Source organism: Natrix helvetica (assembly GCF_964273705.1).
Source record: "Natrix helvetica genome assembly, chromosome: 1".
In the NCBI taxonomy this organism is placed as follows: domain Eukaryota; kingdom Metazoa; phylum Chordata; class Lepidosauria; order Squamata; family Natricidae; genus Natrix; species Natrix helvetica.
Genome location: NC_138548.1, coordinates 371,861,210 through 371,932,855, shown reverse-complemented (window position 1 = coordinate 371,932,855; position 71,646 = coordinate 371,861,210). Strand labels below are relative to the sequence as shown.

General features: G+C 44.9%; 2 protein-coding genes across 3 annotated transcripts; one reads left to right on the top strand and one right to left on the bottom strand.

The window, feature by feature from the left end:
• Nucleotides 1-30,921: 30,921 nt before the first annotated feature.
• Nucleotides 30,922-46,141, bottom strand: LOC309391926 (zinc finger protein 18-like). The gene is made up of 7 exons (XM_081952781.1): nt 46,056-46,141; nt 45,666-45,923; nt 42,739-43,344; nt 39,162-39,282; nt 38,991-39,049; nt 36,387-36,516; nt 30,922-33,973 (listed from the first exon to the last, which is right to left on the bottom strand). The coding sequence occupies exons 3-7, from the start codon at nt 43,144-43,146 to the stop codon at nt 32,754-32,756; spliced, it is 1,938 nt and encodes a 645-aa protein (XP_081808907.1). The 5' UTR covers nt 43,147-43,344; nt 45,666-45,923; nt 46,056-46,141; the 3' UTR covers nt 30,922-32,753.
• Nucleotides 46,142-48,290: 2,149 nt separating this feature from the next.
• LOC309391751 (uncharacterized protein) lies at nt 48,291-59,395 on the top strand. Of its 2 annotated transcripts, none has more exons than XM_081952449.1 (5): nt 48,291-48,497; nt 50,048-50,197; nt 50,792-50,865; nt 52,055-52,181; nt 55,635-59,395. In XM_081952449.1, the coding sequence occupies exons 2-5, from the start codon at nt 50,098-50,100 to the stop codon at nt 57,956-57,958; spliced, it is 2,625 nt and encodes an 874-aa protein (XP_081808575.1). In that variant the 5' UTR covers nt 48,291-48,497; nt 50,048-50,097; the 3' UTR covers nt 57,959-59,395. The 2 variants fall into 2 exon arrangements, with proteins under 2 accessions (XP_081808575.1, XP_081808574.1); XM_081952448.1 differs by having other exon boundaries at nt 55,632-59,395.
• Nucleotides 59,396-71,646: the final 12,251 nt, after the last annotated feature.

The following is a 71,646-nucleotide window of genomic DNA, read 5'->3' as shown; positions in this document are numbered from 1 at the left end:
TAAATTCAGAGTGAGGTCCCACATGGCTGTGGTGATCCAAACCTTTGCCAGGATAGGCTTGACGTGCCTTTCAATGTAGGATTGCAAGGCATTTATCAAGCTGTACAAGTGGCGGGATTCCCCATAATATATGAAAACGCTGACATTGTTCCACAAGTGAAACGGTTCATTGAACAATAGCCCCATTTTCCAGGGCAATACGGGGATGTTCACCGAGAAGGCTACACAAATTGTGTTCCTTGTTAATATTGGCCTCAAAGTCCAGAGGAATCTTTTTCCATTGTCAGTGTCTGGTGCTAGAAGACCAACCCAGTTCCATCTGAAATGGTGGAGCATTTTGACAATTCCCCAATACAAGTATTCTTCTTTGGGGACCATCCTGTAGATGAATGGGAAATGGGTTTTATCATCCAGATTTTCGGACACAAAACCATAACTGACCTAGCAAGAAAAAGAAGTGTGGGGAAAATGTTCAGGATAACATTTGAAGGATATGATCTTCTCAGTTTGAGCAGTTCTTTCTCCCAAGATGCTGGAGTAGTTGGGTTCTGCACTAGGCAGGATGATGAAGCAGACTGTGTCAAGATCCAATCCACCTATTACTACACCAAGATAAAAGTTCCTCTCGCACATATCATCTCCGTTTCAAAGCTGAAGAGCCAGCATTGCCCAAAGACGTCTCCATGGTCATGTGGCCGGCATGACTAAACATCGAAGGCACATGGAACGCTGTTACCTTCCCATCAAAGGTGGTTTTTATTTTTCTACCTGCATCTTTACGTGCTTTCAAACTGCTAGGTTGGCAGAAGCTGGGACAAGTAACAAGAGCTCACTCCATTACGCAGCGCTAGGGATTCGAACCATTGACCTGCCAACCTTTCTCATCGACAAGCTCAACATCTTAGCCACTGAGCCACTGCATCCCTAACACTAATCCATATTAACGACTGAAATCTTGCAAGCTCCTACCAAACTAAATTAAGGGAATAGTCCTGAAGCCCAGCTATCACAAGTCACTTAACATATTTACCTAAGTGCTTTCAAACTGAATAGGAAGAAATATTTTACTGGACCAGTTGCCCTACGAATTGTACAAATACAGTTGTAGTATAAGATAAAGCTGACTTCTAAACCTGGAGCATACGAAGAATGGAGTCACCCTATTCTTCATAGCACCTGAAGGAAGGACAAGAAGCAATCGATCAAAGAAACTAATCAAGGAGAGAAGCAACCAAGAACTAGGGAGAAATTTTCTGACAGAGCAATTAATCAGTGGAATGATTTGCCTCCAGAAGTTAGTATGCTGGAGATTTTTAAGAAGAGATTGGACAACCATTTGTCTGAAATGGTATAGGGTTTCCTGCCTGAGTAGGGGTTGGTCTAGAAGACTCCAAGGTCCCATCCAACTCTGTTATTCTATTAACTGGCACCTCTTTACAAACAATGAAAGAATGAATAGTGTAGGAGAAGGACATTCTAACATTAATTCTGTCCATTCTGCCTATAGTTGCCAATCAGACTGTTCAGCTTAAAAAAAGACAAAGATTTTCACTTTCACCTAAGAGCTATGAACAGGAAGAGTTTGCTAATGGTAAGAGAAGTTCCACAATGGAACAGATTGCCGTGTCGGTTGGTAGACACTGACATTCCCTGAACTCCGCTGAAGATGTTACCTAGCTTGCAGTGGTGGGTTCCTGCCAGTTCTAACCTCCTCTATAGAAGAGGTTCCACAAATCTACCGTGCCGTTTAGAACCGGTTCCAGCTCCCTCCCTCTGCCCGTCCGCACCACGCTTACCCCGCCCACCGCTCACTGATTGGCTGGCTCACCAATCGCCCCGCACGCCTCTAAGAGTCCTATATAAACCTTACAGTCTTAAAGCTGTCAAGTTTGAACATCCCTGAGTTTTTTTTCTAAAGGGTTAGGGGTGCAAGGGTCTTGTAACTTGACAACTTTAAGACTTGCGTGCTTCAAATGCCAAAGTTTCGGAGCCAACATTTTGGTTGCCAAGCAAGAGCTTTGTTACGTGAGTTTCACCACACTTTACAAGTTGGCCACGCCCACCCAGTCACCTGGCTGCTAAGCCACTCCACTTGGTCACATGGCCGGCAAGCCACTATCACTCGGTCACATCGCTGGCAAGCCATTCCCACAAAGCAGGCCACACCTACAGAAGAGAGTCTAAAAATTTTTGAAACCCACCACTGCTAGCCTGGTAACAAAACATTCGGGCACCAACCCACAAGCTCGGAGAACGGACCTTCTCCCTCATCCTACACTCGAGCTACAGATATTCGCCACTATTGCAAAACTTGATCTCCATTGCCCTGTCAGCTTTAGAAGTGTCCTTCCACCTGCTGTTTCAATGGTCATAGCATATGCCTGGGCAGGACCCATCCAGCTTTGGCTTTTCTCCCCATCTCCATTCATACCTGTGGCATCTTGTAGAGGCTCAACATGGTAGAAATCTGCTTGGAAATGTCAGACTCGGTCCCTTCAATCACAGCCAGCAGCCTCTTCTCTCTTCCACAAATGTAGTTTGGAACATTTGCCTGTCCAGTGGAGAGCAAATCCATCAGGGCATCGGCGGTCAGCCCTGGTTCATAATAGTTCTCGTAGATGTCATAACCCAGGGTGATATTGGGCAAAACGTGGGGATTCTGGTTGATCTCACGAACGGCAAAAAGAAAGGACAGAAGGTACCACTGGGCATTATGACCCTTGCTTCAAAACAAAACAAAACCCACAACCATCTTTAATATTCATTCAGCATTTTAACCATTCATTCAAGCACAGGTTGGATTCCACACTCTTTCTAAACCTATCCTTGCTACTCTTACTAGAAGTAATAAATATATTACGAAAACATATTTATTTATTTATTTATTTGTTTGTTTGTTTGTTTGTTTGTTTGTTTATTTGTTTGTTTTGATTTATCTGTTGCCCCCTCTCCGCAAAGGGAATGAAGAAGAACTGGGCATGGCTAGTCTAGAGAAAAGAAGGACTAGGGAAGACATGATAGCATTATTCAAATATTTAAGAAAGAAGCCAAAAAGAAGAAAGAAGCCAAAAAGAAGAGGGTGGCAGTTTATTTTCCAAACCATCAAAAGGCAAGACAAGAAGATTGAAACTTTATCAAAGGGAGAAGCAACCTAGAACTAAGGAGAAACTTCCTGACAGTTAGAATTCATCAGGGGAACAGCTTGCCTTCAGAATTTGTGGGTGCTTAATCACAATAGGCTTTTAAGAAGCGACTGGACAACCACTTCTATGAAATGACATAGGATCTCCTGCTTGAGGTCAGTCTAGAAAACCTCCATGGTCCAATTCTGTTCTGGTTGGTTGATTGATTGATTGGATGGGTGAATAGAATAACAGAATTGGAAAGGACCTCGGAGGTCTTCTACTCCAACCCCCTGATTAGGCAGGAAACCCTACAGCACTTCAGACAAATGGTTATTCAACATTTTCTAAAAAACTTCCAGTGTTGGAGCATTCACAACTTCTGGAGGCAAGTTGTTCCACTGATTAATTGTTCTCACTGTCAGGAAATTTCTCCTTAGCTCTAAGTTGCTTCTCTCTGATTAATACGGTCTTTGCAGAAGAAAATCGGTAAAATGAATGAAGAATTTTCCTTGAGGGATTGCTCATGGTGGAGGGGAAATTGGGTGCATCTGACAATAGGTTCCATGCAAAATAGTACAAAATCCATACACCTCAAGGTCTACTTACAAAACTGGTTGGTTATAGGGATGCTCCTGGAAGGTTGCTACTGCCAACCAGATTGACATCAGGGAAACAATTCCACCAATATAGAGGTCCCCTGGCCGGTAAAAATTGTACACCCCCTTCTGATCCTTGGTGAAATCAAGGGGGCATTTTTTCCCACCAGCTACACTGGGCAATAGAAGCAGAAGCAGGAAGAAGAGGAATAGCTTAGCTTGCATGGCAGCCCTCAGAAGCATTTCAGGGAGCAGTAGTGGTTGGACTAGAAGACCCCCAAGGTCCTTTCCAACTCTGTTGTTCTGCCTTCAAAAGAGAGAGCGTCCAACCACAACTTCCCAGGATGGTAGGGAGTTGATTCTGCACCTCAAGTGGGTGCACGTCACTCTGAACAGATTGGCTCCAGAGGAAGCATTTATTTGGCATCTGGTTTTTCAGGCAAGATTTATCAAGATGTTGCAGCAGGTTGCTTGCCACGTTCAGGGATGATGAAACTCCCTTGAGGTTTAGAGGGAAAAAAGACCATGATTTTCACAATTACAATGTAGAGTGCATCTATTGTGCCAGTTTGATCTAGTGGTTAAGCCTAGAAAGCAAGAGAATGTGGATTCAAATCCTGCCTTAGGGATGAAAGCCGGCTCTGGGTGACTTTGGGCTAGTCTCTCTCTTTCTCAGCCCAATCCACCTGAGAGGGTTGTTGTGGGAAAAACGGGGGGGGGGGGGGAGAGTGTGTGTTGTACATACATACAAGAGCCTCAGTGGCACAGTTGGAAATAAAATACTCAGGCAGCTGCTTGAAAGACAAATGAGGTTTATGCAACATCTGGAGCCAATGTGCCAAGTTTTCCCTGAAAGACTTTTCTATGGATAAACCTTGCTTTTGTTTTGTGAAGATGAGCAAAGGAATTCTGAGATAGTATTAAAAGCAGGGCTCATCAGTTTAAGTTGCTGAGCTTTTTAGTTGGAAAGATGACAGTCTGGGTTTAAGACCGAGTGCCATGTGATGGGGTGAGTTCCCATCACTTGCTCCAGCTCCTGCCCATCTAGCAGTTTAGGAGCAAGCAAATGCAATTAGATAAATAGGTACCACTTTGGTGTGAAGGTAATAGTCTGTGTGCCTCAGTGTATAGTCATGCTGGCCACATGACCACATAAATGTCCTTAAGATGATGCTGGCTACCTCGGCTAGGAAACAGATGAGTACCAGCCCTAAAGATGGATGCAACTGGACAGAGGAAACCTTTACTTTTACTTCACTTTTAACTGGCATTTAGAGAGGGAATGGTTTACACACTGCCGAGTTACAGTCTCTGCTTTTTTAGCACAGCTAATTGAAATATTTATCTCTTGGTGGAAAGCATGTTTTTCTTATTTATCAAAGAAAACCTAAGGTCAGCCTGGGACTACTGGTCACCTGATTAGTTTGGTGTTTCCTGCTGGATCTTAGTTCTTGTGTTCATTCAAATTGTGATTTTCTAACTTTTTGCCCTGACTGAGTGCCAAGACTGTGTGGCAGTACAACATGATTTCTTCCCAAAAGGCTTTAGGAAGTTAAATTTCAGCAGATAAGGAGATTATCTAGGATAAGTCCCCCCCCCCCCCGCCCTCCCAAACCCATAGATGACTTTAGGATGAACAAATATTTGGCTGATTCAACTGGATGAAATTTTGTGATTATTTTTTCTAGTTCATATTGTCCCTTGGAGAGAGCTTGTTATAATCATCATGTTATAATAAGCCACCCAGAGTTACCTTGAGGTAAGATGGACAGCTTATAAATTTGATGTCAGGGTAATGACGATTTAATAGCTGATCAGCTGCTGTAAGGCTGTAAACAATGAGGATGTTGGACATGAGGATGAGTCAGCAGGATTACTGCCACTTTAAGAAGCTGTATATGTAGTGGAGGCCATGTGAGGGTGTATCTCTCTCTCCTTGTGTATCTCTCTCATGTTCTATCTCCATTGTAGTTCTCTGTATAGAGTTGAAGATTGATTGATTGCCTAGTATTTGCCTGAGACGTGTATGTTTATATATATAAGTCTTGTATATAAACCACTATTTAAAAGACAAACCTCTGTGTACTATATTTTGCTCATGGGTTTCTCAAAATAGTAGTCATGCTCTGCACACTCTGACATTTTATAAACAAATAAATAATACATTATCATAAGTGGTTCGGGTGCTGGATTAGAAACTGGGAGATCCTGAGTTCTCATTCCCCTTAGGCATGGAAGCCAGTTGGGTGACTTTAGACCTGTTATTCTCTCTTGGCCAGTCAACTCACAGGATGGTGGTTGTGAGAAAAATAAGTATTCACCTAGAGTTCTGATGTCTTTTTAAAGAGAGGGTGGTCAGCTGAGCAATTAGTCAGCAACTTTCATCATAAGTTACTTTCTTTTCTGAGAAAAACTTACACTGGATGGCAATAGCACTTAGACTTATCTACGGGCCTCTCTAAGCGGTTTTACAGAGTCAGCCTATTTCCCCCAACAATCTGGGTCTTCATTTTACCAACCTTGGAAGGATGGAAGGCTGAGTCAACCCTGAGCCTGGTGATATTTGAACTGCCAATTTACAGGCAGCCGGCAGCCAGCAGAAGTAGCCTGCAATACTGCACTCTAACCACTGCACCACCATGGCTCACTGTGCCACCGCAGATCAATCACTGATAGTTCAAACTGTCTTCTAAATCAGAGAATCTCAGTTTTGGATTGAATTCCTAAAGGCCTATGGGGCTGGACTTCAACCCAACCTTCCCGATGCAACCATGGCTTCGTCATTAGGTGAGGAATATTATTGGGGATCTAGGGAAGGAAACCTTTTATCTCGTACTTTGTTAACTCTGGAATACTGTCCGGATTCCTGTCCTGTCCTGCAGGAGCAAAAGGCGCATTTAAAAAGAAAGAACAAAGCGTCAAAATTATAAAACAATTCTGGAGACTGGTCCTTAAAAGAATGAAAACCAAAAGAGACCTTTATTCAGGAAATTACATGATGACAGCAAAGCTGAGATTGCCAATCTGTGGCTTAAAACAGTCATGGTGTTTTTGTCATCCCAAGAGATGAGGACGGCAGAAGACTAAATAAAAGAGAACAGAAAGTTTTGACAGTCCTTGTAATTAACGTCCAATGACAGAGATTTAACAGATTAACCGAGTTGGAAGGGAACATGTAGGTCATCTAGTCCAACCCCCCAAGCAGGAGAACCTACACTATTTCTGACAAATGACAATCCAATCTCTTCTGAAAGTCTCAAGTGATGAAGCTCCCACAATCTCTGAAGGCAACTTCTGTTCCATTGGTGAGATTGTTCTGTCAGAACATTTCTCCTCTAGGTTGAATCTCTCCTTGAGCAGTTTCTATCCATTATTCCTTGTCTGGCCTTCGGGTGTCTTGGAAAATAGCTTGACCTCCTCCTCTCTGTGGCAGCCCTCAAATACTGGAACATTGCTATCATGTCTCTCCTAGACCTTCTCTTCACTAGACTAGCCATTCGTCATGTTTTAGCCTCAAGTCCCCTAATCATCTTGGTTGCTCTTCTCTGCACTTTTCCTAGAGTCTCAACAATTTTTATAATGTGGTGACCAAAACTAGATGCAGTACTCTAGGTGTAGTCTTACTAAGGCTTTATAGAGTGGTATTAGTACCCCACTTGATCTTGATTGTATCCCTCTGTTAATGCAGTTTAGGATTGCATTGGTTTTTTGGCTCCCACTGCACATTGCTGGCTCATATTTGTTCACAAAATCATAGAGCTGGAAGGGACCTTGGAGGTCTTCTACTCCAACCCCCTACTTAAGCAGGAGACTTTCTATCATTTCAGACAAGTGGCTGTCCAATCCTCTCTCTGTTGTTGTTTAACGACCACCAGGAGTTTTGCAGCCTGGGTCAGGTGGCCCTAACCCATAAAATAACCTAGTTGACGACTACGATTGTTAACTGGTTGTCCACTAAGTCTCCAAGATCCCTCTCACAGTTACTGCTATTAAGCTTGGTTTCACCCAATTTATATGTGTACTTTTTGTTTTTCTTGCCTAAGTGTAAGACTTCACTTTTCTCTACGTTGAATTTCATTTTGTTAAGTGACGTGCAGTCAGGTGAGGCAAGTGAGGCACAGCCTAACCTCTCATCATCAGGGCAGCGAGTCATTCGATGGGAAACTTGTCTTTTGGGAGGAATGACCCAGGTTGGCTCCCGCTTTCGATCTGCCGCCCAACGGCCGAATGGAGAAGTGAAGAGGCAGGAGAGACAAAGCAGGAGCCAAGCCGAGTCATTCCTTCCAAGAGGCAAGTTTCCTATCGAATGACTCGCTGCCCTAGACTCGAGGCTCCAGTCCAGCCTGCGGTGCTTGCAGCCCCCACCAGCTCCTCCAGGGGTTCCCAAGCTCGGCACCAGAAAGCTGCCTTGAGAGAGGCCGGCCAGGTTGCCCGGGTGGCGGCAGAGGTTCCCTTTGTTCTTTCGGGTATGGGAAGCGGGGGGGGGAGAGGCTTCCTCCACTCCGTCCGCTCCCCATCTGCACTGCCCTCGCCCGACAAGCACGCTCTGGATTCTGTGCAGCTCCGGCAGGCGGTGCCATGGCCGAATCCCAGGGCGGAGGGCGGCAGGTCGCAACTGAGCATGCCTGACTGTGGAATTCTGGGAGTTGAAGTCCACAAGTCTAAAAAAATTGCTGCCTCACCAGCTATAAACCTCGCTGCACGTCACTGGTTAGATAGGGCCTAGTGTTCAAGTCTGTCAAGATCCATCTGGATCTTGAGCCTACCTCCTAGGGTGTAAATAGAGCTAAATAGATGTAAATAGAGCTACAAAAAGAGCAAAATCAAAGGACAGAGACATTGTTATGTCACTATCTAAGGTGCTTCTAGCAGCCAATAAATTGAGAGATGCAAAATGCGAAAGGTTCCAAGGTGCATATTTTAAGAAAGACTAGATGAGTAGACACTATAACAAATACTCAACATTGCTCAAGAACTCAGTTGTATTTATTCTCCAATCTTTTCAGAATCCCGATTCCATCTTCTCTTCCATTCATTTCCTAACATTTCATTTTCCCAGAGTAATAAATGGAGCTCAGTACCATAAAGCCCAAAAGTTTTGACAATTCGTTTACACCATTCTACTCTTTTTCTTTTTATGCGTTTCCCGAAAGTGAATTTTTTAATGCTCATAAAGGGACTGATGTTGAGTAAATCCCTTTCCACACACCAGACAGATGTATGATTTTTTCCCAGTGTGGATCCTTTGGTGAGAAGTGAGGGAACTGTTTGTCCAACATTATAAATTACGTTTGGTTCGGACATTTTCCCCCTATAAATAAATGCTCAGGCAATGCCAGGTTATCTGCCAGTAAAACCTATTGTACAAAACAAGTACACATATGTTATAGTAACTATAAGAAACTGAATATATGAGCAGGAAAAAATGTGGAAGAAGGGAAAAATAAAATTTGTATATTTTTAATATAACATTAATTTAATTCTTCAATGTATTATTAAATCCAGACCATACCAAAACATATTCTTCCATTGTTTCACTTTTGGAATATGAAGACATTTAAAAAATTGATCACAACATATTTTCATACCAATTCTTAGAAGCAGGAAATTATTTGTTTAATATAAAATAATTTTCCTGGCTGAGGCACAGGATCTTCGTAAGAAGTCACCTTCAATATTTAAGGGGGTTCATGCAACATCACATGTACATCTTTAATTACTCGATTTTTCCCCAGAACTATATCAACATATAGAATCCAATCTGTATTTAACAATGCTTTCAGATGAACTAAGATTAATGTTTGAAAAAGTATTTATTTTAATGTGTGAACAATATTTTAACATTTTAATGGTAGATTATTAGATCAATTATTAAATAAAGCTCTGGTCGCTGTCCATCTTCCCCCAAAAAGGTCAAAATCAGGCAAACCTGCTCTTATTGAATTCTATAGACATTTGGATATATGCACTTCTCCCAGTGGTAGAATCCAGAGTGTGCTACCAACCAAATCACCAAAGTTAATTTCTCCAGAATCTGTAGAGGGAATCAACTTGTTTACTTCTCAAATGATTCTGAGAAGTTTGTGACAATTGTCAGGTTATTTTGCATTCCCTTTCAAGCCTTCTTTACTGTTTGCCGTTAGATGCTCCTTTGTATTCAAATCTGGCCTTAGAATGATAATGTAGCACTTGGGGATGAAGATGCAGCCCAACAATCCAGTACTGGAGGCCAAGATGGAGAAGACCTGCACAGCCACCATGTACTTCCCTTTGGTACTCAGGTAGGTGGGCACAAAGGACACCCAGACACTGCAGAAAACCAGCATGCTGAAGGTGATCAGCTTGGCTTCATTGAAGGCCCCAGGCAGGTTCCTGGCCAGGAAAGCCACCACAAAGGAGATAGCAGCCAGGAAACCCATATAGCCCAGGGCAACATAAAACATAGCGACAGAACCTTCATTGCACTGCAGGACAATCTGCTCGGTCTGAGAGTGCATGTCATCCTCGGGAAATGGAGGAGAAACTCCCAGCCAGATGATGCAGATGACAACTTGGAGACCAGAGCAAGAAAGGACAATGGAGTTGGCCAAAGTCTTTCCCAGCCATCTCCTCACAAAGTTCCCAGGCTTTGTGGCCAGGAAGGCCAGCACCACCATGATAGTTTTAGCCAAGACAGAAGAGACAGCAATGGAAAAGATAATGCTGAAGGAGGTTTGTCGGAGGAGGCAGGTGATTGGCTTTGGAGGACCAATGAAGAGGAGGGAAGTCAGGAAGGACAGCAGGAGAGAAACCAGGAGGAGGTAGGAGAGGTCCCGGTTGTTGGCTTTGACTATGGGAGTTTCCAAGAATTTGATGAAGATTGCTAAAACGAAGACAGTGACCAAAGATAAGAAGATGGCAAAGGAAGCCAGAATCATTCCCAAGTCTTCTTTGTATGACAAGAAGGTTATATTTTTGGGGATACATTTGTTTTGGCCTTTATTTGGATGGTGATTTTTTGGACACCTTGTGCACTTCTCTGCATCTGGGGAGAAGACAGGCAAGACCTCAAATATTAATGTCACACGATTACAATAAAACATGCCTTTGTAATACTGCCTACAAATAATAAATTATGGCTATGATATTGTACCTCAAAAATCCAGGGAATTTTGGGAAAATTAAAATAAAGGGAAAAATGGATTGAAAGCTCTCTAGTAAATATGAGAAAGGGAAACAGCCCAGATTAACAAAAAGGATGGACTTGGTGAAGGCAGTAGTGGAAATAAACTGGCTAGAATGGAGAGGAAGATCCCCAAAAGGTGAAGAGCTTCCTAAGATCTATATCACCAGACAGCTTAACCCTCAAAAATTATATGAATCCAGATCCTGGCAATTGTATGGTTGAATACTCCTTTCTCAAATATTTTTCTGGTGTGCTATTGGAGATCCTTTCTCAAGAATCTGGATGCACGGGGTAGATATTTATTTCATGACCTAGTAGTTGAATCGGATTCAGCCAGTGGGATCAGTTAGATGGTATTTGGTTGAGAAACCTACACTGATACATTTTGAGAGAGCTGCAAACATCTGAGAAAAGGGGGCATACAGAGTCAAGAAGGTGATTTGTGGGTGAGTGATTTATGTCCATTATCTTGATCTTTTGCCTCCTCCTCACACATAAAAGGCAAAGGTAAAGGTTCCCCTTGCACATATGTGCTAGTCCTTTCTGGCTCTAGGAGGCAGTGCTCATCTCTGTTTCAAAGCCGAAGAGTCAGCTCTGTCCGAAGACATCTCCGTAGTCATGTGGCCGGCATGACTAAATGCCAAAGGTGCACGAAGCACTGTTACTTTCCCACCAAAGTGGTCCCAATTTTTCTACTTGCATTTTTACATGCTTTTGAACTGCTAGGATGGCAGAAGCTGGGACAAATAATGGGAGCTCACTCCGTTACAGGCGCTAGGAATTTGAATAGCTGAACTGCTGACCTTTCTGATCGACAAGCTCAGCGTCCTAGCCACTGAGCCATCGCATCCCTCTACTCCTCTAACATGGAGGCCCCTAATTCTAATGATTTCCAACAAATGTTGCGTGCAATTCAATTCAGCCTACTGTCAGTGATTTACATAGCCCCAGTAAAGCCATACATATTTCAAGGGTCAAGGATGAGGTGACAGGCATTAATTTTTATAGAACACTTTTGTCTACATTGGTATAAATAGCATTTAGCACTTAGACTTATATACCACTTCACAATGCTTTACAGCCCTCTCTTAGCACTTTACAGAGTCAGCACATTGCCCCCAACAGTCTGGGTCCTCATTCTACCCTCTTTGGAAGGATGGAAAGCTGAGTCAACCTTGAGCTGGTGAGATTCGAACTGCCAAATTGCAGGCAGTTTGAAGTCAGCACAATTAGCCTGCAGTACTACGTTCTAACCACTGCGCCACAGCGGCTCTCCTCTATCAATATTTTTAAAGTAAGACAAATCTGTAGTTTTACGGTGGTTGTTCAGCTTCAGTTAAGTGAATAGTGCCCTTGATGTGTTTGCGTTATTTGTGTTATTGAAATGGCTGGTGTTTTTTTTTTCAGACAATGGGCACACCCTGAGGAACTGGCCCTTTGGACCCCCACTCAGGGACAATTCTTTCATTAAGGACTTTCCTTTTGTATTCATGGAAGACATAATGCCCTCTCTCAACAGAGAAGCAGAGTTGAGCTGATTTTCAACAGACAGTTCTTACAGACAGAGATTGACAAGCCATGATTGCTTAATCGGTTTTTCTACAAAATGTTGTCATATGTACCAGATCAGGTCTAGGACAATTCACTGCCATCACCCTGCCAAGACCAACTTGCCATGGCCAACCTCCTGTGGGACAATTCAATGCTGCGTTAATAATTTCATTCGGTTATTTTTATTATTGGCGACCACGTTTTCTTCCAAATTATTTTAATTCTTGTTTTTCTGGATTGACTTTTTAATTTTAATATTATTGGCCATAGTTCTGTCAAAATGAATTTAATTTTTGTATTTGTTGAATTGTCCCTCAACAAGTTGTCCTGCGGTGAGTTGGCCACGGTGAGATGGCCGTGGTGAGTTGTCCCATTCTATACCAGACCCGGGCTGCATAAAGGCAGACAATATTTAACAAGATATACGAAAATGAACTCTTGTTTCTGTCTCATATTTATTGAGGTTTTCAATCTAGATTTGGTAGTTTCCCCATTTGTCTAATAACTGGCTTTCTGCCATCACCTATGATACTTTTTGCTCAAGGCTCCCAAGGTTTGCTTCCAAATATCCCTGTCTGGAAATACTTCATGGACTTTTCTCCCCATCTTCCAAAAACTGCCTCTCCCCTTGGTGTCTCCTACCTTCCTGAGTGGAGATGGTTCCTTCTGCACACAAGATACATGCGTAGCAGCAAAGAGGCCTTCCTTCCAAGACCACTTTGGCTTGTCCAGGATGACAGTTTGTGGTACACCTGGAGCGAGGAAGGGGCTGACCGAAAAAAGAAGAGGCATCAATCAAAGATGATTGGGTGTTGCCACCATCATGAGACATTCATCTGTTTAATATGTCTGCTCATCCCTACCCTGTTTCTCTTTCTGTCGAGGAAGAGGTTGCATTGGATTGGTTTATTTCTTTTTCTTAGAATATAGCCAACTAAGTGGAGACAGTTGGTACTTTTGCTGGAAGTCTTCAAAGAGAACCTGGATAATTTATCTGTTAAAGATGATTTAGTAAATCCTATGCTGAGGAGGGGTTTGGAAAAAATGATTTCTCAATCCAGCATTATGTTCATTGATGAAAGAAGGGGTGGGACTGGGAAAGCAGAATAAATATAACCAAATAATATGGTTGGAAGGTACCTTGGAGGTCTTCTAGTCCAACCTCCCACTCAAGCAGGAAACCCTATACCAGGGGTGCCAAACTCGCAGCCCATGGGCCGGATACGTCACACGCTGGCCATGGCCACCCCTGGTTTAGCAAAGGGGGAAAAAGTTGCAATACGTCACATTATGACAACGTGACACCATGAGTTTAACGCCCCTGCTCTATAGCATTTCAGACAAACGGTTGTCCCGTCTCTTCTTAAAAGCTTCCAGTGTTGGAGCACCCACAACTTCTCGAGGCAAGTTGATCCACTGATTAATTGTTCTCACTGTCTGTAAATTTCTTCTTAGTTCTAGATTGCTTCTCTCTTTGATTAGTTTCCATGCATAGCTTCTTGACCTGCATTTTCCTATATATTGCCTGATATGCAGAAGGATATTTAGTCATACAATAATACAATACAATAATACAATAGTAGAGTTGGAAGGGACCTTGGAGGTCTTCTAGTCCAACCCCCTGCCTAGGCAGGAAACCCTATACCGTTTCAGACAGATGGCTATCCAACATCTTCTTAAAGACATGAAAATCAGTGGGGAATCTTGAAGTGGGCAGGAAGGAGATTCCGGGGAAGTAGAAGGAGTATCATCTTCAATGGGACCAATATTAATTTATGGAATTTTCTTCTAAAGACCTGTTGGTGGACGCAGGTTGATGAGACATAATAGTTTTGTCTCAATTCATCTATCATGTGAAACCAAATATTCTTTATGGTTATTTAATATTATGGTTATTGAATTACTCACGGTTAACTAATTGTGCAGAATTGTCAGTGTGGGGTAGAGGCTAATGTATTTTAATAGGATTGAGAAGGAGGAAGTTAAAACCTACCCAAGGAAATTTCTGGAGAAAAGTTGGAATCTGAGCCGAATAATGTCTACCTTCGTTTATAAACACAATAATTGGGTTTGTCAATAAAATAACCTAAATCAAATCGACCATCTTAAGGCTGTGAAGTGTGACTTCAGCATACCGTATATTTTTTCTAAGATTAAATGTCATAGGATTCTCAAGTCTACATCCTGACCTTTGGAATCACTTAACTTTACTCTTTTAACTACAACTCAGCCAAGACTGACAGTTTTGTTCTTAAGCTGCTGACAGCAATCATCCCATCACAGCTTGCTTTAATAAAGAAAAACAGAAGGAAGAAGATCCAAGTAGCATCTGAATCTGGATAAACCACATAGACTTCTTGGCCAAAGTTTCCCATTCTGTGATTCATGGCCCCCTCTTCTTCTTTTTAATCCAAGGAGCCCAACAACATCTTTGAGAAAGAAGAAGATCCCAAGCAACCCATCAACCCAACTCTAGCAACTCGCTATCCGCTTCACAACTACTTGGAATAATGAAAGAAAGGTTGAAGGGCATTAGATGAGCAGTCTCAGCTAACCTGGTTAAACCGCTGGGACCAATTCATGGCCTCCTGGTCAAGGATGAATTCCAGGTCTTTGGACCTCCATGGTTTGTCTATCCGCCCAAACTTCACGGCCCCAAAAGTCTTATTAGGAAAGAGCACCCAGTTCATGGCATCAAATTTGGCAGCAAGGTTCCCTTTCTCATCCAGATACACTCCACTCATGCAAGTATTGTAGAAGTGGGAATCTCCCAGGAAAGGATGAAGCTACAATGGCAGAAAAAACAACAATAAGAGGAAATCTAAGGATGTTTCTACAAGTAGACTTGGATTCTACTACGAAGCTCTCTATAGTGATGGGCATGGTCCAGTGGTGGGTTCTGGATCCTGTTGCAATCGGTACGGTGAAACGGGGCCGGGCGTCCACCACATGCACGTGCGCAGCACTTACTTGCGTACTAAATGCCCGTGACTCTCCGCGATGCTCCAGCTATTCGGCGGAGCATTGCACAGGCGCCATAGGCTCTGCGTGTGCGTGTAAGCCTCGATTGGCTCAAATACAGGTAAGGAGGGCGGGTGGGTGGGTGGGCCTTCTGGAGCACAGTACCGGAACGGTACCTGGTGCTCCCAGCAGGCACTGGTACACCCGTACTGGGGCATACCAGTCACATCCCACCACTAGCATGGTCAGAGAGTTATAAGGCAAATTTCAGTCACTCTTTGCTTCTAAGATAAACAAACAACAGAATTGGAAGGGAACTTGGAGGTACATTCAATGATAGAATAATAAAAGTGGAAGGGACTTTAGAGGTCTTCTAGTCCAACCTCCTGATTAGGCAGGAAACACTAAACCAGACAAATGGTTATCCAACATCTTCTTAAAAACTTTCAGTGATGGAACATCAACAACTTCTGGAGGCAACTTGTTCCACTGATTAATTGTTCTGGCTGTCAGGAAATTTCTCCTCAGTTCTAAGTTGCTTCTCTCCTTGATTAGTTTCCATCCATTGCTTCTTGTTCTACCCTCAGGTGCCTTGGGAAATAGTTTGACTCCCTCTTCTTTGTGGAAGCCCTTGAGATATTGGAACACTGCTATCATGTCTCCCCTAGTCCTCCTTTTCATTAAACTAGACATACCCAGTTCCTGCAACCGTTCTTTATATGTTTTAGTCTCCAGTCCCCTAATCATCTTTGTTGCTCTTCTCTGAATTCTTTCTAAAGTCTCCATATCTTTTTTACATCGTGGCGACCAAAACTGAATGCAGTATTCCAAGTGTGGCCTTACCGAGGCATTATAAAGTGGTATGTACACTTCACGTGATCTTGATTCTATCCATGGAGGAAACGGAAGCTCAGGGTTTTTTTTAATAAAAAGTTTTTTAACAGTTTTAAGGGGCTCTAAAGGGGAGGGGAGGGCTAAACAGACCAGGAATGGGATTAGTGCCAGGCGAACAGGTGTGGTCAGGAGGGAAGTGAGCAGAGCGGGGGAGAGGGGGGGAAATAACATTCCTACAGAGGGCCTTGTTATACCAACGGTCGTAGGGAGGGGTGGGTGCGAGGACAGACAAAAAGTGTTAAATTCGGACAACGAGAGAACAGACTCCGGACACGTAGTGACTTAACAGCTCTTTATTAGTAGTAGTAGTGATCCAGCTTGGTGTGTGGTCTGAGGGTTCCCCTTTTATAGGGATCGGGTGCGCCTCTCGACCAATCACAATGATCCCTTGTTCCCGCCCTAGCGGCGGACCTGAGTGGAGACTTACAGCGATATATGCTAATATCTAACACCCCTCCCTTCTTAGACGGAGTGTTTCTGTTAGTGATAAAGTCCTTTAAGTATGTCGGTTTCTGTCTTACGCGGGTGGATCGTCGGAGTTTGGGTTGAGTTGGAATGGGTGTGAGATCGGCTTGTTCGACTGGTTCTATTCCGCAGTCAGGGGTTGGAAGGCTTTCCTCGCTCGGATGTTGTTCCGCTCTGTCGTTGATCTCCGGTTCCACTCTTGGCTCCAGGGTGCTGTAATCCTCTGTTTCTGGGCTCTCGGTTGGCTGGCTTTCCGACGGGATATAGTCCTCGTTAGCAGAACGCAGGTTGGAGTGCGCTAGGCGACCCCGGAGTTGGTCTATGTGCCTTTTCCAATTCCTACCATCTTCTAGTTCCAGCAAGTATGATCGTGGACCCGTGATACCAATTACCTTTGCCGGCATCCACAGTGTTCCCCCTGCATAGTTGTGGGCGTATACTGAATCCCCTATGCTAAAATTCCGAATTTTGCTTGTAGAGTCTGGGGGCAACGTGGCAGAGTAATTTGGGTGAAGCCGGTCCAGGTGAGACCGTAAACAGAGGCCCATGAGTAGTTCAGCGGGGCTCCTGCCCGTTGTGGTGCTGGGGGTAATGTGCTGGATTAAGAGGTAATGATCAATGTGTGTTTGCCAATCACCTGGGCCCATCCTAGCGAGGGCCTCTTTTGCAGATCGCACCATTCTCTCCGCCTGTCCGTTCGAGGCCAGATGGAATGGCGCGACGAGGGCATGCCGAATTCCCTGGCTTGCTAGATATGTTTCGAATTGCATGGCCGTGAATTGGGGCCCGTTATCGGAGACCAGGAGGTCGGGCAGGCTGTGAGTGGCGAAAAGTCGCCGTAGCACCTTAATGACTGCCTCTGCCGTGATTGAAGTCATTAGGACTACTTCCAACCATTTGGAGTATGCATCCACAACTATTAAGAACGTTTGTCCCTGGACTGGCCCTGCGAAATCGATGTGTATTCGCGACCAGGGTGCTTTGGGTTTGTCCCATTCTGTGGCGGGTGCTTCAGGGGGTGCTGGCCTAGATTCTTGGCACGGATCACAAGTGGCTACCCATTCCTCGATCTCTTTGTCCATGTTTGGCCACCAAACATAACTTCTAGCCAACGCCTTCATTCTAACAATCCCCGGATGCCCAACATGTAACGCTTCTAAAACATTTCTCCGCAAAGCATAAGGAATAACAACTCGATCCCCCCACAATAAACAACCTTGTAAAACCGACAGTTCATCGCGTTTTGACCAAAACAGTTTGAATTCGGGTCCCACATTTCCCTTCGGCCACCCCCTCCATACCCAAGTTTGTACTTGTCTGATCACATTGTCTTTGGCAGAAAACCTAGCAACGTCCACAGACGAAACTGGACCTGAGTCCAAACAGTCAATCAACAATACCGGTATCTCGGGAGTGGGGTCTGTTAATAGTTCTGGAAGTGGGCAGCGGCTGAGTGCATCTGCGTGCCCAAGCGTGGAACCCGGTCGATGTATCAGTTTATAGGAATACGCGGCCAGGAAAACAGTCCACCTGGTCATGCGCGGGGAGAGTGAGACCGGTGTGGGGCGGTTTCCCGCCAATAGACCAAGCAGAGGTTTGTGGTCTGAATGAGTTCGAAGTCACGGCCGTAGAGATACTCATGGAAACGTTTGACTCCAGCCACAGCGGCCAACGCTTCCCTGTCCATTTGGCTGTAGTTCTGTTCAGCCGATGATAAAGTCCTTGAGTAAAATGCAATGGGCGCTTCGTTCCCATTCGGCATCTGATGGCTGAGGACTGCGCCAACGCCGAAAGGTGATGCATCGCAGGTCAATACTAGCGGTAGAGTTTGGCTGTATTGAACGAGCAGCGAATCGGTTGTGAGTAGGCGCTTGACTGCGGCGAAAGCTGCTGCTTCGGGGCGTCCCCATGTCCATTTTGCGTTCTTGGCGAGGAGTCGATGTAGCAGCTCAGCAACGGTCACTTTCTGTCTCAGAAAAACGCTGTAGAAGTTAAGTAGCCCGAGGAATGCCTGCAACTCGGTCTGATTTCGTGGTGTGGGGGCGTCCTGGATCGCCTTAATTTTCTTTGATGTTGGGTGTATGCCCAAACCATCGATTCTATATCCCAGGAATTCTACGCTAGGCACGTTAATTTGGCATTTTTCCTTTTTTAGGCGGAGACCCTTTTCTCTGATTCTGGCCAAAACAGTTCTAACTCTTTTTAATAGTTGCTCCTCATTTGCAGCTGACACTAAGATGTCGTCAAAATAAGGGACGACCCCGGGTATTCCCTGCAAAAGCCGTTCCATGACGCTCTGGAACAGACCGGGAGCAATGTTTACACCGAATTGTAACCGGTTGCATTTGAAAGCACCCCTGTGCGTCACTATAGTTTGGGCCTCCGCTGTGGCGCTATCCACAGGCAGCTGCTGGTACGCTTGTGCCATGTCTAGTTTAGCGAATACTTTACCTGGCCCCAGCGAGTGCAATAGGTGCTGGACTACGGGCACAGGATACGCGCTCTGTTGTAGGGCGACATTAATTGTGCATTTATAGTCCGCGCAGATGCGGACTGACCCATCTGGTTTAACTGGGGTCACTATGGAGGTTTCCCAGCGCGCGTGATCCACCGGTTCAAGGATCCCTTGCTCTACGAGCTTATCTATTTCTTTATCAATTTTGGGACGGAGCGCAAAAGGCACTCTTCTTGGTTTGAGTCGGATTGGCGCCACTTTGGGGTCTAAATTGAATGATATAGGTTTACCCACATACTTACCAAGACCGGGGCTGAACACATCCTCGAACTCCTTAAAAATCTGTTCAGCGCTGCTGTTCTCCACGGCGTTGATTCCGGTGACTTCTAACCCCAGGGCTTCAAACCAATCCAGTCCCAGGAGGCTCTGTAATGGTGTGCTGGCGACGGTCACAGGCAGCTGGGCTACGATGTCCTTGAACTGCACCCGAAACGTGCCTTGACCCACGATGGGGACCCTGTTCCCCTGGTAGTCTCGTAGCAGGATGTCTGGTGTACGCAGTTGCCACTTTTTGAGGCTAGGGATTGCCTTTTTCATGGCGGACCATGAAATGATCGTCAGTGACGATCCCGTGTCAACTTCAAGCTCGCAAGGGGAGTCCTCCAGGAGGACAGTGATTTTCAGCTTTTTAGGCTGCTTGGTGCGGACCTGACCTATTGTTGTGAGATAGGTTCGCAATGGTTCTCTCTGGGTCAACTCTCTCTCGGCATCGGTATCCTGGGGATACTCTCTCTCGGCTCTCTGGTAATACGCCCTTTCAGCTCTTTGTGTGTATTCTCTCTCGGCAAACTCCCTTGGGTTTCTCTCAGGGCGCCCTTTGTTTTTTCGCCAAGCCCCTGGGTTGGGCTTTTGTTGGCGGTACATCGGAGGCTGCCGTTGTGAGGCAGGGACTTCGCTCCAGCACACTCTTGCGATGTGCCCCAGTTTGTTGCAATGCGAGCAAACAACGTTTCTGAACCGACAGGTAGACCGGGGGTGGTTCCCTCCGCAACTTGCACATGGTGGCAAACGGAATTCGGGTTTACCCACCGGTCTCATGTGACTGCTCTGCATACGGTGACTGTCCTCAAACTCGGACTCCTCGATTTCTTGATCGGTGTCCTCATAGTGAACTCTGGCGTGTCTGGTTCTGGTCTGGATCGTGCTGTATCCGCGTTGTATGGTTTCGGATGATCTGTCCGCGGATTTGGACGCTCTCGCCTCATCGAGTGCAATCTGTAGGCTTAAATTGGGCTTGGCTAACAACCGTTTCTGTAGGGAGATGTCCTTCAAACCGCATATGAGTCTTGCCAGGATTTGCTCGTCCAGATCCCTGAACTCACAATGCGTTGCCGCTTTCCGAAGTGCTGCAACATATTGGTTGATTGATTCTCTGACCAGTGGACGAGTGATCTGGGAATAGGGGACTTAGTCATCACACCCCTGTCATGGTCAGATCACTCACTTCTCCGGCTTGACTTCCCTGGCACTACCGCCCACCGCGGGGAGGCGGAACCAGACTGTCCTAGATGGTTCCGCCCCAGGCGCCTGATGGATCTGGATAGGTTCCAGACGGAGCTTGGGCCACTTCCTGTCGACCTGACCCACTCCCGGATGGAGGACCTGGTGGCCGCATGGAATAGTGCGGCCGCCGGGGCCTTAGACTGGGTTGTGCCTTTGCGGCCTCTCCTGTGGCAAAGATCCACCCTGGCCCCTTGGTTTACCGAGGAGCTGAGGGTGATGAAACGCCACAAGAGATGCCTAGAGAACAGATGGAGATCCTCTCGCTCCGAATCTGACCGACCACAGGTAAGAACCTATTTAATGACATACCTTGTGGCATTGAGAGTGGCCAAACGGCGATATTGTGCCGCTCTCATTGCATCCTCAGACAACCGCCCTGCTGCCCTGTTTCGGGTGACCCGCTCCCTCCTGTCACAGAGGCCGCGGGAAGCCCCCTTGCAGGGCAGGGCAGAGGAATTTGGGGAATATCTGCAGGATAAAATCGCTCAGATACGGAGAGAATGGGTCTCCTTCAGTGATCCAGGGGAGACGTCCGAGGCTAGTCTTGAGAGACCATTCTGGGAGGAGTTTGACTCTGTTGCCACCGATGATTTGGACAGGTTGCGTGGGCGACTGCAAGCCACCACATGTTTATTGGACCCATGTCCCTCCTGGCTTGTACTGGCATCCTGGGAGGTCACATGAGGCTGGCTCTTGGGACTAGTGAACGCTTCATTGAGCGAGGGGTTCCTACCAGCCGCCTTGAAAGAGGCGGTTGTGAGGCCCTTACTCAAGAAGCCTTCTCTGGACCCAACTGAGCTAGCTAATTATTGTCCTGTCTCCAACCTTCCCTTCTTAGCGAAGGTTGTAGAGAGTGTGGTTGCTATACAGTTCCCACGTCACCTGGAGGAAGCTGATTATCTAGACCCGCGCCAGTCCGGCTTCCGACCCGGGCACAGCACAGAGACGGCCTTGGTCACGTTGGTAGATGATCTCTGGAGAGCCAGGGATAGGGGTTGTTCCTCTATCCTGGTTCTATTAGACCTCTCAGCGGCTTTCGATACCATCAACCATGGTATCCTATTGCGCCGGCTGGAAGGGTTGGGGGTAAGAGGCACCGTTTTGCGGTGGTTCTGCTCCTACCTCTCTGACCGGACGCAATGTGTGTTGGCAGGGGAGCAGAGGTCGACCCTAAGGTCGCTCACTTGTGGGGTGCCACAGGGGTCGGTCCTCTCGCCCCTCCTGTTTAACACATACATGAAACCGCTGGGTGAGATCATCCGTGGTTTTGGGGTGGGATACCATCTGTACGCTGACGACACGCAGCTGTACATCTCCACCCTGAACCACCCCAATGAGGCCGTTGAAGTGATGTCCCGGTGTTTGGAAGCCGTACGGGTCTGGATGGGAGACAACAGACTTAAACTCAACCCCTCCAAGACGGAGTGGCTGTGGCTACCGGCCCCCCGGTTCAACCAGCTGATTCCATCGCTGGCCATCGGGGGCGAGCAACTGGCCCCCGTGGAGCGGGCGCGCAATTTGGGCGTCTTCCTAGATGCCCGGCTGTCTATGGATGACCATGTGGCAGCTGTGGCAAGGGGGGCGTTCCACCAGGTTCGTCTGGTGCGCCAATTGCGCCCCCTATTGGACCGGGATGCCCTTCGCACAGTCACTCATGCACTGGTGACGTCCCGTCTGGATTACTGTAATGCTCTCTACATGGGGCTTCCCTTGAGATGCACCCGGAGACTGCAGTTGGTCCAGAACGCGGCCGCGCGGGCAGTTATGGGGAGTACGAGGTACTCCCATGTGACACCTCTCCTGCACGAGCTGCACTGGCTTCCTGTAGCCTTCCGGGTGCGTTTCAAGGTATTGATTACCATCTTTAAAGCGCTCCATGGCACGGGACCTAGTTATTTGCGGGATCGTATCCTGCCCCATACATCCCTGCGACCAATTCACTCTCACAGAGAGGGACTCCTCCAGGTGCCGTCCACTAAGCAATGCCAGAGGGCAGCGCCGAGTGGAAGGGCCTTCTCTGTGATGGGCCCAGCCCTCTGGAATGACCTCCCCCCCCACATTAGGACAACTACCGATCTCCGCTCCTTCCGCACGAAACTCAAGACCCACCTGTTCCAACTAGCTGGCCACGCCTGAATTATAATCTACATTCTCTAATCCCCCCTGGACAATTTTAAATTTATATTAACTGATTTCTTGGGTATTTTAATTGTTTTAAATTTTATTGTGTTGTTTTTAACTTATGATTATTTATTTATGAATTGTACAATGTTTTTTGATTACCTCATTTATTTGTATATTGAGTTGTACGCCGCCCCGAGTCCCTTTGTGGAGAGGGTGCGGCCTATAAATTAAATAAATAAATAAATAATAATAAATTCTGTTTCATACCCCAGTAACCTCATAAAATCGAAGTAGACAATTGAAAGCTTAACTTCCTCACCCAATCTAAAATGTCCTTGAAACCTGAAATCGTGCCTTTAGAATTTCTAAAGGAAACCAAATACCTGCCAGGTCTGAAGGACCAGCCTGTGATCTCTTTCCTTCCTTGCTTTGGACTTGGATAGGTAGGCATCATGTGAAGCCCGAGCGACTGCCCAGGCGAGGTTGTAAATACCATAGCCATCCAAAGAGAAGGTTTTTTCCACCACTTCTTCCGGCAGGGTCTCCAATTCCTCATTCTCCCGGCATCTCATCCTTCCTTTCACAGAAAACAGGTGTCTGGAATATGAACAATTGAAGACATTTTTGCCAAAATATTGCATAGGGCCAAAAAACGTTTCAGAAACTGGTGGCCTGTTTTCAATATGGATTAAGAAAGAGAAAAACCCCCGGAGATGCCGAGGAGACAGCATGTCGTCGGATAAATTCAGAGTGAGGTCCCACATGGCTGTGGTGATCCAAACTTTTGCCAGGATAGGCCTGATGCAACTTTCAGTGAAGGATTGCAAGATATGTACCAAGCTGTACAAGTAACGGGATTCCCCGTAATATATGCAAACGCTGACATTGTTCCACAAGTGAAACGGTTCATTGTTCAATAGCCCCATTTTCCAGGGCAATATGGGAATGTTCACCGAGAAGGCTACACAAATTGTGTTCCCTGTTAATATTGGCCTCAAAGTCCAGAGGAATCTTTTTCCATTGTCAGTGTCTGGTGCTAGAAGACCGACCCAGTTCCATCTGAAATGGTGGAGCATTTTGACAATTCCCCAATACAAGTATTCTTCTTTGGGGACCATCCGGTAGATGAATGGGAAATGGGTTTTATCATTCAGATTTTCGGACACAAAACCATAACTGACCTAGCAAGAAAAAGAAGTGTGGGGAAAAATGTTCAGGATAACGTTTGAAGGATATGATCTCAGTTTGAGCAGTTCTTTCTCGCAAGATGCTGGAGTAGTTGGGTTCTGCACTAGGCAGGATGATGAAGCAGACTGTGTCAAGATCCAATCCACCTGTTACTACACCAAGATCAAAGTTCCTCTCGCACATATCATCTCCGTTTCAAAGCTGAAGAGCCAGCACTCTTCAAAGACGTCTCCATGATCATGTGGCCAGCATTACTAAACACCAAAGGCGCGCGGAATGCTGTTACGTTCCCATCAAAGGTGGTTTTTATTTTTCTACCTGCATCTTTACATGCTTTCAAACTGCTAGGTTGGCATAAGCTGGGATAAGGAGCTCACTCCGTTAGGCAGCGCTAGGGATTCTAACCAGTGACCTGCCAACCTTTCTGATCGACAAGCTCAGCATCTTAGCCACTGAGCCACTGCATCCCTAACACTATCCATATTAACGACTGAAGTCTTGCAAGCTCCTACCAAACTAAATTAAGGGAATAGTCCTGAAGCCCAGCTATCACAAGTCACTTAACATTTACATAAGTGCTTTCAAACTGAATAGGAGGAAATATTTTACTTGACCAGTTGCCGTACGAATTGTACAAATACAGCTGTAGTATAAGATAAAGCTGACTTCTAAACCTGGAGGCTAAAACATATGAAGAATGGTTGCAGGAACTGGGCATGGCTAGTCTAATGAGAAGAAGAACTAGGGATAACATGATAGCAAGGTTCCAATATCTTTTTTTAAAATAGTTAATTTATATATTTTCACATTACATACGTAACTGCTTAGTGAACAGCATATTGTCTAGATCAATTTGTTTATATATAATAATACTTTCCCCACTCCTAATCTTTACCTGTATACTATCCAACCATTTATTCAAAAAGTCCCATGTTTTAAAATACTCTGTGGCTTCTTTTTTCTTTTCTTTTTTGCGTCAATATGTCTATTTCTGCACAATCTAATTTTTTAAAAATTACATCATTCTCTGTAGGTGTTTTCTCATTTTCCAGTACAAATGTGGAAATACAATTTTTGCTGCTGTGAAAACATGTAATATTAAGTGTAGATTCCCTTTATCATATTTTTCAGGTATTATGCCGAGCAAAAAATATTATCATATGTGATGGACATGTGTAAAAGCAAAGAAATATTGGACAAAAATACATATATGGTTTGAAAAAAAAATTAAAACAACATATAGATTATAAACAATATTCCAATATCTAAGGGGCTGCCACAAAGAAGAGGGAGTAAACCTATTCTCCATAGTACCTGAAGAAAGGACAAGAAGCAATTGATGGAAACTAATCAAGGAGAGAAGCAACCTAGAACTAGGGAGAAATTTCCTGACAGTGAGAACAATTAATCAGTGGAATGATTTGCCTCCAGAAGTTAGTAGGTACCCCAACACTGGAAGTCTTTAAGAAGATGTTGGATAGCCATTTGTCTGAAACGGTATGGGGTTTCCTGCCTGAGTAGGGGTTGGACTAGAGGACTCTAAGATCCCTTCCAACTTTGTTATTCTATTAACTGGCACCTCTTTACAAACAATGAAAGAACAAATAGTGTAGGACAATCTAACACTCATTCTGTGCATTCTGCCTATCGTTGAATAACAGACTGCCAGTTTTAAAAAAAAGACTTTAGATTATCACTTTCACCTTACAAGCTATGAACAGGAAGAGTTCTTCCATTCTTTGCTTCTGAAATTAAACGGATAACTTCTCAAGGAATGGAAAAGGAAATGAGCATCCTCTTCTTTTGATGTATAATTAAAACCCAGTGATGACACGATCTGCTTGGTGTCCCATACTGACACCAAACGGCACTACTTCGATTGAAGCAACACAAAAATCACTGGCCATGCTACCACCTGCTATGCTCGTGAGTTCATTGAAGCCTGGCACTCCACAAGCAATGCTGTCAACAGACACACTGACCTACAACCAGCCTAGGAACCTCGCAGAATCCAAATCAACCACACAGCCAATCAGAGACAGCACCGACCCTCAACCAACCCACTCAACTTCCTCCCACCAGCAGTTCACCTCCAATGACCTCCTTATCACAAGACCCACCAAAAGACTCACTGACGACTCACAGCTGACCCATCACAAAACCCTCACCAGACACATCCACACCTGAAGCCCTTATAAACAGAAAAACACAGATACTGACATTCCCTAAACTCCACTGAAGATGTTACATAGCCTGGTAACAAAACATACACCCCAGCTGCAGATATTCGCCACTATTGCAAAACCTGATCTCCATTGCCCTGTCAGCTTTAGAAGTGTCCTTCCACCTGCTGTTTCAATGGTCATGGCATATGCCTGGGCAGGACCCATCCAGCTTTGGCTTTTCTCCCCATCTCCATTTGTACCTGTGGCATCTTGTAGAGGCTCAACATGGTGGAAATCTGCTTGGAAATGTCAGACTCGGTCCCTTCAATCACAGCCAGCAGCCTCTTCTCTCTCCCACAAATGTAGTTTGGAACATTTGCCTGTCCAGTGGAGAGCAAATCCATCAGGGCATCGGCGGTCAGCCCTGGTTCATAATAGTTCTCGTAGATGTCATAACCCAGGGTGATATTGGGCAAAACGTGGGGATTCTGGTTGATCTCACGAACGGCAAAAAGAAAGGACAGAAGGAACCATTGGGCATTATAACCTTTGCTTCAAAACAAAACAAAACCCACAACCATCTTTAATATTCATTCAGCATTTTAACCATTCATTTATTCAAGCACAGGTTGGATTGCAGACCCTTTCTAACCCTATCCTTGCTACTCTTAGTAGAAGTAATAAATATATTACGAAAACATATGAAGAACTCGGCATGGCTAGTCTAGAGAAAAGAAGGACTAGGGAAGACATGATAGCATTATTCGAATATTTAAGGGGCTGCCAAAAAGAAGAGGGGGGCAGTTTATTTTCCAAAGCATCAAAAGGCAAGACAAGAAGCTGGAAACTTATCAAAGGGAGAAGCAACCTAGAACTAAGGAGAAACTTCCTGACAGTTAGAATTCATCAATGGAACAGCTTGCCTTCAGAATTTGTGGGTGCTTAATCACAATAGGCTTTTAAGAAGCGACTGGACAACCACTTCTATGAAATGATATAGGATCTCCTGCTTGAGCAAGAGGGTCAGACTAGAAAATCTCCATGGTCCAACTTTGTTCTGGTTGATTGATTGATTGATTGATTGGATGAATAGAGTAGCAGAATTGGAAAGGACCTCGGAGGTCTTCTAGTCCAACCCCTTGCTTAGGCAGAAAACCCTGCACCACTTCAGACAAATGGTTATCCAACATTTTGTTAAAAACTTCCAGTGTTGGAGCATTCACAACTTCTGGAGGCAAGTTGTTCCACTAATTAATTGTTCTCACTGTCAGGAAATTTCTCCTTAGCTCTAAGTTGTTTCTCTCTGATTAATACGGTCTTTGCAGAAGAAAATCGGTAAAATGAATGAAGAATTTTCCTTGAGGGATTGCTCATGGTGGAGGGGAAATTGGGTGCATCTGACAACAGGTTCCATGCAAAATAGTACAAAATCCATACACCTCAAGGTCTACTTACAGAACTGGTTGGTTATAGGGATGCTCCTGGAAGGTTGCTACTTCTGACCGGATTGATATCAGGGAAACAATTCCACCAATATAGAGGTCCCCTGGCCGGTAAAAATTGTACACCCCCTTCTGATCCTTGGTGAAATCAAGGGGGCATTTTCTCCCACCAGCTACACTGGGCAATAGAAGCAGAAGCAGGAAGAAGAGGAATAGCTTAGCTTGCATGGCAGCCCTCAGAAGCATTTCAGGGAGCAGTAGTGGTTGGAGTAGAAGACCCCCAAGGTCCTTTCCAACTCTGTTTTTCTGCCTTCAAAAGAGAGAGCGTCCAACCACAACTTCCCAGGATGGGAGGGAGTTGATTCTGCACCTCAAGTGGGTGCACGTCACTCTGAACAGATTGGCTCCAGAGGAAGCATTTATTTGGCATCTGGTTTTCCAGGCAAGATTTATCAAGATGTTGCAGCAGGTTGCTTGCCACGTTCAGGGATGATGAAACTCCCTTGAGGGTTAGAGGGAAAAAAGACCATGATTTTCACAATTACAATGTAGAGTGCATCTATTGTGCCAGTTTGATCTAGTGGTTAAGCCTAGAAAGCAAGAGAATGTGGGTTCAAATCCTGCCTTAGGGATGAAAGCCGGCTCTGGGTGACTTTGGGCTAGTCTCTCTCTTTCTCAGCCCAATCCACCTGAGAGGGTTGTTGTGGGAAAAACGGGGAGGGGGGGAGAGTGTGTGTTGTACATACATACAAGAGCCTCAGTGGCACAGTGGTTAGCATACTGTACTGCAGGCCACTTCTGCTGGCTATTGGCTGCTTGCAATGTGGCAGTTCAAATCCCACCAGACTCAAGCTTGACTCAGCCTTCCATCCTTCCGAGGTGGGTAAAATGAGGACCCAGATTGTAGGGGATTGTTACTCTGTAAAACTGCTTAGAGAGGGCTGTAAAGCCCAATAAAGTGGTACATAAGTCTAAGTGCTGAGTGCCATATTCGCTGCCTGAGTTATTTGTAAAAATAATAAATGCACAATACAAATAAACAAACAAATAAATGTTATTTTTGGCTTCAAAAGCAGATCCAGGAGGGAAGAAAACATGTTTCTGAAACCTCACACATTTGACGTTTGTCCTTTGATGTAAATCTGGTGTCCCCCTATGCCAAAGTTTGTCGATACTTTTGGTAAAGGAGGAATCCAGGTGATATCCCTCGAGTCGATTTACAGTCTGGTGCCTGGTGTTCTGTAAAATGTTATTTAATGCTCACATTTCTTCCTGACTCTTAGCTTCTTCCCATTTTGGAGAAATCCTCTAGTGCTTTGGAAAATAAGTCGATCTTCTCTTCCTTGTGAATGCCCCTCAAGTCCTGGAAGACAGTTATCATATCCCAGTGGTGAAATTCAAAAATTCTCCCTACTGGTTCTGTGGGTGTGGCTCGGTGGGCATGGTTTGATGGGTGTGGCTTGATGGTCATGTGACTAGGCGGGCACAGCTTGGCGGTCATATGACTGAGTGGGCTTGGCTTGGTGTCAGGATCCCAAAAAATGTAACAAAAAGCTTTAAAAAGTTTTTAAAAACGTTCTGACACAGCTGATTGTTACAAAGCTGATTGTCGGAACTTTTTTTAAAGCATTTTTAAAGTATCGGTTCAGATGAATAGGTAGTAAAAAAAATGCTAAAGAAAGAAAAAAAATTCTGACCATCGCACGGCTCAGCTGATTGTCACACAGATGAACTTTTAAAAACTTTTTAAAGCATTTTTTTTTTACTACTGATTCAGATGAATGGTAGCATTTTGAACCCAAACTACCTGTTTGTGCGAACTAGCCCGAACTGGTAGCATTTCACCCATCATATCTCCTTGTATTTCTACTGTATTTAATTGCTGTTTCATTTCTTGATTCATGACCCAAGACAGGGTGGTAAGATCCTAGGTGTGGCTGAGACTGACTTGATGCACACTCACTGGGCAGATGACACCAAATTTGCAGGGGTACTTACCAACTATGAAACCTCTGGTTCAGGAAAAAGTTTCGTTCAAAATTTTAAAAATCCTTTTATTACCAATGTTGATGCAGACAGAACTTGGGGCAGTACCTTCCACAAATGGTGTGATGCTGTTTAGGAGATGTCGGGGCCATGTCTGTTGACCCAGTGAGTCTTGGAAACTTACTGTTGCAGAAAATTAATGGACTCAGACTTCGGAATCAAAAGAAGTGGATTTATTGGTATCAAGGTTCAGAGCAGGATAGGCAAGACAGCCATTTGAACATCTGAACAACAACTTATAGAAAAGACAGTTCTTATATATCTTTCAAAAGCAGCAGAACACGGGAGTCTTGGAACCTTACCATGGTCCCCAAATTGTTTGAAAAAAATCTTACCAGAATTGTTCCCAAGCTGGAAATAAAATACCCAGGCAGCTGCTCGAGAGACAAATGAGGTTTATTTCTAAGAATGCTGGAGTCAATTGCCAGAAGCAGCTGTGCCAGGTTTTCACTTTTCTATGGATAAACCTTGCTTTTGTTTTGTGAAGATGAGCAAAGGAATTCTGAGAGTATTGAAAGGAGGGCTCATCGGTTTAAGATGCTGAGCTTTTTAGCCGGTTCAAGACCTGAGTGCTATGCGGTCTTTTTAAAGAGAAGGTGGTCAGCTGAGCCAAGTAATCAGCAACTTTCATCATAAGTTACTTTCTTTTCTGAGAAAAACTTACACTGGATAGCAAATAACCACTCTAAGCGGTTTTACAGAGTCAGCCTATTTTCCCCAACAATCTGGGTCTTCATTTTACCAACCTTGGAAGGATGGAAGGCTGAGTCAACCCTGAGCCTGGTGAGATTTGAACTGCCAATTTACAGGCAGCCGGCAGCCAGCAGAAGTAGCTTGCAATACTGCACTCTAACCACTGCACCACCATGGCTCACTGTGCCACCACAGATCAATCACTGATAGTTCAAACTGTCTTCTAAATCAGAAAATCTCAGTTTTGAATGGAATTCCTAAAAGCCTATGGGGCTGGACTTCAACCCAACCTCCCCGATGCAACCATGGCTTTGTCATTAGGTGAGGAATATTATTGGGGATCTAGGGAAGGAAACCTTTTAACTCGTACTTTGTTAACTCTGGAATACTGTCCGGATTCCTGTCCTGTCCTGCAGGAGCAAAAGGCGCATTTAAAAAGAAAGAACAAAGCACCAAAATTTGTATAAAACAATTCTGGAGACTGGTCCTTAAAAGAATGAAAACCAAAAGAGACCTTTATTCAGGAAATTACATGATGACAGCAAAATTGAGATTGCCAATCTGTGGCTTAAAACAGTCATGGTCTTTTTGTCATCCCAAGAGATGAGGACGGCAGAAGACTAAATAAAAGAGAACGGAAAGTTTTGACGGTCCTTGTAATTAATGTCCAATGACAGAGATTTAACAGATTAACCGAGTTGGAAGGGAACTTGTAGGTCATCTAGTCCAACCCCCTGCCCAAGCAGGAGACCCTACACTATTTCTGACAAATGACAGTCCAATCTCTTCTTTAAAGTCTCAAGTGATGAAGCTCCCACAACTTCTGAAGGCAACTTCTGTTCCATTGGTGAGATTGTTCTGTCAGAAAATTTCTCCTTCTAGGTTGAATCTCTCCTTGAGCAGTTTCTATCCATTATTCCTTGTCTGGCCTTCGGGTGTCTTGGAAAATAGCTTGACCTCCTCCTCTCTGTGGCAGCCCTCAAATACTGGAACATTGGTATCATGTCTCTCCTAGACCTTCTCTTCACTAGACTAGCCATACCGAGTACTTGCAACCATTCATCATGTTTTAGCCTCGAGTCCCCTAATCATTTTGAGTGCCCTTCTCTGCACTTTTCCTAGTCTCAACAATTTTTATAATGTGGTGACCAAAACTGGATGCAGTACTCTAGGTGTGGTCTTACTAAGGCTTTATAGAGTGGTATTAGTACCTCACTTGATCTTGATTGTATCCCTCTGTTAATGCAGCTTAAGCATTAACTAAGCTTTTGCTGCTTTTTTTGGCTGCCGCTGCACACTGCTGGCTCGTATTTAACTGGTTGTCCACTAAGACTCCAAGATCCCTCTCGCAGTTACTGCTACTAAGCCTGGTTTCACCCAGTTTGTATGTGTACTTTTTGTTTTTCTTGCCTAAGTGTAAGACTTCACTTTTCTCTACACTGAATTTCATTTTGTTAGATAGGGCCCAGTGTTCAAGTCTGTCAACATCCATCCAGAGTTTGCGCCTATCTTCTAGGGCAGTGGTAGGCAACCCACGGCTCTGGAGCCGCATGTGGCTCTTTCATCCCTCTGCTGCGGCTCCCTGTCACCGATCGGCTCCACAATTGATAGGGCTTTCGGTTAGGACAGGTAGAGGAAAAAAGGATGCCACACTAGGAGGAGACTCTATGGTGGGGAAACCAGACTTCCGGTCGGCTCCAAAGCTGAACGGGGGGCTTCCGGTTAGGACCTTTGTGGCTCTTTGAGTGTTTAAGGTTGCCGACCCCTGTTCTAGGGCAGTGGTTCTCAACCTGTGGGTTGGGACCCCTTTGGGGGGTCGAACGACCCTTTCACAGGGGTCGCCTGAGAACATTGGAAAACACATATTTTCGAAAAAATACAGAAAACATAAAATAATTTTATGGTTGGGGGTCACCACAACATGAGGAACTGTATTAAATGGTTGCAGCATTAGGAAGGTTGAGAACCACTGTTTTAGGGTGTAAATAGAGCTAAATAGATGTAAACGGAGCTACAAAAAGAGCAAAATCAAAGGACAGAGACATTGTTATGTCACTATGTTAGGTGCTTCTAGCGGCCAATAAATTGAGAGGTGCAAAATGCGAAAGGTTCCAAGGTGCATATTTTAAGAAAGACTAGATGAGTAGACACTATAACAAATACTCAACATTGCTCAAGAACTCAGTTATATTTATTCTCCATTCTTTTCAGAATCCTGATTCCATCTTCTCTTCCATTCATTCCCTAACATTTCATTTTCCCACAGTAATAAATATACAGTAGCTCAGGACCGTAGAGTCCAAAAGTTTCGGCAATTTGTTTACACTGTTCTACTCTTTTTCTTTTTATGCGTTTCCCTCAAGTGAATTTTTCTATGCTCATAAAGGGATTGATGTTGAGTAAATCCCTTTCCACACACTGGACAGATGTATGATTTTTTCCCAGTATGGATCCTTTGGTGGGAAGTGAGGGAACTTGACACAGTGAAACATCTTCCGCACTCCGCGCATTTATAGGGCTTCTCCCCAGTGTGTATTCTGTTATGTTCAGTAAAATGATGTTTTTCACTAAAGGTCTTTCCACATTCCTTGCATGCGTACGGTTTCTCCCCGGTGTGGATCCTTTTATGGGAAGGGAGGTGTTTTGCCGAACGGAAACTTTTTCCGCATTCTGTGCATTTATACGGTTTCTCCCCGGTGTGGATTCGGTTATGTACAATATATTGACATTTTTGCCTAAAACTCTTCGCGCAGTTCTTGCATTCATAGGGTTTCTCGCCAGTGTGGATCATTTTGTGGGCAGCAAGAGAACTTGAAGCTCTGAAACACTTTCCACACTCCGGGCATTTATATGGTTTTTCCCCAGTGTGGATCCTTTTATGGGAAGTGAGGCAACTTGAATTAGTGAAGCGTTTCCCACAATCCGTGCATTTATACGGTTTCTCTCCGGTGTGGTTTCGGTTATGTACAGTGTACTGATATTTTTGACTGAAGGTCTTTCCACACTTGGGACATTCGTAGGGTTTTTCGCCTGTGTGAATCTTATTATGGGATGTGAGGCTTTGCGCAAAACGGAAGCTCTTTCCGCACTCCTTGCATTCGTAAGGTTTTTCTCCTGTGTGGATCCTTTTATGGGAAGTGAGATAACTCGAATTCCTGAAGCTCTTTCCACACTCCAGGCATTTATACGGTTTCTCTCCTTGTATTCTCTGAGGCAAAGTAACTGAGAAGGTCCTTCTGGAACGTTTTCCATGTTTGTTTTGTTTCCCTGCAGTTTGGCTTCTGCAGCAGTTGCATAATCCTGATTCATCTGCGGGTATTTTTCCACACTCCGGCCAAGCCTCTGTTTCTGGGTGATGGTACTCACCCAAGAAGTCATTGATATCTACGTGTGGTAAAGTAGAGCATTTTCCCAGCTCCCCCTTTAACTGTTTCTCCTCAGAACTTTTCTTTCCAAAAAATGTCTCGGCATCGTTCATCTTATCTTTTGGCAATGGCGCTGCTGCTTCATGGCTGGAAACCAGCATCTCCCATTCATCCTCTGCTCGGAACAGAAAAGAAAAGAAAGAAAAGTTATTACAAACCGAGGAGCAAACGGGATCAACCATCATTGTTGCATCTTTCAAAAACGTCATCAAAAAAGCACAACAAAGAATGTTCTTTCTGCACCAGCTCAGGAAGCTCAACCTTCCCAAGGAGCTGATGATACAGTTCTACAGAGGAATCATCGAGTCTCTCATCTGCACCTCCATAACTGTCTGGTTTGTTTCCGCAACCCAACAAGACAGACACGGACTTCAGAGGATAATCAGAACTGCAGAAAAACCAATGACTGCCAATCTGCCTTCCATCGAGGACCTGTACACTGCATGAGTCAAAAAGAAGGATATAAAAATATTTACAGACCCCTTGCATCCAGGACATAAATTGTTTCAACTCCTACCCTCAAAACGACGCTATAGAGCACTGCACACCAAGACAACTAGACACAAGAACATTTCCCCCCTCGAACGCCATCACTCTGCCAAACAAATAATTCCCTCACCACTGTCAAACCATTCACTGAGGCTGCATTACTATCACTATTAGTCTTCTCATCGTTCCTATCACCCATCTCCTCCCACTTATGACTGCAGGACTGTAACTTTCTGCTATATGGATATTGATTGTTTCCTGATTGCTTATTTGTACCCTACGGCTATCATTAAGTGTTGTACCTTATGATTCTTGACTAATGTATCTTGTCTTTTTATGTACATTGAGAGCATATTCACCAAAGACAAATTCCTTGTGTGTCAAGGAACACTTGGCCAATAAAGAATTCAATTCTATTCTATTGCCCCCCCTCCCCCGCTGCTCACTCAGGTCTTCTTTTTAGCTCTTTAGGTGATTCTTCTGCCTGTGTCTTATCAGGATATGTTCCAAAAACGAGGCCAGGCATGGTATCAGGTTGATACAAGATCTGACATTGGGGTCTGTCTTGTCCTCCCTGCTGGAGAATGAAAACCTGAGGGTTTTGGATAAGATCATTTAAAGGGCTCCTTGGTGCTCTCTGACCTTGGGTGTTTTATTTGCAGACATTTCATTACCCAGGTGGTTGGGGGCAAGAGGCTGACTCTGTAAACCGCTTAGAGAGGACCGTAAAAGCACTGTGAAGCGGTATATAAGTCTAAGTGCTATTGCTACCTGTTCTGACCCCCCCCCCTCGCTCTGGTATACCAAGCCACTCCGACACAAAGTCTCTTCCAGATGTTTATTGACATACAGGTTCCACCTTGGCAGCAATCCAGCCTGCCAAGGTCAAGATAGCACTCTGGGCAGCAATCCAGCTACAGCGACACCCCTTGGCAGCAATCCAGCTACCAAGCTCCAGATAATCACCTTAGCAGCACTCCTGCCTGCCAAGGCCCAGGGAACAGATTGACAGCAATCCAGGTAAACTCTTTGGCAGCAATCCAGCCAGCCAAAGTACGACACAGATCTGAGCTTCTCCAACTCCAATGATCAGTTGATTCCTGCAAAGGGTGTGTCCACAAGCAGTCCCTTTATAGTCTGGAGAGGAGTCTAATTATCAGCAGCTGAGAGCCATTACCTCCTGTAATTGCTCAATTGCTCCTTACGCCGGGTAGCACGTCGGTAACGAGCATCTAATAGCTCACTGCTGATGTCTGACTCACTGTCCTGTGACTCCTCCCCACTGCTCCAAGGCATGACATCAGGAGCCCCCTTCCTTTGGCTTTCACCACTGCTCCATGCCTCAGGCGCCCTCTGGTGGCCAACCAGCCTCTCTGCGCCCTGCTCAGCGTCGGAACCCTGTCCAGGGTCCCCCACCTCCTCTTGAGCCGACTCAGAGGGACCCTCGTTGTCGGAGTCTGGTGGCAACTCCAACGGCTCCTGCTGGGCCACAACAGCTACCCAACCTAGATAACATCATCAATGCTAGCAAGGAGTGGGGTTTGCGCTCACTCTTCACTGACACTGATGATGTTACCTAGTTTGGGAAATGAGACGTCTGCAAAAAAACAAGCAAGGTCAGAGAACACCATGGAGCCCTCATTTCAACCGTGAGCCACAAATATTCTCCTTTATTAAGATAATGTGGACTTTTGTGATGGGGCACCACCAGGTCTACTGACTATGGAGCTTCTCAGTCATCCAAGTCATGGTTGCTTTTTCAAGAGGCAACTGGACTTTCTGGTTTTTCTCTGAAGACGTTTCGCTTCTCATCCAAGAAGCTTCTTCAGCTCTGACTGGATTCTCCCCCATTCAGTCAGAGCTGAAGAAGCTTCTTGGCTGAGAAGCAAAACGTCTTCAAGGAAAAACAAAGGAAGTCCAGTTGCCTTTCGGGGAAAAAAGCACCTTTGTGACACGTGGTTAGAAACGTTTTTAATATGAAACCGCTGACGGCATTTAATCACAAAACTCTTTGACTGGGGAGCAACCAACTTACTTACCCAGGGAGGCTACATTCCTATAGTTTTCCATCATGACTTCCCAATGGAGTGCTTTTTGGTCCGGATCCAGCAGAGGCCACTCCTCCTCGGAGAAATACACCGCCACCTCCTTGAAGGACACAAGACCCTCCTGAACAAGGAAACAAAGAAACCAAATAGGGTCAAGAAGGTTTTGTCAGGTCTATCCCACTATGTAGACATCCCCAAAGCAAAGATATACACTAAGTTACATGACTGTGCTTGGTAAGATTCCAAGGTTCAGGTGAAGAAATAGATAGGCTTTGAATAGATAGGCAAGTTTAATCAACTTGATTGACAAGACTTTTGGTAAGACTTTCAGTGCCTTTCAGTGAAAGTAATCCTAGTTTCCTTATGAATCTATCTATTTCTCTATCTCTCATTTCTATCCATCCATCCAATCTATGTCTGTCTCTATCTACCTATCATCCATCCATCCATCCATCCATCCATCCATCCATCATCAGCCTGTCTCTATCATCTACTATTATCCATCCATCCAATCTATGTCTGTCTGTATCTATCTATCATCCATCCATCCATCCACTATCATATTTATCTCGCTCTATCATCTACCCATCCATCCATCTATCCAATCTATGTCTGTCTCTATCTACCTATCATCCATCCATCATCATCTGTCTGTCTCTATCATCTACCTATTATCCACCCATCATATCTATGTCTGTCTCTATCTACCTATCATCTATCCATCCATCCATCCATCCATCCATCCATCCATCCATCCATCCATTCATCATATCTGCCTGTCTCTATCATCTACCTATTATCCATCCATCCAATCTATGTTTGTCTCTATCTACCTATCATCCATCCATCCACTATCATATTTATCTCGCTCTATCATCTACCCATCCATCCATCTATCCAATCTATGTCTGTCTCTATCTACCTATCATCCATCCATCATCATCTGTCTGTCTCTATCATCTACCTATTATCCACCCATCATATCTATGTCTGTCTCTATCTACCTATCATCCATCCATCCATCCATCCATCCATCCATCCATCCACCCATCCAATCTATCTGTCTCTATCTACCTATCATCCATCCATCGATCCATCGATCCATCATGTCTATCTCTGTCTGTCTCTATCATCTACCTATCATCCATCATATCTATCTCTGTCTATCTCTATCATCTATCTATCTATCATCCATCCATCCATCCATCTATCATCTCTCTCTCTCTCTCTCTCCCTCCCTCTCTCCCCCTCTCTTCCATCTCTCATTTTTGGCTGAGCCATTGACTGAGCTGAAGATGAGAAAGCAGAGAAAAAATTAAGGGATTGAAGGAAAGTTTACAAAGCATGATAGTTGGACCTCCAAATCCAGACACAAATCAGAGGATTAGAAATTACTTTGCAAGATAAAAGTGCATTGGTCTCATGCATGACCATTTTTATTTAAGAGTTTTTTTTTAAAAAAAACACTGGCTACCCTCAGTGGATTTTAATCTTCTGCTTTATCTTTTCATCTGAGGTGTTTATTTTTCTTTTCACAGGTTGTAGAGGCTTTTTAAAAAAAAATTGGTATTGCACTAAATGAGCATTTATGCATTTTTGACCAACCTTGTACAATTCTAAGTCGAAGAATTACGAAAAGAGTAGTTGCAGTTTAGCATTGCTATCATTATATTCTTATCTTTTTGAAGGACTCTTTAAAAAGTTACACTGTGTAAAAAAAATAGTAGCAATGGATGGAAATTAATCAAGAAGAGAAGCAACCTAGAACTAAGGAGAAATTTTCCTGACAGTTAGAACAATTAATCAGTGGAACAACTTGCCTTCAGAATGCTCCAACACTAGAGGTTTTTAAGAAGAGATTGGATAACAATTTGTCTGAAGTGGTATAGAGCTTTCTTCCTAAGCAGGGGGTTGGACTAGAAGACCTCCAGGGTCCCTTCCAACTCTGTTATTCTAATTCTAAAGTAGAGAAAGTAACTAGAAGAAGTGGAATTAGATACTGGCCTTAAAATAAAGATTTCTTAATACTGTGTGAACTCAAGGTAGAATTTACAAACCACTGTAACCCAATAACAGACTTTAGAGGGGCCTAAGCTGACTGAGATCAATTTAATCTTCTATTCCCCATACTATGTCGCTCAGGAATATGAAAATATCCAAGTCATAACAAGAAAGAATTATAGAATCATAAAATACCTGAATTGGAAGGGGCATTGGAGGTCTTCCAGTCCAATCCTCTGCTTGAGCAGGAGTTCCACTGATTAATTATTCTCACTGTCAGGAAATTTCTCCTTAATTCTTGGGTATCTCTTAATAATTTTCCACCTGTTACTTCTTGCCTGCCTTCAGGTGCTCTGGAGAATAGTACAACCCCCTCTTCTCTATTGCAGTGCCTCAATTATTGGAAGACTGCTATCATGTCATCCCTAATCTTGCTCTTCACTAGACACTCCTAGTTCCCACAACTTAATGACCTCTATTGCTCTTCACTGCACTTTTTCTAGAGAACGGAAGGAGAGAGTGCTCTGTATACCACCATGACTTCCTGAAGGAAAGGGAGAATATGAATCTAATGAATGAATTTGCTCCACTTACTTGAGTTGGAGGTCCAACCACTGTTTCAGTTGCACCAGACAACTCCATCTGTGTCTTCCCTGTGAGGAAAAACCAGAATTTGAAAAAGCATTATTAATAACACATGAAGACATGTTTTACGGAAGAGGATAGAGCTTGGAACTTTCTGGAGAAAGGAGGACCTACGGTTACCTCCCAGAATATCCTGACTTGGATCTGCCAGAGAAGTGCTCCTCAGAAACAGCTCCTGAAGGGGATTTGATGGGTTCCTGTTTCCCTCGGGATCTCTGATATCCATTATGAAGGACTTGAACTAAGAGACGGGAGAAAAGAAGAATTAGTGGACATCACACAACACAAAGTGGATTCTTGAATTCAACAGTGAAAAGTAAACAAGAATGCCTATTTTCTAAAATAAGTAACAAAACAATATCCTACAAGAATTAGTGAAACATCTCCACACATTATGAGTGCCAGAAACCTCTGGTAGGGAGGGGTGAAAAAGTCAAACATATTCTTTATTACATTCAACCCATTCTGGGTCCCAAGCAGGGGAGAAATTCAGAACTGGAGAACTGGTAGCAGACATATTGAATAGTTCAGAGAACTGGCAAATACCACCTCTTGCTGGCCCCAGATTGGCATGAGAATGGAGATTTTGCAGTACCCTTCCCCTAGAGTGGGGAGGAAATGGGGATTTTGCAGTATCCTTCTCCTGGATTAGTGTGGGAATGGGGATTTTGCAGTATCCTTTCCCTGGAGTGCGAAGGGAATGGGGATTTTGCAATATCCTTTCCCTGGAGTGGGGAGGGAATGGGGATTTTGCAATATCCTTTCCCTGGAGTGGGGAGAGAATGGGGATTTTGCAGTATACTTTCCCTAGAGTGCAGTGGGAATGGGGATTTTGCAGTGTCTTTTCCCTGGAGTGGGGAGGGAATGGGGATTTTGCAGTATCCTTCCCCTAGAGCTGTGATGGCGAACCTATGGCACGCGTGCCGGAAGTGGCACGCAGAGCCATTTCTCATGGCACGCGGAGCCATCACCAGTTGCTCTTCCGGGTTCGGGCGCAGCATCCAGCTGGTCTTTACGTGCATTGGCGTGCCAGAAAACAGAAGAGGAGCCGCCCACTGCGCATGCGCACGCCAGGAAAATAACCTTGTTTTCAGTGTGCACATGCGCACGCAAAAAACACCAACAGGAAGAACAAGGGCCGCGCGTGCCAAAAGACGTGGAGAGGGGATCCCGGCCGTCGCTTAGTAGAGCAGAGCTGTGGTCGGGGTTTCCCTCCCTCCCTGCCCGAGTGGGCTTCTTGCGTGGCCCTCGCCCTCCAGCCCATGGCTCATCTGCAGTCCGAAGGGCTTGGCTGGCTCGGGCACTTCAGAAAAGCAGCGGCAGCCACAAGGGGAAGGGCAGGAGCGGCCAGCCGGTCCCTGCAGCCACTCCCACACCAGCCAGAAGCGGCACTGTGATAGCTGCCAGGGCTTCCCTCCCTCCCACCTAAGTGGGCTTCTTGCACGGCTCCAGGCTGCGCCTCTGATGAGGATCCGCGGTCTGGAGTGCTGCCGCTTCCAGCGGGATATATACGGGTGAGAACAGGTGACCGCCACCCCTTACTCCCTTCCCCAACAGCGGCTGTTGTGCTTTTGCTTCCACCCGGGATGCTGGCGGAGGAGCTGCTGGTGGGGAGGTGAGCTAACTGCAAAAAGACGCCGCCAAGGGCCTGGAAGAATATATCCCGCTGGAAGCAGCAGCTCTCCTGACCGCGGATCCTCATCAGAGCCGCAGGCTGGAGCCGTGCAAGAAGTCCGCTTGGATGGGGAGGGAGGGAAGCCCTTGGCCGCCCGTCCTCGCCACCGCCACCCCTTCAGCCCTGGAACTGGGACGCCTTGGCAGCGCTCGCCTCGCGCGGCAGCAAAGTGTGTGTGTGCGTGTGTGTGTAATGGGGGTCTGGCTGGGACTGATCAGCTGAGAGGCTGGCGAAGAAGCGGCGCTTGGAGGAAGAAGGCAGAGATGCTGGCTGGCATTCGCTTCCCTTACTTTTCGCCGCCGCTGCCCCGGCAGGAAGGAGCATTACCACCCCCTCCCTGCTGGTTGCAGCCCAGGCCCTGCCTGCCCTGCTTAGCTGAAAGTGGTGAGGGAGCAAGCCGCGATGAGCAGGAAGGGAAATGAGCGCCGGCCACACACACACACCACTTGTTGCCGTGCAAGGTGAGAGCTGCTGGGGAGAAATCAGGGGGAGAGGGGGGAGAAGACCATCCCTAGCAGAAGATTGTTTTCTTCTCCCCCTCCCAGATTTCTCCCCAGCAGTGCTGGTCTCGCGCGGCAGCAAAGTGTGTGTGTGCGTGTGTGTGTAATGGGGGTCTGGCTGGGACCGATCAGCTGAGAGGCTGGCGAAGAAGCGGCGCTTGGAGGAAGAAGGCAGAGATGCTGGATGGCATTCGCTTCCCTTACTTTTTGCCGCCGCTGCCCCGGCAGGAAGGAGCATTACCACCCCCTCCCTGCTGGTTGCAGCCCAGGCCCCGCCTGCCCTGCTTAGCTGAAAGTGGCGAGGGAGCAAGCCGCGATGAGCAGGAAGGGAAATGAGCGCCGGTCACACACACACACACACCCCACTTGTTGCCGTGCAAGGTGAGAGCTGCTGGGGAGAAATCAGGGGGAGAGGGGGGAGAAGACCATCCCTAGCAGAAGATTGTTTTCTGCTCCCCCTCCCAGATTTCTCCCCAGCAGCGCTGGTCTCGCGCGGCAACAAGCGGTGTGTGTGTCTGTGTGTGTGTGTGTAACGGGCTAGATGGGACTGGATGTGAAGGCCGGGCGAGCGCGCAGAGGCTGGGCGGAGCGGCGCAAGGGATCGAGGCGGCTGGCGAGTGTGCAGAGGTTGGGCGGAGCGGTACAAGGACGCCGGGCCCGAGGCGCCGCGCGGCGGAGGCGGTCCGAGCCCGGGCGATCGAGACGCACGTCTCGTGCCTGTTCAGGGACCGTCCGGAGGCTTCCCTGAAGCCTTCAGAGCTCTTAAAACGACCATCCGAGCAACCCGGAAGTCACTTCCGGGTTGCTCGGAGGGTGGTTTTAAGTGTTCCGAAGGCTTCAGGGACAGTCCCTGAAGCCTCCGGGGGGACGGGGGGGGCTCTTTTCGCCCTCCCCAGGCTCCTATAAAGCCTCTGGAGCCTGGGGAGGGCGAAAAAAGCATGCAAAAATGGGTGCGTTGTGCGCGCATGCGCACTGGAGGGCGCGTTGCATTATGGGTGCGGCACGCTCGCACACGACCCCCCCCGCGCTCCCCCCACTTATGGCACGCGAGCCAAAAAAGGTTCGCCATCGCTGCCCTAGAGTGCAGTGGGAATGGGGATTTTGCAGTGTCTTTTCCCTGAAGTGGGGAGGAAATGGGGATTTTGCAGTATCCTTCCCCTGGAGTGGGGAGGAAATGGGGATTTTGCAGTATCCTTCCCCTAGAGTGGGGAGGGAATGGGGATTTTGCAGTATTCTTTCCCTGGAGTGGGGAGGGAATGGGGATTTTGCAGTATCCTTCCCCTGGAGTGGGGAGGAAATGGGGATTTTGCAGTATCCTTCCCCTAGAGTGGGGAGGGAATGGGGATTTTGCAGTATTCTTTCCCTGGAGTGGAGTGGGAATGGGGATTTTGCAGTATCCTTGCCCTGGAGTGGGGAGGGAATGGGGATTTTGCAGTATCCTTCCCCTGCCACACCCACAGAACCAGTAGTAAAAAAAAATGAATTTCACCACTGCTTCCAATGTCTCTGGAAGGTCTCTCACCTGTTCCTTCTGCTCCTCCGCCTGACTCAGGAAAAGGCTTTCCACCAGGGCCACCGCCTCCGAGCTAGTCTCTACTCCACACTCCCGCACCCAGTTCTCCATCTTCAGGGGCAAAAGAGCCAGGAACTGCTCCAGAACAACCAAGTCCAAAATCTGGGTTTTGGTGTGCTTCTCTGCTTTGAACCATTGAGTAGAAAAGTCACGGAGTCGGCTGCAAAGTCCTCGGGGATCCTCAGAAGCCTGGTATTGGATGCTCTTGAAGTTCCAGGACCGAGCTTCTGATGGGACAATAATTGTCTTCTCCAGGATCTTCTGCCCAGTTCTTGGCCAGACCTCCCTGCAGTTCCCAGGCTGAACAGCAGAATGACCTCTTCCAGTTCCCTCACTGGCTGAAGGTTGCATCTCCATTCTCTCTTTCTTTCTCTCTGTCCTGTAAGACAATGCCAAATGGGTCCAAGGGATCTTGTGGCTCTCCAAAACAACTTTTCATTCAAAGGACAGTTTCTGCTGCTGCAGCTATGTTGATAATTGGACATTCAGCCCTCTTCGGACAATAGGTAATTTTATCTGTACGTGAAGAGAACAAATGGCTTCCAGTTTGTGAATCTAAGATGGAAAAGAAAAGAAATCCAGAACAGAACAGAAGAACAGAGTTGGAAGGGACTTTGGAGGTCTTCTAATCCAATCCCTCACTGAAGCAGGAGACCCTATACCACTTCAAACAAGTGTTTGTCCAATTTCTTCTTTAAAATGTCCAGTGTTGGAGCATTCACAACTTCTGGAGGCAAGCCATTCTACTGATTAATTGTTCTGTTAGGAAATTGAAGGGCAGATAAGGCAGGCTATTTAAGAAATACCATCTAATAAACATTTTAGTAATGATGGTAGTGACAGATTTTATTTTCCTGGGCTCCAAGATCACTGCAGAGGGGGACTGCAGCCAAAAAATTAAAAGATGCTTGCTCCTGAGGAGGAAAGCTACGGCAAATCTAAACAGCATACTAAAAAGCAGAGACATCAACCTGCCCACAAAAGTGCCTATAGTCAAGGCTATGGTTTTCCCAGTTGCTATGGATGGCTGTGAAAGATGGACCATAAGAAAGGCTGAGCACCAAAGAATTGAGCCCTATGATGCTGGAGAAGACTCCTGCGAGTCCCTTGGACTGCAAGGCAATCAAAGCGGTCAGTCATAGAGGAGATCAACCCTGACTGCTCTTTAGAAGGCCAGATCCTGAAGATGAAGCACAAATCCTTTGGCCACCTAATGAGAAGGAAGGACTCACTAGAGAAGAGCCTCATGCTGGGAACGATGGAGGGCAAAAGAAGAAAGGGACGGCAGAGATTGAGGTGGCTGGATGGAGTCACTGAAACAACAGGCGCGAGCTTAAATGGACTCTAGACGATGGTAGAGGACAGGAAAGCCTGGAGGAACATTGTCCACGGTTGATGTCAAAATGGGTCTGACATGACTTCACACCTAACAACAACAATTATTGCATTAGCCTCTAACCGTCCTTATTCCAAAGCTAATGAACGCTCCAAGAGGGATCTAATACACATTCTATGTGCTACAGGCCATCTCTATTCCTCACTCTTTGTGACTTTTATCAGCTTCCACAATTCCTCCACAATGACAGGCTGCTTAGTTTTCTTTGAAGTCTATGCCATAACCTTGGTTTGTTTTGACAGACAGTCCTTCAGTACTAACACCTCACCTGATCTTAACTTTAGCCGAAGAATTAGAAAGGGGTGGATTTAACCACTGAGCAATATTAATCCCCATGGAAGGAAATATTTTTCTGACCCGACATGGCAGCAGTCACCAACTGGTGGCCCGCGAGAACATTTTGGTGGTCTGCAGAAAAACTATTTGCATTTTTTATATTGCACTAAACTGAACTTCGGTTCCTGGTTGCAGGAACTGGGTATGTTTAGCTTAAGAGAAAGAAGGACTAGGGGAGACATGATAGCAGTCTTCCAATATCTCAGGGGCTGCCACAAAGAAGAGGGAGTCAAACTATTCTCCAAGGCACCTGAGGGTAGAACAAGAAGCAATGGGTGGAAACTAATCAAGGAGAGAAGCAACTTAGAACCGAGGAGAAATTTCCTGACAGGTAGAACAATTAATCAGTGGAACAGAAGTTGCCTCCAGAAGTTGTGAATGCCCCAACACTGGAGGTCTTTAAGAAGATGTTGGCTCGCCATTTGTCTGAAGTGATGTAGGGTTTTCTGCCTAGGCAGGGGGTTGGACTAGAAGACCTCCAAGGTCCCTTCCAACTCTGCTATTGCATTGTATTGAAACGTTAGTTCACATCAAACGAAAGGCTTAGGATGCTCCATTCCCCCTTTTTAAAGATTTATGAGCCTAGCCATACTCTTACACTAGACAGGTTTGTACCATATGCTGGACCCACGTGATTCAGGCAACAGTCGGAGCCAGGTTCACCCACCCAAAAAACTGGAGATGCTGCCCTGCTTCATTCTCTCTTTGACCCTCAATCAGCACCAGGTGCGAATCAGGACATCTCCTGCTTGAGATTTACAAGGCAGATCTCCCCTCTCCCTTCACTCTGGCTGTTCCCAGAAAACGGGGCGGGAAGGACTTCCCCCAGCCCCTACTTGTTTCCTTGGGAATCCTGGGGTTCCTTGGAGGGTGGGGAGAGAACATGGCTGGTCTGGTCCTCTGCTTCTCCACCCCACGCACCCCGCCTGTTGTTTGCATGGAAAGGGGCAGCTGGGGAACATGGGATTTGGACTCTTCTACTGAACTTGGATGAGGACTTGGCATATGTCTCTCCTTCCTCCAGGGTGAGGACCCTCCGCCTGCCTTTGCATGGGAACAGACCGGGCCCCCTCTCCTTCCCCTCCCTTAGGGCCACATCTGGCTGTCTCCCCTGCAAGACTTTCCCGAGGCATTTTTTCTTTACCTGCAGCAATGCTCAGAGTGATGGAGAAAGAGTGCAGCGTCCTAGAGAGGCAAAGCTTTGTGATGTCATTCCCTTCTCTCCTCCTCCTCCTCCTCTGGAAAGCCGGCTGCCCCCAATGTGTTCCCTTGGCTTGGCAGAGGGAGCCCTCTGGTGGAATCCCTGTGTAATGCCACCTGCTCAGGCAAAGAGGGGAGAAAGGCTGCATTTTCCAGGCGGGCAGAAGGGAGGGAGGCAGCTGTCATGTCTTCTCCAAAGGCGCTTTTAAAAAAAATTACAAGAGATAGTTTCCATTAGGAAAGCGATTATAAATATATATTATCCTTTCCATTATGTACTATATATTATATACATTATATTATAATTATACTATAAAAAGAATAGTATATGTACATCTCGCACATATGTGCTAGTCGTTCCTGACTCTAGGGGGTGGTGCTCATCTCCATTTCAAAGCCGAAGAGCCAGTGCTGTCTGAAGATGTCTCCGTGGTCATGTGGCCGGCATGACTAAACGCCAAAGGCACATGGAACGTTGTTACCTTCCCACCAAAGGTCATTCCTATTTTTCTACTTGCATTTTTTAAAGTACTTTTGAACTTCTAGGTTGGCAGAAGCTGGGACAAATAACAGGAGCGCACTCCATTATGCAGTGCTAGGGATTTGAACCACCGAACTGCCGACTTTTCTCATCAACAAGCTCAGCATCTTAGCCACTGAGCTATAGCATCCCTTATATATATATATATTATACATTATAATTATACTATATTATCTATTCTATTCTATTCTAAACAAATAATTCCCTCAACACTATCTAACTATTTACTAAGTCTGCATTGCTATTACTATTAATCTTCTCATCATTCCTATTACCCATCTCCTCCCACTTGTGACTGTATGACTGTAACTTTGTTGCTTGTATCCTTATGACTTATATTGTTTCCTAGTATGATTTGGTTGCTTACTTGTACTCTATGATTATCATTAAGTGTTGTACTTTATAATTTATTTTGAATGTATCTTTTCTTTTATCTACACCGAGAGCATGTGCACCAAAGACAAATTCCTTATGTGTCTAATCACACTTGGCCAATAAAGAATCCTATTCTATTCTATTCTATTCTATTCTATTCATTCTTCTTCCATCCCATTCCCATTGTTCTGTTGTCCTGTCCTACTCTATTCTTATTCTATTCCTATTCCTGTATTTACTAAGACTGTATTAATATTATTCTTCTCTTCCTTCCTAGTATCTACCTCTCCTATACTATATAGTCTCCTATGACTATAACCATGTTGCTTGTATCTTTCAACTTATAGTGTTCTATTTGTTTCCTAGTATGATTTGATAGCTTATTAGTAACCTGGACTATCACTAAATGTTGTATCTTTTTATTCTTGACGAATGTATTTTATTCTCCTTAGTCACACTGACAGCTTATGCACCAAAGACAAATTTCTTGTGTCCAATCACACTTGGCCAATAAAGAATTCTATTCTATTCTAGTCTTATTTCTATTCCTATTCCTATTCTATGTACACTGAGAGCTTAGCACCAAAGACAAATTCCTCGTGTCCAATCACACTTGGCCAATAAAGAATTCTATTCTATTCTATTCTTATTTCTATTCCTATTCCTATTCTATGTACACTGAGAGCATATGCACCAAAGACAAATTCCTTGTGTCCAATCACACTTGGCCAATAAGAATTCTATTCTATTCTATTCTATTCTATTCTATTCTATTCCATTCCATTCCAATTCCTATTCTATGTACAGAGAGCATATGCACCAAAGACAAATTCATTGTGTCCAATCAACTTAGCCAATAAAGGATTCTATTCTATTCTATTCTATTCTATATTTAATATTATCTTCTCTATCCTATATTCCCTATCCTATCCTATCCTATCCTATCGCCTTCCCTATTCTCTGCTCTGTTCTACACTCAACTGTGGTATGGAAAGATCATTTTCTGGATAAAGTCCGTCTTTACCCACCCCCTTCTCCAACTTCTAACCCTTAACTCCTCCCCAACGGTCCCCTTGGGCGTCCTCTACCCTTTTCCATCCCTGCATGAAAACACGACGCGCCCGGGGGCACCCTCTTGCAAGAGTCCCCCCCACGCTTCCCCACTTCTAGCAGGAAAGAGCCCCCCCAGCCGACCCCCACCCCCGAATCTCAACAGAAACCCGGACGAGGAAAAGACCGGAAGTGCCCGAGGGCCTCTCTAGGACGGAGACCCCGCTCGGTGCCTCTGCAAGTCCCGTCCCCGTCCCCCCCCGGTCCGCCCCCCAAACCCTGACTGGCGGAAGGGAAAAAAAAACACCTTTGACGGGGAAGAAAGCGCATGCGCGCGGGTGCAGCTGCGCGGCTAGGTTGGGGCTGGGCTGAGAGGAAGGCGGTGCGCGGATCCTCCCCTCCGCGCCTCGCTTGGGGATCGGAGCTTGGGCGGGTGCAGGGCAAGCAAAGTCCCTGTTGGACTGCCTGGGGAGGCTCTTGGCTGCAGCCCGGACAGCTCCCTCCGGAGGGACTCTAGAAGGTCCGGTCTCTTTGCCCCGATCAGCACCAGAGCTTGGGGGGGGGGGGAGGGCGGAGGGGGGGGGAGATGGTTGCTTGGGGCTTGTCTCCTGGGTCGGGGGGCTAGTCTTCAAGGGTCGGTCCCCGAAGGAAGCTTAGCTCCGGAGAGCCCGCGGCTGGCCACCCGCCCTCAAATCATCTCCTACTCGGACCCATCCCGGAATGGTTTAATCTTTGCCTTTGATGAGACGCTTCCAAAGGGCGGCGACTTCTCAAGAAGCGTCTTTGGGGGGAAAACCTCGGGAATACAAGGTAGGGTTCATATTTTCTCTCTCTTTCTCTCTCTCCCTCCCTCCCTCCCCCCCTCTCTCAGAGTAGAATAGAATAGGATAAGAAAGAATAGACTAGAATAGGATAAGAAAGAATAGAATAGAATAGAAGAATAGGAATTGGAATTGGAATAGGAATAGAAGAATAAGAATAGAGTAGAACAGGACAGGACAACAGAACAATAGGAATAGGACTGGAATGGAAGAAGGATAGAATAGGATAGGACAGGACAGAACAGAACATAGGAATAGGAATGGAAGAATAAGAAAAGAAGAGAATAGAGAACAGAACACATTAGATTAGATTAGATTCTTTATTGGCCAAGTGTGATTGGACACCCAAGCAATCTGTCTTCGGGGTAGAAGCTCTCAGTCCACATACAAGGAACAAGTGATACATCATGGTCATAATTATAAAACACAATCATCATAAATCACAACAGTCTTGTATCTGATAGTCATAGGATACTAAATAAAAGCAAATCATAATTGGATACTAAATAAAAGCAGTCAACCTAAATCTTAAGGTACAAAGCATAAAGTGATAGTCATAAAATGCTAAAATAATAGGCAATAGGAAAGATGAGAAACAGAATAGTAATATGACTTTAGATAGTGTTGTGGGAATTAGTTGTGTAGCAGAGGGGTTGGGGAAACTGTCCTTGTGTCTAGTTGTTTTGGCATGCAATTCTCTATACGGCAGCGATGGCGAACCCCTTTTGGCTCGCGTGCCATAAGTGGGGGGAGCGCAGGGGAGTCGTGTACAGGCGTGCTGCACCCATAATGCAATGCGCGACTCCCCCCAGTGTGCATGCGTACACTACAGGCGCAACCCCCCCCATTTTTGCATGCTTTTTTTGCCCTCCCCAGGCTCCAGAGGCTTTATAGGAGCATGGGGAGGGCGAAAACAGCCTCTCCCCCTCGGAATGCCTCTGGAGGCTTCAGGGACCTTCAGGGACAGGAAGTCACTTCCGGTTTGCTCGGAGGGTCATTTTAAGCGCTCCGAAGGCTTCAGGGACCTTCAGGAGCCTTCCCTGAAGCCTCCGGAGCGCTCAAACTGACCCTCTGAGCAAACCATTCCTGAACTTCCGGTTTGCCCGCAGGGCTGGTTTTTTGCGCTCCTGAGGCTTCAGGGAAGCTCATGAAGCCTCCGGGGGGGCAGGGGGCAGGGAGGCTCTTTTCGCCCTCCCCAGGCTCCTATAAGCCTGGGGAGGGCGAAAAATGGCTTTTAAAAAGGGTGAATTCAGCTGGCCAGCAGGCGCATGCGCGCTGTCCAGCTGACAGGGCAGCGCCTTGCGTGCCCTGACAAATGGCTCCGTGTGCCATCTGTGGCACGCGTGCCATAGGTTCGCCATCACTGCTATAGGGTCATCTTAAGGGAAGAAGTTGAAACAGTTGATGTCCAGTATGTGAGGGGTCTGTAGATATTTTCACAATCCTCTACATGCACTGCACTGATCCCCAATGGAGGCAGGCTGAAGTATGGAAGCATTAATAAAAACAATAATCATTTATTCCGTTTATATACTGCAGAATTCTCAGAAACACTGGTGCTGTTTTGGGTCTGGAAGCCCTTGGGCTAAATGGCTGCTGAGCGGCTCGGAGGAAAGGGGGCTGATCCCTCCTTAGAGATGCTGTTTGGGGGAATCCCTCAGGAAGATCCATCTCAGAAGAGACCATCAGGTAAAAGCCCCTTAGACTAGCAATTGCACTTAGACTGATATACCGCTTCACGGTCCTTTGCAGCCCCTCCCTAAGCAGTTTACAGCCTCTTGCCCCCAACAATCTGGGCCCTCATTTTATTGACCTTGAAAGGATGGAAGGCTGAGTCAACCTTGAGCTGGTCGGGATCTCAGGATCGAACTTCTGACTGTGGGCAGAGTTAGCTTGCAATACTACATTCTAACCACTGCGTCACCACTGGTCCAAGCCCTTTTAGCCTCTGGCATGACTTTGCCCAAGTTCCTTCCATTCGTGAATTCCTTTTCATTTTTTTTAAAATTTACTCTGGTTATAACATCACTCAAGAATGTCTTGTTGCAGCATTCGGTTAAAAAGGAATTGGGCTTTCTTTGCTGGGCCAGTAGTTCTCAGCCTGTGGTTTGTGGATCCCTGGGGGGCTGTGATGACATCAGATGGGCTGTTCTTTGCTCACAAGGCGCTCATACCTCTCACTCACCCAGTCAGCAGACACAAAGAACGGATTTCTGAATGTGAAAGAGTAGAGGAGGAGTGTTTTTATAACAAGTAGCTCCTCTGTTTTTTTCTTACTCTCAGAGACCAGTGCAACATCAATGGTATCTTCTGGAACATCGGTTGTCCGTGGTGGAGCCCTTGTTTTTCCAAGGAAGGTAGGAAGATCTTTCCCTCCTCAAACTGCTACTGTTCAGCCCTGTCCAAAATGTTCCAGCCCTGCCCTGTCCAAAATGGGAGAGGGGCTGTTTCGTAAGCAGCTTCCTGATACTTTGATAGGAAGTCACACAGTGTTACAGGTGTTTCGAGAGGAACCATCTTACAATCCAAAGTCACCCTCTTCTCCCTTGGATGCTGAATGGAATGTACTTGGTAATGTAATTATGGTTTGAACTCTGAAATATATGGACGATATTATTGATAAGCAGTCTTTAAAAAAAATCACAGGTTAAGAATTATCTAAGTAACATTTGCACACAGATATGGATGTGAAAATTAGAAAGAAATTAGGATAGGTTGAGTGAAGCTGGCTTACTGTATTAAAATTCTTAATTGACTGTAGTTTAAGATGATCTGCTTAAGAGGAAGCACTTAAGGTTCCCCTTAAGTTTACAGGTAAAGGTAAAGGTTCCCCTCGCACATATGTGCTAGTCATTCCCGACTCTAGGGGGCAGTGCTCATCTCCGTTTCTAAGCTGAACAGCTTAGACGTCTCCGTGGTCATGTGGCCGGCATGACTAAACGCCGAAAGCACACAAAACGTTGTTACCTTCCCACCAAAGGTGGTTCCTATTTTTCTACTTGCATTTTTTATGTGCTTTCGAGTTGCTAGGTTGGCAGAAGCTGGGACAAGTAACGCGAGCTCACTCCGTTATGCTAGGGATTCGAACTGCTGAACTGTCGGCCTTTCTGATCAACAAGCTCAGCGTCTTAGCCACTGAGCCACCGCGTCACCTCCTTAAGTTTATACTTTGCAGCTAATATCTACAATATCTCTACTCTTGTTCTAGTCATCCTTCCTTCAATTAGGCTTTGATTTTTAAAAATGCAACAAGATCCATTTTTATTCTCAAGAAGTCCTGTAAAAAGTATATTTAATTTTATTCTTAGCCTCCCCAGTAACGAAGTGATTTGTTCATGTTTCACCCGTGCCCTTGAAGGGTGTACAACAAGTTACATTGCTACTGGATTGTTCCCCAGGTATATTTTTAATCAGAGGCTCTGAACTCAGGGCTGTTGCTTATCTATTCTAGTTGGGAATCAGGTTTGTTCTTTTAAGAAAATCAGTATACATTATTCAACCATTTCTGAAGAGGGACATTTGTAGAGTGTGTGGTTTCCGTTTCAGAATTCCGTTTCCTTTGAGGATGTAGCTGTGTTTTTCTCTATGGAGGAGTGGACTCTGCTGGACTGTGAGCAAAGGACTTTATACCAAGAAGTCATGCTGGAAAATGCAAAGAACGTGGCCTCCCTAAGTAAGGAACTCATGTTTCTCTAGCCTTAAATTGGCCAGCTGAGTTCACCTTTTTAAAAGCTATTTTTCGCCTTCCCCAGGCTCCAGAGGCTTTATAGGAGCCTGGGGAGGGCAAAAAGAGCCTCCCCCGCCCCTCCGGAGGCTTCAAGGACCGTCCCTGAAGCCTTCGGAACGCTTAAAACCACCCTCCGAGCAAACCGGAAGTGACTATAAAGGAGCCTGGGGAGGGCAAAAAAAATGTAAAAATCGGGGGGGGGGGGGTGTCGCGCGTTGTGCGCGCATGCGCACTGGGGGGGGGTTGCACATTGCATTATGGGTGCGGCACGCCCGCACTCGACCCCCCTGCGCTCCCCCAACTTGTGGCACGCGAGCCAAAAAAGGTTCGCCATCACTGACATAGATTATAAGCCAGAAATATTTTTGTTAGGCATACTACCAGAAAAGTATGATAAAGGGATTGTACACTTACCGTATTTTTCGGAGTATAAGGCACACCTTTCTCCCTCAAAAAAGAGGCTGAAAATCTGGGTGCGTCTTATACACTGAATACAGCATTTTTTGCCTCCCGAAACCCCGTCCCCTTCACCAAAAGCTTGTAGGAAGCTTTCAGAGTACTCTTGGGGGCTGGGGAGAGCAGAAATGAGTGAAAAATGGGCCGTTTTTTGCTCAATTTTGCCCCCCCCCCCAGCTCCCAGGAGCATTCTATAAGCCCCCTAAAGGCTATCCATGCACTTTGACAAAAAACAGGGCCGTTTTTTGCTCGTTTTTGTCCCCCACCCCCACCCCTCAGGAACAGTCTACAAGCCTCCTAAGAGCTATTCATGCCCTTTTTTAAAAAAAATGGGCCCGTTTTGGGGAGGTTTGCAGAGTGCGAAAACTTTTTTTTTTTTAAAAAATTGCCTCTTCCAAACCTTGGTGCGTCTTATACTCTGAAAAAATATGGTAATATTGCATGTCTTGACAGCAGCAAGAATTGCATTTGCACAGAACTGGAAAAATGAGGAAATATCTACAGAAAAACTCAGATTGTTCAGCAATGGATAGGTTGACTTTAAAGATAAAGGATAAAGAAGATACGGAATATTTTTTAACATGGAATTTGCTTTATCGATGGCTTGATAATAGCGGTAGAGATTAGAAATTGGATAAATATTACTATGTGTAAGCAAACTGACCCAGACAATACACTGCTCACAAAGCACTTATGAACATAAGAGAAAAATGTATAAATATATATAAAAGAAGGGCTGAAACCTTCATCCTGTCTCCAGATATAGGAGAGGATCCTCCATGTAGTTTCCCATCCCAGCCAGTTTCCAGTCCTGTCTGTCACACTTTTCAGATAGCCTTCGTATTTTTCTGTCTAATGATAGAACCTGGAAATCGTTGGTACTGGTAGTCCTCAACTTACAACTACAATTGAGCCCCAAATTTCTGTTGTTTAGCGAGACATTTGTTAAGTGAATTTTGCCCTGTTTTACGACCTTCCTTGTCACAGTTGTTAAGCAAACCACTTCAATTGTTAAGTTAGTGACACAGTTGTTAAGTGAATCTGGCTTCCCCGTTGACTTAACTTAGGAGACAGTCACAAAAGGGGATCACATGACCCTGGGATCCCGCAACTGTCATAAATATGAACCAGTTGCCAAGTATCCAAATTTTGATGGTTGTACAATGATCGTAAGTGTAAAAAATGGTCATAAGTCACTTTTTTCAATCCCGTTGTAACTTTGAACGGTCACGAAATGAACTGTTGTAAGTCTAGGACTATCTGGACTCCCACAGAGTGTATCCCAAGAGTGTAACATCTAGAGAATTGGGCTGTCCAACATATATGTAGAGAACTTAGGTGGGCCAAATTTTCAAGAGATGGGGGCCTTCCACCCACGTGACTCTCCCTCCCATTTTCTCCAAGGCTTCCTTGTGTAAGTTCTGCCATCAAATGCAGGGACAACTAAGGATGAATGAACATACCCAGATTACCATACCAGTTATTTTCAAGGCAGAGCTCCCTCACGTTGAAGCTCAGTTCTCAAGATCCAAGACCATTATCGCTTCCCTTTTCTCAATTAAACCAGTAGGTTCTCCATCATTAAGCCCATTGCTGAATAGAGACAGCTTTCAAAACCACCCCTTGTTTCCTTCTCCTTTGGAACTGAATCTGAAGGAGTAGTAGGGCTGATATTGCTCAGGGATAGGGTAGGAAGGATTCAGTTCTGCATTCTGCATCATGGAGGACAAGAAGGAAGCCTGTGGCAGATCTTACACCAACCCGATACCAAGCCCAGCCCCATGTTATAATAATAATAATAAATAATATATTTATTTCTTAGCCGCGCCCTCTCCCGAAGGACTCGGGGCGGCGTACAACAAAACATTCGAAATAAATATGCAAACAAAACAAACATATAACAAGGTACACTAAAACATACATACATATATATAAGGAGGAGATCGATTAATAAAAACAATTAAAATACTGTATTTAAAACCCCTAGAAATTAAATGTAATTAAAATACCCAGTTAAAAACCCGTCAGGAGCGATATGGTTAAATCAAAGTTGAGCCAGGCCAGCTGCTTGGAATAGGTGGGTCTTAAGCTTAATACGGAAGGAGCGGAGGTCAGAGGTATTCCTAATATCCGGAGGGAGGTCATTCCACAGGGCTGGGCCCGCCACAGAGAAGGCTCTACTCCTAGGCGCCGCCCCACGACATTGTCTAGCGGACGGCACCTGGAGGAGCCCCTCTCTGTGCGAGCGAATTGGTCGCAGGGATGTATGGGGCAGAATACGATCCCGCAAGTAACTAGGTCCTAAGCCATGGAGCGCTTTAAAGATAGTTATCAAAACCTTGAAACGCACCCGATAGGCCACAGGAAGCCAGTGCAGCTCGCGCAGGAGCGGTGTCACGTGGGAGTACCTAGTACTCCCCATAATTACCCGCGCGGCTGCGTTCTGGACCAACTGCAGCCTCCGGGTGCATTTCAAGGGAAGCCCCATGTAGAGAGCGTTACAGTAGTCCAAGCGAGACGTCACCAGCGCATGAGTGACTGTGCGCAAGGCATCCCGGTCCAGTAGGGGGCGCAATTGGCGCACCAGGCGAACCTGGTGGAACGCCCCCCTTGCCACGGCTGTCACATGGTCATCCATGGACAGCCGGGCATCTAGGATGACAGAAGCAGGTAGAGCACGGGTGTCAAACTTGCGATGACACATCGTCATGTGATGTACCACAACTTTTCTTCCATCGCCAAAACAGAGGTGGGTTCATCAGCATATCACACATGCAGCCTGTGGACCGTGAGTTTGACACCCCTGAGATAGAGGAATCACAAAAAGAGCTAAGAGTTGGAGGGAAGGTTTGATCGTGTTCAAATAAGGGCTTGCAACAATGATGCTTGAGCCCATTTGCACCTCACTTTGTGTCAATTTTCCTTTTTTTCTCCTTGAAGCAGGTGACGGATGGGAGATGGAGAATTCCGGCCAAGCGGCGGTAGCACCTTTGCCAAAAGACAAAAAGGAAGTTGTGGAAAAATTTTCCGGAAAGCCAAGTCCTGTGGAAAAAGAGTTAAAGGGGGAGCTGGGGAAATGCTCTACTTTACTATGTGCAGATATCAATGTCTTCTTAGCCAAAGATGTTCACCCAAAAAGAGACGCGTGTCCAAGGTGTGGAAAAGTAGCCACAGATGTATCAGGATTATGCAATTTTTGCAGAAGCCACATCGTAGAGAAACAGAATGAAAGCGGAAAACGTTCCAGAAGGACCTTTCTCCTTACTTTATGTCAGAGAATACAAGGAGAAAAACCATACAAATGTCTGGTGTGTGGAAAATGCTTCAAAGATTTAAGTCATTTTACTTCTCATTATAGGGTCCACACTGGAGAAAGACCATACAAATGCACAGTGTGTGGAAAATGCTTCAAAAATCCAAGTCATCTTATTTGCCATACTAGGATCCACACAGGAGAGAAACCGTATAAGTGCACCGAGTGTGGCAAATGCTTCACCGAGTCTCGTTCCCTCACTTGCCATAAAAGAATCCACACGGGGGAGAAACCGTATGAATGTAAAGAATGCGGAAAGAGTTTCAATCAAAAACATAGTTATACCGTACATAACCGTATCCACACTGGGGAAAAACCTTACATGTGCATGGAGTGTGGAAAATGCTTCACCGAATCAAGTTCCCTCACTTGCCATAAAAGAATCCACACTGGGGAAAAGCCATATAAATGCACAGAGTGTGGGAAATGCTTCAGTGAGTCAGGTTCCCTCGCGTCTCATAAAACAATCCACACAGGGGTAAAACCATATGAATGCCAGGAGTGTGGGAAGACCTTCAGAGCTTCGGTGTTACTTGCTTCCCATATAAGAATCCACACTGGGGAGAAACCATATAAATGCATGGAATGTACCAAGAGCTTCCGTTCGGCAAAACACCTTAGTTTCCATAAAAGAAAGCACACAGGGGAGAAACCGTATAAATGCCAGGAGTGTGGAAAATGCTTCACTGAATCAGGTTCCCTGACTTACCACAAACGGATTCACACTGGGGAAAAGCCCTATAAATGTATGGAGTGTGGAAAGAGCTTCAGAGCTTCAAGTTTTCTTACCTCCCATAAAAGGATCCACACTGGGGAGAAACCATATAAATGCAAGAACTGTGCGATGAGCTTCAGTCAAAATTATCAGTATGCTATACACAACAGAATCCACACTGAAGAGAAACCATATAAATGCACGGAGTGCGGGAAGGGCTTTCACAAGAACAGTCACCTTACATACCACAAAAGGATCCACACTGGGGAGAAACCATACAAATGCAAAGAATGTGGAAAGAGTTTCATCCAGAAATATCAATACACCGAACATAACAGAATCCATACTGGGGAGAAACCATATAAATGCACGGAGTGTGGAAAGAGTTTTAGAGCTTCCAGTTTTCTTACTTCCCATAAAAAGTTCCACGCTGAAGAAAAACCATATAAATGCGTGGAGTGCGGAAAGCCCTTCACTAATTCGGGGTCCCTTGCTATCCATAGGAGGATCCACACTGGGGAAAAACCATATGAATGCAAGGAATGTGGAAAGAGTTTTAGTCAAAAACATCATTACACTAGACATAGCAGAATCCACACTGGGGAGAAACCGTATAAGTGCACTCAGTGTGGGAAATGCTTCACTGAGTCACGTTCCCTTACTTGCCATCAAAGGATTCACACTGGGGAGAAACCATATGAATGCGCCGATTGTGGTAGACGGTTTACTGAGTCCCGTTCTCTCACTTCTCATAAAAGGATCCATACCGGGGAAAAACCCTATAAATGCCTGGAGTGTGGAAAGAGCTTTAGAGCTTCAAGTTCTCTCACCTCCCATAAAAGGATCCACACTGGGGAAAAGCCCTATAAATGCAAGAACTGTTCAAAGAGCTTCAGACAGAAATATAATTATACTATACATAATAGAATCCACACTGGTGAGAAACCTTATAAATGCATGGAGTGTGGAAAGAGCTTCCATTCTCAAAAACTTCTCCCTTCCCATAAACGGATCCATACAAGGGACAAAACCTATCAGGGCAAGAAAAGCTTCAGTCAAAAACATCATTATACTGAACATAACACAATCCACACTGGGGAGAAACCATATCAATGCACGGAGTGTGGGAAATGTTTCACTGATTCGGAGTCCCTCACTTCCCATCAAAAGATCCACAAGCATGAAAAATCATATAATTTTATGGGGAATGGCATTTACTCAACATCGGTGCCTGTATGAGACTAAAAAAGCCATTCAAGAGAAACTCAAAAACAGACTGGAACTGCATAAATGGATTGTGCGTCAACATTTTTGCAGACTACAGCCTTTGGATTTTTTTTTTACAATAATGAAATGTCAGAGTGGAAAATAAGGAACGCCAATTCTAAAAAGAATGGAGAAGAATAACTACAACGGATTACTTCAGCAACATCCTTAGGTAAAGGTTTCCCTCGCACATATGTGCTAGTCGTTCCCAACTCTAGGGGTCAGTGCTTATCTCCATTTCTAAGTCAAAGAGCCAGCACTGTCCGAAGACGTCTCCATGGTCATGTGGCCGGCATGACTAAACGCCGTAAGTGCACGGAGCGCTGTTACTTTCCCACCAAAGGTGGTTCCTACTTTTCCACTTGCATTTTTACATGCTTTCGAACTGCTAGGTTGGCAGAAGCTGGGACAAGTAACGGGAGCTCACTTCATTACGTGGTGCTAGGGATTCGAACCACTGAACTGCTGACTTTTCTGATCGACAAGCTCAGCATCTTAGTCACTGAGCCACCGTGCCCACATGGCACTGTCCTTAGACAGCCCTAAATCTAGTCCTTTTTGGAAGATCCACTTTGATAACTGTATCTCTCAATTTATTACCATTAGAAGCGCCTGGCAGAATGACAGTAGAGCAACTCTGGAGTTCGCTCTTTTTGCAGCCAAAACCTTAGTTTGCATCTCTCTTGTTATCCCACTGATTGATCTGACTGTTAATTGCGAGGGCTATCAACATTTTTTGTGGTCTATTTACCATATTTTTCGGAATATAAGATGCACCTTTTTCCCTCAAAAAAGAGGCTGAAAATCTGGATGTGTTTTATACACTGAATACAGAATTTTCTCCCTCATGAAACCCCACCCCCTTCACCAAAATGGCCGTGCAGGGCATGAATAGCCTCTAGGAAGCTTTTAGAGAGCTCCTGGGGAGTGGGGAGGGCAGAAATGAGCAAAAAATGGCCCATTTTTGCTCAATTTTACCCCACCCCCAGCCCGCAGAAGCACTCTGTAAGTTTCCTAAAGGCTATCCATGCCTTTTTTGAAATGAAAAATGGGCCCGTTTTCGTGAAAAATGGGCCATTTTTTGCTGGTTTTTGCCCCCCCACCAGCACTCTGCAAGCTCCCTAAAGGCTATTCATGCTTTTGGAGGGGGGGGGAGGAAACCGTGCCCATTTTCACAAAAAAGGTTTGCAGAGTGCAAAAACTTTAAAAAATTTTTTTTCCTCTTCAAAACCTTGCTGCGTCTTATACTCCAGTGCCTCTTATACTCCGAAAAATACAGTACTTTTCTGGTTTCCTCAGCGTAACAGGATAAAAACACCAAGCTGGTTCTAAGGCACAGATGGAGACAGTCTCGACTTTGTCATGATAATTTCTTGAATAAAAATGTATCTTTTGGTTTTCTCTCTTTCACGGATTAGTCTGAAGAATTGTTTTATAAAGTGGCAGTGTTCTAACTTCATTCTTTCTTGGTTAAGTGCACTTTTCATACATGCAATGGGTCAGGACAGGAATCCTGTTAGTGTTCCAGAATCACAAAGTGGAAGAGAAAAGGTTTTCTTTCCTAGTTCCCAAATAATATTCTCTACCTAGGTATAGAGCTGTGATTGCATGTAGAGTTTGTGTTGAATTCCAGTCCCAGAACTCCTTAGGAATGAACCCTATGCAATGCAGAAATTCTTTGATTTAGAGGGAAGTTTGAACCACTATTGATTGATCCAATGTAATTTTCTGAGTTAGAAAAGAAAGCATCTCAGTCATGAAAGAAGGGTGATTATTTGGGTTCAACTGGCTATAGGTGCCAAGACAAACCCTTTCTTTAAAAAGGACATTAAGGTGAACATTCCCTTCTATTTCCCCCCAGAACCACCACTCTGAAATATGTTGGCTGATAGAAAATATGTTGGCTGAGAGAATGATGGGCTCAAAGTCACCCATCTGGTTTTGATGCCCACGGGGCACTAGAATTCATGGCCTCCTAGTTTCTAGTCTAGCACCGTAACTACTTATGACCATGTTTATTAAAAGCTCTTTCCAAATGATGATGCAAACCAGAAAAACATGGATTGCAAAACTTCAACCAAATCAGCCAGCTAAGCATTTGCCAACCCTTCCTTGTCTCTGTTTCTGCCCTCTTCCTCTCCAGTTTTATTTCCTTCCTTGGGTGCAGTTATTCCTTTCCCTTTCTATTTATCTTGGTTGTTTCTTCTTAAAGACAGTTCAGTACATGACTCATTTTTTCTCTATACAATACAATACAATACAATAGAGTTGGAAGGGACCTTGAGGGTCTTCTAGTCCAACCCCCTGCTTAGCCAGGAAACCTATCCCGTTTCAGACAAATGGCTCTCCAACATCTTCTTAAAGACTTCCAGTGTTGGGGCATTCACAACTTCTGGAGGCAACTTGTGTTCCACTGATTAATTGTCCTCACTGTCAAGAAATTTCTCCTCGGTTCTAAGTTGCTTCTCTCCTTGATTAGTTTCCACCCATTGCTTCTTGTCCTACCCTCAGGTGCCTTGGAAAATAGCTTGACTCCCTCTTCTTTGTGGCAACCCCTGAGATATTGGAACACTGCTATCATGTCTCCCCTAGTCCTCCTTTCTATTAAACTAGACATACCCAGTTCCTGCAGCCGTTCATCATATGTTTTAGTCTCCAGTCCCCTAATCATCTTTGTTGCTCTTCTTTGCACTCTCTCCAGAGTCTCCACATCTTTTCTACATCGTGGCGACCAAAACTGAATGCAGTATTCCAAGTGTGGCCTTACCAAGGCATTATAAAGTGGTATTAACGCTTCACATGATATAAGTTAAAGATTCCCTTGCACGCTCTTTGCCTTCATCATCTATGAGCATCAACCCTATTTTCCTTCCTTCCCCTTTCCAGGGTCTCTCAAGTATTGCCCCCAGATTGTTGGGGACAACATGCTGACGTTGTAACTGCGAGACAGTACTGTAAAGCACTATGGAGTGACATGCAACTCTGCTATTGCTATTAGCAGACAGGTTCTATGCATGGGGTGTTCTTTTGTAATTCAACAAAAAATGCAAGGGAAGAATACATTCCTTGTGGAGGTGACTCACCAGGCCCAAATTAATAAAAACTCACAGAGACTGGATCTTTTGGAGGGTGGGACGGCTGAGATGAGGGAGGGGAATGAAGGGGTGCAGAAGGGGAACAAAGAACTTGATACCCAACAGATGAAAATAGAATTTGAGAGAATGTCCTTTTACCTTAGATTTCAAAATGTGGTGGAAACAGATGATGAAGATATAAGGGACATTATGACAAGTATTTTGGCTGAATACATTCAGAAAGAGAAAGAAGTTGGGGTGGGAAATAGATTTGGTTTATAGAGTGAACTCAGCTTATGCTAGAACACACAACGTACCCAGGGAGGTACATATTAAATTTGTCAGAAAAAATACAAGAGATGAAATTCTGAGTGCACAAAGGGGGCAAGCTTTGACATACCAAGATAGGGAAATAACCATCCTGAAACAGATCCCCAAGAAAGTGAGGGAAAAAAGAAAAAGCTATTCGCAATTAGCGAAGAAATTATACCGGAAGGGGGTGTGGTTCAGATGGCTGATGCCTGAAGGTATGCTAATATTCTGGGAGGAGACAAGAGTTAGAATTAATACACCCATAGAGGCGCAGGCCTTTATGGAAAAAAATAAAGCACTCCTAGAAAAACCAGATGATCCTACAACAGACACACAGGACACGGGAGGGGCCGGAGCTCTGTCGGCGGGGGGAGATGGGGCAATACCGAGAAAGCTCAGATCACAAAAATGAACAAGAAAATCTGCTTGACATAAACTGATCGAAATTATTAACTGAACTCATACGCTGACTATATATTACTATTTACTAATGAATTTTGTGTAAATGTATACTATGAGTATGGAGGGAGGGGGCACCTACCGCACATCGCAACTGCCAAAATTTGTAACCTTTCCACGACCCTTTTCCTTGCAAATTTTTAAAAAAAACAATAAAACTTTGTTTTTTTTTTTAAAAAAAGAAATAGCCTGCAGTATTGCATTCTAACCACTGCACCACCACGACTCTTATGTCAACTTCCTGGTAAAAAAATTATTTTGAGCTCTCTTCATCTACCATTGCATTGCTACTGAAAAAGTCTTTTTCTTATAATAATTCAAGCAAGCTTCCTTTTACTCCATATTTTCTCAGAAAAGGAGTGTTTCTCCGTGAATGACCTGTCTGGGTGTCAATCATCAGAACGCACAGATGGAAAATAGCGCAATGCAATATTCATTCCAGAGGGAAGGCATTCATCCTGCTACATCTGTTTTCTTTTCAGATGCAGATTATTGCAGCACGTGTCCCGCTGATCAGCATCCAGACGAGGCCCAAGTTCAATGTCTCCCCAAGATCCACACCTTCCTGTCCTACAAAGATTTTCTGGGGATCATCCTGACTTCTTTTGGCCTTAACACAGCCTTTGTGTTAATCAACTTCATTATTTTTTAAAAAAATAATTTTTATTGAACGTTTATTCTTTAAAAAAAACAGAAAGAAAAACACAACAAGAAAAAACAAAACACAAAACATACATAACAGTACAAAGTTACAGCCTCCTGTATCGGCTTTCCTGCTTAGCCTTTCTAGTCCTCCATTCTGCATTGCCTTCCTATTGCTTTTGCCTTGTCCTATAATATAACAAGAGTAGTGCTAACACTTATAATAATATTAATTCTTTATATCACCATATATTTACATTCTCTATTTTCTGTTTTGGCTTCTGTTTTCTAGCCACTTACAAATTCTATTCCATATTTTATAGACATCCGATTCTTCTCTTTCTTTTAGTTCTATTGACATTTGGTTCATCTCTGCACATTTGAGTACTTTTCTAATTATTGTTTCATCTGCGGGTGTATTAATTTTTTTCCAATTTTGTGCGAAAGCAATACTCGCTGCAGTGTGTGTGTGATTATGTATTGAGATTGTTTATCCATTTTTTGGTCTAATAGTCCTAATAAGAATGCTTCTGGTTTAAGTTCTATTTTTCACTCAGTAATTTCTTCCAATCATTTCTGAATTTTGCACCAGTATTTCCTCGTGATGGGGCACGTCCACCACATATCTCCCCAAGATCCAAACCTTCCTGTCATACAAAGACTATCTGGGGATCATCCTGTCTTCTCTTGCCCTCTTCTTCTGCTTAATCACAGGCCCTACACTGATAGCAGTGTTTCAATATCTCAGGGGCTGCCACAAAGAAGAGGGAGTCAAACTATTCTCCAAGGCACCTGAGGGTAGAACAAGAAGCAATGGGTGGAAACTAATCAAGAAGAGAAGCAACTTAGAACTGAGGAGAAACTTCCTGACAGTTAGAACAATTAATCAGTGGAACAGCTTGCCTCCAGAAGTTGTGAATGCCCCAACACTGGAAGTCTTTAAGAAGATGTTGGATAGCCATCTGTCTGAAATGGTATAGGGTTTCCTGCCTAGGCAGGGGGTTGGACTAGAAGACCTCCAAGTCCCTTCCAACTCTACTATTGTATTGTATTGTATTTTGCTTGCTAAAGTTCAGCAGGCTTTGTCCTTTGAACCTTTTATAAAGCCTTACAGACATGGAATTGGGAGATTAGACAATGATATGCTTGCATGTACTGGGGCCAGATTTTTCTTTTTTATTGGTGGCAACATTTTTTCAGTGTGGTTTACAGTTTTTAAAATGATGTTATTGGGAGTCACCTAAAGTTGTTTGAAACATGGTAAAGGTAAAGGTTCCACTCGCACATATGTGGCCGGTATGACTAAACACCAGAGACGCACACAGCGCTGTTATCATCCCATCAAAGGTGGTTCCTATTTTTCTACTTGCATTTTTTACGTGCTTTCGAACTGCTAGGTTGGCAGAAGCTTTGACAAGTAACAGGAGCTCACTCCATTACGCGGTGCTAGGGATTCGAACCGCCGAACTGCTGACCTTTCTGATCGACAAGCTCAGCATCTCAGCCACTGAGCCACTGCGTCCCTACTGAAAGATGGATGGCTATATAAATGTTTTAAATAAACAGATAAATTTCCTTAACCTTCCCGCCCAAATCTGAAATTTCCTGACATTAAAAATATACAGGACCGAGACACTTTGATTTTAATTGAAAATAGTTTTATATTGCTCAAATTACATGTTATTGGGGGATGGACAACCTCTCTGTACCGTAAACCAGGAGTCTACAACACCTGGCCTGTGGCCCAATGCTGGTCTGGAACTTATTTGAAACCGGGCCATGGAAGTGGCATGCATGTACACAAAAGCATCTCCTCTCCACTTCACCACTTCTGCCAGAAAGGATGGAGACCACTGCTGCAAACTATATTGTACATAGGATAGTCCCATTCCTGTCTGTGGATCCTCAAGGAGTTTAAGGACATCAAAACAGGTTCAGGACCTCCATTTGGTAGCCAATCAATGTTTGTTTGTTTCTTTGTTTCTTTGTTTATTTGGATTTATATGCCGCCCTTCTCCAAAAGGACTCAGGGCAGCATACAACATTAAAAAAACACACATCCCAAAAGTTTTTTAAAAAATTAAATACATATCAAAAAAACAAACCAAATTTAAAAGACAATACATTTAAAATAAGTTAAAATTAAGAGGCCAGGCCGGCTTGCTGGAAAAGCCAACTTTTTAGGGCGCGTCGGAAGGACCGGAGGTCGGGGATTATGCGAAGCTCCGGGGGCAGCTCATTCCAGAGGGAAGGCGCTCCCACAGAGAAGGCTCTCCCCCTGGGGGTCACCAGCCGACACTGTCTGGCCGACGGCACCCTGAGGAAGCCAACTCTGTGGGATCGTCATTTCATTCATTTCATTCATTTATTAGATTTATAAACCGCCCCCTCTCCCCGAGGGGACTCGGGGTGGTGATTTTATTTTTTTTTTGAATAAAAGAACCCTCTGAGGGAACGTCGTTCTCCTTCCCCTCCCCCACTCCGCTCACTTCCCTCCCGACCCCACCTGTTCGCCTGGTCCTGCCCCCATTCCTGGCCTGGTTAACCCTTCCCCCCACCCTGGAACCCCCTAAAACAGTTAAAAAACATTTATATAAAAACCCCCTGAGTCTCCGCTTCCTCCACCTCTCTGGATTAATGAATCCGTCATCAAGGTGGGCCCTTGAAAGGGCGGAGGGCCATGCCTGCGAGAGGGGGGACTCCCACAGTAGAATCAGGTCAGACTCAGATACGTGATGGATTATAGTTTCAACAGGGCCTGAGGTCGTTTCTGGGTGCTGATGATGTTAGGCATATATGCCTTAGGAACCAAAATAGATTGACAGCCAGGGTTCCAAGACGAGAAGGGATGGATAAGTGCCAGTAGTCCGCAGTCCTCGATGGGGGGAGGTTAAGCTGATCAGAAGATCAATGTAAGGGGCTAGCAGATGGTCCGTGGTGGGCGAGGGGAGGAACAGCGGCTCCCAGCCATCATTCCAAGCCCCAGCGCCGCTCCAGCCGGCTTATGATCTTTCCTCCGGCCTTCCGCCGGCCTCCGGCGTCTCAAGCCTAGCTCGGCCTTTAAATGGCCTTCGCTAGGCCTCCGGTAAGTTTGGGGCTCGCGGCAGGTCGGGGATCTGGTGTTTGGCGTCCCCGGTTGCCATTCGGGTCGCCGCCGCTCGGGCCACCGCCGCCGCCTCCCTCTGCCGTCCCTCGCTCGGGTCGCCATCGCTTCCCTCACCGCTCGGCGTTGCTGCTCTCAAACCTCGGGTTGTCGCTGCTCACAAATCACCAACTCCAACGCCGCCGACGCCTGCAACCTCCCGGAACATACCAATGCGCCAGCGCGCCAGCCGCCATTTCCCGGCTCTCCGCAGATTTCATACGGGGGCCTTCCCCTTCGGCTGAACGGTCGGCACATTCTCCTCATTCTCTTTTGCTGTCCGACCACCCTGGGGGACCACGGGTCCTAGAATGAGCCAGGGTGGTCATTAAGTAGGTTCCCGGTCCTCCAGATCGTGAAGAGGACCGGCAGCAACCCAGCCCATCAAAAAGAGCCCCGTGAACATACGGAGCTCAGAGGCCGACCGCCATCCTCCAGGAAGCTCCTCCCAAATTCGTACTGGACGGTGGGAGGCTACTGGTGGCAGTAGGTGGTCTCGCAGATACCCTGGGCCTAAGCCAATGTAAAAGCAGAGGGCTATAGAACAACAAGGCAGGAAGCATCTGAAACTAGAGGAAGATCCAAACTCCAGGGGATGAGAGGGAAAGGATCAGCTAAGCTTAGGGTACACAAAAGTTAGCTGAAAGACACATACCTAGAAGTAGGAGGAGATACAAGAAAAGATTGCCATATGAGACAGAATAAGGGTAAAGTACAGGGGTGAAATTCAGCAGGTTCTGACAGGTTCTGGAGAACCGGTAGCGGAAATTTTGACTAGTTCGGAGAACTGGCAAATACCACCTCTAGCTGGCCACAGAGTGGGTTGGGAATGGGGATTTTGCAGTATCCTTTCCCCTGGAGTGGGGTGGGAATGGAGATTTTGCAGGATCCTCCCCCTGCTATGCCCACCAAGCCATGCCCATAGAACCAGTAGTAAAAAGAAAAATTGAATTTCACCACTGGTAAAGTTTGAGTGGGATATTAGGGGTAATGGAGTAGTATAATAGAAGGATGAGCAGCATAGTCGATTAGAAATATAGCCTGACTGCTTTTCTATCTACTTTTGCATTTTGTATTTTATAATATTTTATAATTCAATAAAAATGCTAAACCTAAAAAAAAAAAAACAGATTCAGTGCCACTTTCTACTTAACAACTGGAAAACATTTTCTCCATAACAATCTGTCCCCAACTTGGTCCTTCAAGTCTTCCATTATTGTGCCTATCACCACAATAATTGACTCCGTCCATAGTCAAAGCTAGCCATGTACCACAGGGGTCCCCAACAGTGGTGGGATTCAAAAATGTTTTACTAGTGGTTTTGTGGGTGTGGCTTGGTGGGTGTGGCAAGGGAAGGATACTGTACAATCTCCATTCCTTCCCGAACAGCTGGGACTCAGAAGGCAGAGAATAGATGGGGCGGGGCCAGTCAGGGATGGTATTTACCGGTTCAGAAACTACTCACAATTTCTGCTTCCAGTTATCCAGAACTGGTCAGAACATGGTGAATACCCCCTCTGGTCCCCAATCCCCAGGCCACAGGCCAGTACTGGAGCCATGGCCTATTGGGAACCGGACTGGGCAAGCGGCGAGTGAGTGGACAAACATGTGAAACTCCATTTGTACAAGGAGCTTGGGCATGCACTCCCCTGCCATTTGCACAGAACTATAGTCTCCCCCCTCCCCCACTGCCACTGCTGGTCTACAGAACTGGAAGGGTTGGGGACCACTGATCTACCTCATGCATATCTCAGGTTCACTGGTGGTGCTACCCAGCTGCTCTTTCTCTTAGGAATTTCTATTGCCATATTCAACTGGAAGACATCTTCTTATGGTTGAATGCATCATTCTTGGACAGAAGGTCCAGTAATAGGCCTATCCAAATCTGTCTCCTTCTATGGGAAAAGCAGGATGCCAAATTCACACTTAAGAAGGACCATTAAATATCACATTCACATCTTTAGCTACTAAACTAAAATCCCAAAACATAAAAATATTAAGCATCTATTTTTTTAAAACATTATTTGAGAAATCCAATCAATCCCAATCAAATAACTTTGCCAGAGGATTTTAATATTTCAAGAAGTCTTTAACATTTCTGTGTTGTCTTCTAGGCTATTTTTGGATCAGTCATTTGGAGGACAGTCAGGAAATACTTTTCTCCCTAAGAGTCTAGGCATATTTCAGCATTTTCAACCTCTTCAGCCATAGTGGAAGGTATGGAAGTCTACAAATAAATACATTATGTTCCCCTGAATTTGAATCCAAGCTATGATGTAGCAGCTCTCTGAGAGGGTTATGACAACTAGGATTATTTTGCATTCGCTCTCAAACCATCTGTACTTTTTGCTGTTAGCTGCTCCTTTGTATTCAGGTCAGGCCGTATCAAAATAATGTAGCATTTGGGAATGAAGATGCAGCCCAGCAGGCCAGCACTAGAGGCCAGGATGGAGAAGACCTGGACGGCCACCATGTACTTCCCTTTGGTACTCAGGTAGGTCGGGACAAAGGACACCCAAACACTGCAGAAGACCAGCATGCTGAAGGTAATCAATTTGGCTTCATTGAAGGCCCCAGGCAAATTCCTGGCCAGGAAAGCTACTGTAAAACAGATTGCAGCCAAGAAGCCCATGTATGAGAGGGCACCATAAAACATGGTGACAGAACCTTCGTTGCACTTCAGGACAATCTCTTCTAGCTGGGAGTGCATGTCAGACTCAGGGAATGGGGGAGAAACTCCCAGCCAGATGGTGCAGATGACAACTTGGAGACCAGAGCCGGAAAGGACAATGGAATTGGCTAGAGTCTTTCCCAGCCATCTCCTCACAGCATTCCCAGGTCTTGTGGCCAGGAAAGCCAGCACCACTGTAATTGTTTTTGCTAAGATAGAAGAGACGGCAACGGAGAAGATGATGCTGAAGGATGTTTGCCTGAGAAGGCAGGTGGCTGCCCTTGGATGACCAATGAAGAGGAGGGAAGTCAAGAAGGACAACAGAAGAGAGACCAGGAGGATGTAGGAGAGGTCCCGGTTATTGGCCTTGACTATGGGAGTTTCTAAGAATTTGATGAAGATTGCTAAGATGAAGACAGTGACCAAAGACAAGATGAGAGCAAAGGAAGCCAGGATTATCCCCAAATCTTCTTTGTAAGACAAGAAGGTTACTTTCTTGGGGATGCATTTGGTTTGGTCATTGTTTGGATGCTGTTCTTCTGGACACCTTGTGCACTTCTCTGCATCTGGGGAGAAGACAGGCAAGACCTCAAACATTAATTCTACATGAACATAATACAAACTCCTTTTGAATAGGTATATAATAAGTTATGGCTCAGATATTGTGCTTCAATATCCTGGTCTGTTAAATGAGACATTTTGTTAGTAGAGTAGAGTAGAGAACCTCCCCTGTTTAAGTCTCAACTTCCAATTCTCACACCCATCATAGTCTACATTACACTGGAAGACTTTTAAGTCTATATGTTTTTGTGTCATTTTCTCCAACCACGTGTGGATCTTAGTCCAATATCTTTTAGCTTCTGCGCAAGTCCACCACATATGGTAATATGAACCTGGTGTCTGATGACATTCCCCACACTTTTCTGATTTATTCTTGAACATTCTTGCTATTCTCAGCGGGGGTGATGCCATCTGTAAAACATCTTATACAAATTTTCTTTATATGCTGTTGACATTGTCATTTTATAATTTTGGGACTACAATTTCTATCACTTCTCTAATTCAATCTCATGCCCAACATTTTCCCCCCAGGCTATCATAGATCCTTTAACTTGTTCTTCTTCTAACAACCTCTAATAAGTGTCCATAAAGTTTTTAAATTACTTTTTCATCAGTACCCGTCAAATTTTTATCTAGCTGAGCCATTTTATCATAAAAAAGATTTAGAGATTTTTTTATTGGGAATTATACCAGAAATATATAAAAGACATTTGAAATATTTGATTGTAAATGTTTTAACAGCAGCTAGAATTGTATTTGCAAAAAATTGGAAAAATGAGAAAATACCAACGCAGGAGGAAACTATCCATAAAATAATGGAATGTGCGGAAATGAGTACATTGACATTTGAGATTAGAGAACAAGAAGATGAACAATTTTACAAGGTTTGGGACTTGTTCTATCAATGGTTAGATAAAAAATCGTGACAATGGAAAATGTTGGAGAACTTTTTATATTTGAAGAATAATAGAATGTTATATGCAATATTTTAAGGATTTAGCATTGTTAAACAGACTAGAATGATGTAATGGAATGATGTTGTATGATCTCAATATATAGACTATTCTGTTTAAAATGTAGGAATAATAATTGGAGTTGAACTATTGATGCAAAATGATGTTGGATGTATGAATTCAATACTTAGAATAACTCGTTTAAAATTAAGGAATGATAATTACAGTTGAATAATTGATATATAATGATAATAATGTACTTATGTTTATCTAATGAATAATTTGTGATTTGATACATAATTGTAATATGAATTGGAAGAAGGTTGTATGTGTTTTATGTCTTTGTTTTTGTTTGTTTAAAAATAAGAAAATATAAAAAAACATTACATTGGAAGACAAAACTTGTCGTATACACTGTTTTGCAGCTTCAAGGCAAACACAATTAAAGCAACCTTGGAGGTCTTCTAGTCTTGAACATTGGGCACTATCTAACCAAATGAAATTCAATGGTGAAAAAAATAAGGTTCTACATTTAGGCAAGAAAAACAAAATGCACAGGTACAGTATAGGTGGTACCTTGCTCAATAGTACTAACTGTGAAAGGGATCTTGGAGTCCTAGTGGACAACCATTTAAATATGAGCCAGCAGTGTGCAGCAGCTGCCAAAAAAGCCAACACAGTTCTAGGCTGCATAAACAGAGGGATAGAATCAAGATTACGGGAAGTGTTAATACCTCTTTATAATGCTTGGTAAGGCCACACTTGGAATACTGCATTCAGTTTTAGTCGCCACGATGTGAAAAAGATGCTGAGACTCTGGAGAGAGTGCAGAGAAGAGCAACAAAGAGGATTAGGGGACTGGAGACTAAAACATATGAAGAACAGTTGCAGGAACTGGGGATGTTTAGCTTAAGAGAAAGAAGGACTAGGGGAGACATGATAACAGTGTTCCAATATCTCAGGGATTGCCACAAAGAAGAGGGAGTCAAACCATTCTCCAAGGCACCTGAGGGTAGAACAAGAAGCAATGGGTGGAAACTAATCAAGGAGAGAAGCAACTTAGAACTGAGGAGAAACTTCCTGACAGTTAGAACAATTAATCAGTGGAACAGAAGTTGCCTCCAGAAGTTGTGAATGCCCCAACACTGGAAGTCTTTAAGAAGATGTTGGAGAGCCATTTGTCTAAAGTGGTGTAGGGTTTCCTGCTTAGGCAGGGGGTTGGACTAGAGGACCTCCAAGGTTCCTTCCAACTCTGCTATTGTGTTGTATTAGTCCAACCCCCTGCTGAGGCAGGAGACTCTGTACCATTCCAGAGAAATGCGGTCCAATTTCTTCTTAAAATCCTCCAGTAATGGAACACCCACAACTTCTGTTTTCACTTGATTTTCATTTTCATTTTGTTCATTGACAGAGTTACTTACTGAATAAATGTTTATTATTTGTCTTACTTTGGAAACTACCAAACTAATACGACTAGCGTGATTAGACACAGAGGGAGACAAATTCCTTGTGTGTCTAATCACACTTGGCCAAATAAAGTATTCCATTCCTTTCCATTCTCATGGATGTGGCATGCAGAAATCTAGACACCTACTTAACAGCAGCAAAATAATAATAGGCTTATAATTAGGCCCAAATCACAAGGTGACTCTGGATGGCGTATAGCAAATTATCACACAACAAACATGTCAAAAGCAGTCAAATTAAAAAGTTTTAAAAGTGTAAGTGAACAGAAATTAGATTAGCAAGGAATCCACCTCAAAATCTCAATGGACCCCTAGGACACCCAACCACGAGGACATCACCAGATCATGAGTGACTCTGGAAAATGAGGAAGGATTGAGATG

Excerpts from the sequence above, each read along its gene's own strand:
- LOC309391926 (XM_081952781.1), bottom strand. The coding sequence starts at position 43,146 with ATGGAGATGCAACCTTCAGCCAGTGAGGGAACTGGAAGAGGTCATTCT. Across the intron at positions 39,283-42,738 it reads CGGAGGAGCAGAAGGAACAG|TTCAAGTCCTTCATAATGGA; the intron begins GTGAGAGACCTT and ends CCCGTCTCTTAG. Across the intron at positions 33,974-36,386 it reads TAGGAATGTAGCCTCCCTGG|AGGATGAATGGGAGATGCTG; the intron begins GTAAGTAAGTTG and ends TGTTCCGAGCAG.
- LOC309391751 (XM_081952448.1), top strand. The coding sequence starts at position 50,098 with ATGGCTGCTGAGCGGCTCGGAGGAAAGGGGGCTGATCCCTCCTTAGAG. Across the intron at positions 50,866-52,054 it reads CCCTTGTTTTTCCAAGGAAG|AATTCCGTTTCCTTTGAGGA; the intron begins GTAGGAAGATCT and ends TTTCCGTTTCAG. Across the intron at positions 52,182-55,631 it reads AAAGAACGTGGCCTCCCTAA|CAGGTGACGGATGGGAGATG; the intron begins GTAAGGAACTCA and ends TTCTCCTTGAAG.